Source organism: Stegostoma tigrinum, chromosome 10 (genome assembly GCF_030684315.1).
Source record: "Stegostoma tigrinum isolate sSteTig4 chromosome 10, sSteTig4.hap1, whole genome shotgun sequence".
Lineage (NCBI taxonomy): Eukaryota > Metazoa > Chordata > Chondrichthyes > Orectolobiformes > Stegostomatidae > Stegostoma > Stegostoma tigrinum.
In genome coordinates this window covers 94,129,582-94,201,670 of record NC_081363.1, presented here as the reverse complement: position 1 = coordinate 94,201,670, position 72,089 = coordinate 94,129,582, and the positions used below count along the sequence as shown (strand labels likewise).

The following is a 72,089-nucleotide window of genomic DNA, read 5'->3' as shown; positions in this document are numbered from 1 at the left end:
GCCTCCCTAACCTGTTCTTCCTCTCACCTATCCCCTCCTCCCACCCCAAGCAACACACCCATTTCCTTCTGTCTAACCTCATCCCAACCCCTTGACCTATCCGACCTCCCCAGCCTGACCTATCCCCTCCCTAACTCCCCACCTAAAATCACCTCTACTGGGTCCACTCCTGCCTCGAAACTTGTCTGTCTCCTCTCCACCTATATTCTCCTCTACCCATCTTCGATCCGCCTCCCCCTCTCTCCCCATTTATTTCAGAACCCTCTCCCCCTCCCCCTTTTCTGATGGAGGGTCTAGGCCCGAAACGTCAGCTTTTGTGCTCCAAAGATGCTGCCTGGCCTGCTGTGTTCATCCAGCTCCACACTTTGTTATCTTTGTTTGAAGGTTATGCTTTTCTTCAGTCATGCTTTTTTATACTTGTGTGGGGTAAAGTTCTTAAAACGGCAACTTCATTTAATTGAAACACATTTTGTACAGTTTTCTATTACTTGGAACATGTCTTGGAAATACATTTCCTGTGAATACAGACGATTCATAATTCTGAGAGAACCGGCCAGCTACTCTGGCAAAGTTGAGAGGTTCACATTGGATTTCAAATTTCAAATCAGGCTCCTTCAAGAGTGCTCCAATTCCCTCCTTTGCTGACATGCTCCACCCTGACCCCTGCCCAATCCCAAAGGTATATTCATCTGCTGACATGAAGGAAACTGAATTTGATATCGGGGTGCTTGATGTGATTTGAACTTTGTGAGAGTTCTTAATTTCTTTTGCACACTCCACAGTATCAAGTATGATAACCCTTAGGCAGCACATTGGAAGAGACCTTGCATGGCACGAGTTGTGGAACAAAAAAAAACAGAGGTTTCCTTTTGCTTCAGTTTCTCCCTCCTTCTATTTTCCGCCAAGTCAGCAAACATTTTACACCTCTCTGCTTTCCTTCCAGTTATGTAAGCTTGCTTTCAAGAGTAATTAGATTCCTCAAAACAATATTGTTCAGAAATGTGAAGTCAGTGATATTGTTAGCAGAGAATTCAAACAGGATTGAAGCCAGACTGTCGTGGTTCCTGTTGCTTGCTGTGGCCTCGAGCTGTAGACAGAAGTTGCTGCACATAATTCCACATTTTCTCTGTTGTGGAAACTTTCTGGCCCGTCTGATGACTGGATTAAAGTAGAAATTGAGAAATAGTGGGTAGTCAGCTGAAGGGATTTAATATTAAATGTTTATTTACTTAAAATGATGGTTTAATATTCTTGAGATCGATACAAAATAACTCCAAGGCTCAAATTTCTGTTTTGTATGAATCTAGCTGGCTATGTTTCTGTGATGTTTTGACTTTAACTTTGTGTTTTTTTTAATGGTTCAAGCAATACATGAAGTGACCAGCTGCTTTATCATTGGATTGAACATATTGTATCTCCTCATCAATGGTATTCCCCTCCAACCCTTCAATGCTCATATCTTTGCACTTCTAATTCCGGCCACTTTGATCTTCCCTGCATGCTTGATCTTCTTTATTCTGTCATTGGTGTGTTCAGCTACCCAGTTCTGGGACACTCTTCCAAAACATCTCCTCTTTGTCCTCAAAACCAATCTTTCTGACCAAGCTTTTGGTGACCTGTCCTAGTTTTAGCTTCATGAATCTTGGAGCGATTTTTAAATGATTATGTAAATGTGAAGCATTTTGAAATGTTTCTACCATGTCAGAGATCTATACAAATAAACGTTGTTCCTGCATCATATTTACTTTTTAAATTTGTATTCTCTGTAGGCATCAGGAGATGAGCTTCCATCACATCTCGCTGTCGATACCTTCAACGTTCAAATTCTTAACTCTGAGACCTCAAAAAGACTCGTCGAAAATTTTGTCATCGCTCTCATGAACAAGGAGCGTTTCTACATCCGCACATTCTTTTCGACATACAAAGCATATACCACTGCTGAAAGTGTGTTGTACATCCTCCTGGACAAGTGAGCATAAATCTAATGAGCATCTCCTTTGTTTAATGGTAATGATAGAAAAGTATGTTCTGTCGAGTAATCTTTGTTATTAATCCTTCTGGCAATGAATCGCTGAAACTAGCCATCTGGAAACAACTCTCAGTAAACTGAGAATCTCGACCCAACCCTCAGTAAGGGAGACTATTTTTTGTTCATTGAAGACACGAACTTACCTGCACCCCAATCCCTTGGACGTTAAGCTCTGCAAATTTGGGCTTTAACTTTCATCCAGTTTCATCAGAAAAGTCCACATTTTTGAAAGTATTCTGGAGGATTTTATCCTCCACACAGATGGTTTTATCCTCCACCTTCTGCCTAAAAGGTCCAGATTCAAATTCTATCTCCTATGTCATGTGTCATAATAAGTTTGAATAACTTGATTAAAAGTAATTAGACTTGAAGTCCTCAATAAAGAGAGACTGCAGTGGGAGTGATGAGCTTGTTTGTTTACAACAAGGCAAAGCAGTCGTTCAGCTCTCCTGTTTTGTGCCCCCATCGCCTTCCAATATCCCTGATCCCAAATGGTGGCACAAATCATGTTTAAGCTCCCCGCTAGTGATTTGGGACAGAAGTGAATAAAACAGACTCACAAAACATCATGCTGAGACAGGTGGCAATGTATTTTTGATTATTTTTTTCGCAATAATGAAGCGATTCAAAACCAGTACAATACAACGATTAAAAAGTGTGGTGAATGTATTAGGACAATGTCTAGACCTTGGTATTAAAGATAAACAGTGACGTTGACTTCCTTCAATGCTTTTTATGTAGTTTGGAGCTTCCTACAACTATGTTTGGAACGTTTAAGTTTCTGCATGTAGTGAATGGAAAAATGTTATTTTAATTGAAAGAAACCTATCAATTGTCTGTAGTAACAAAGTGTGGAGCTGGATGAACACAGCAGGCTAAGCAGCATCTTAGGAGCACACACGCTGACGTGTCAGGCCTAGACCCAGCTTTTGTGCTCCGAAGATGCTGCTTGGCCTGCTGTGTTCATCCAGCTCCACACTTTGTTATCTCGGATTCTCCAGCATCTGCAGTTCCCATTATCTCTGATCAATTGTCTGTAAGTGTGTGTTGGGCATAACAATCAAAGTTTGGAAGCTGAGTTCAGGGTGAGGAACCTTCATTGCAAAACTGAAATGTTGGTCAAATGAATGTCTGCTTCCAACTGAAATATGCAGGAATACCACAATTCTGTAATAATGGGTGAAATGTTTTTCAAGTGACATCAGTGATGGTTTCTCTTGTCACCTCAGTTTTTATACATTAGTTTTTTTGCATGTTGCGTGAGCATTGAACAGTTTATGTACTTCACAAATGGTGTTTTGTGGTAACTTATAAAAACTCAGTTCGGGAACAAAGCGATTCTCACCACTGCTGACCTTCAATTGATGTACCTCTGACATTAGAGGGATATCCCTGGGTAGGAAAATTTTCCCAAATGCGCTATGCTTATAAAATTTGAGAAAATCAGCAAATAACCAGAGATGATTAGATTTTTCTTCAAAGCAGTAAGCTAATGAGCTGGCTTTCATGAACCCAGTGGATTGCAGAAATCGATCCAGCTGGGCCTTTCAAAAGTGAATTTGGGTTTCTCTTTTTGCCTGTTGCCAAAATATTCTCTTTCTTTGCCCAAGTAAATAAATGTTCCAGCAGAATAATTCCAGCAATAAGCTTCTGAGTTTTTAAAAAAAAGATGACCCATACTTGCCGTAGAATTTGAAACATCACAGCTCACTCATGTGTCTCATGTTATCTCTAAGAGGTGAGATCGTCGACAACGATTCTTCGCAGGTTATTATTTTCTTATTTGCTTTTGTGTTAGGCCGGTGGTCATCTTAGATGATGGTATTCTTTTAAAGGTAAAGCGAAAATTTCGTAAAACCAAGAATCTCAGCAAACTGTGGTTTGTTGAAATTTGAGGAGTTTGGTTCTCATTCAACTCTAAGGTAGCTGTGGTTAAGACAATCATCTGTTATATTTACTGTCTCCTCCTTTCACAATGTAGCTGTTTATTACTTTGGCTGCTTAGATCTCTAACTTGTCCATTGTCTTTTGGTGAAAGTCTCCATCTGCAGGGAGATTCTTGGAGTTTTTAAAAAGTCAGCAACAAAATGGCTTCCATGCCATTCAAAAGTTCAAACCCATTTTACCAATTGGACAGATTTTGTGTTTAAGATTAGTGTTTGAGCCAACCATTTTAATTCGGCTAAAAGATCATCATAATTCAACGGATGTTTATAGTATCCGTTCACCTTACATGCACCCTACATTTCAAAATTTTCCTTTATCCGTGGTGAAAGGGAGAAACAGTCTGACTCGTTGCTACAGTTATTTTGGTGTTCTGTAATTAGATCCAGGGAATTCATCTCTTTTTACTTGAGTTTTCTCATTTACTGAGGTTTTTATTTGATACTGAGAATTAACTTGAGTTCAAAATGGTTAGGATCGTATAGTATGAGTATAATTTAAAAAATCTGTTCCTGCCCAAGTTTTCCAAGTGTTGACGATCAGTCCATGACTTCTGAAGGAATGAATTTATGACTGACAGATTTGGTGACGTGACAAAGATGCGCTAAAAAATTAACCTTAGAGGACTTCGGAATACTGCAGAGAAATATAGGCTTAGCAAGTAGTCAACGATCTGACAAATAGAGTTGTATATGGGTAAATTTGAAGTCCATTTTGGCAGAAAGAATAGCAGTTTTGTTTTTATTGAAGGAGATTGCATTGCTCTGAGATAGAGTGGAATCTGGGTATCCTCGTGCATGAATCACAAAATGATCGTGTACAGACACATTAAGTAATTTGGAAAGCAATTAAATGTTTTCATTTTATCATGAGGGAATTTAAGCACAAAATTAGGAATCACTGGTGAGCCAATATCTTGAATGATTTTCTTTGTATTAGTCAGTGTATTTCAAGGATGGAAGTAAATATATTAGACGCAGTTCAGAGCAGGTTTACCAGAATAACACCAAGACTAAGTGACTTGTCTTACAAGGAAAATTTGCACAGGCAAGGCTTGCATCAGTAGGTGTTTAGGGAAGGAAGAGGCAACGTGATTGAAACAAAAAAAACTGACGATTTGGACAGGGTAGACATGGAGACAATGTTTCCTCCTGTAGAAGAGACTAGAATGAAGGGGAGTGTCTAAAGGGCAGTGGTTGTCAATTTAAAACAGTGATTTTTTTAATCTCCCACAATGTAGGTATTCTTTGGAGTTTTCTTCCAGAAAAGATGGGAAAAGCAGAGCTCTGGAATATTGTAAATGCAAAGGTAAATAGATTCTTGTTGAGGGAGAGGAGGTGAAAGGTCATTAGGAGAGGCAGGAATGTAGATTTGACGTGACGATCAGATGAGACAGAACCACATTGAATGCTTTACTCTTCCCTGTTTGTATGGGATGAGGCAGGTATGCTGTAAAATGCCAAATTGGAGTTTCAGTGCAAAGTATTAACAAACTCGGTAATCGAGGCTTCAAATGCCAAAATCCTGAACCTTCAGATGTTTTTCAGCGGCTGAATGCAAATTGCAGTTTCAAGCTTGTTTAAAATCACTTAGTTTGTGCTGTATGCCCAATTGCAGATATGGAAGCTTTGACACCTCAGAGGCAGAAGAGATTCCAGTAATCGATTCAGTGAGCACAAAGTAAGCTTTAGTCTAATGTGTGACGTAGTTATTAAGTTTCACCCAAAATACAACAATGTTAAAAAACCTGCTGGCACTTCCTGTATGATCTGTGGAGGGCCTTCCTCCCACAGCAATGCAACAAACACTAGACAGCGCAGTCACATGAACAAAGTTGCTTGATTGTATCAAAAATCTACACAGATTTTGTTTGTTTGAAAAGAAAAGTTGTATCAACAGAAAAGATCCAAAAGTGTTGAGTGAAAAATTGCTTATCCATTCACTATTCAGATCTCCATTTGTCGCCAAACATTTAAATAGCCGAACTCTGAATTAAGGATACAACATGTTGAAGAATTGAGGTTCCTACCTCGTCCCCTCCCCTCAGTCTGCCTGTGGTGTCTTTCAAATCTCCTGTGAAGGTTTTGAAGAAAAACCTACTCCCAGTACCTCTGGAAGGTGATCTATTTTATAAAAACAGTTGACCAAAGAATGAAATAGAGGCAGAGCTACAGTCTTTTCTTTGCTGTCATTAAGGTTGGTATTACTGAGCTTACACAAAAGAGATTTGCAGGCCAATGTCCACTGGGGGAGTTGTGGAACTCTCATATTTGCAAGACAGACAGACACAAGTGGCTTTCAGCTGGTGACTTACTTCAAGCCCAGTGAGTCATTAAACCAGCTACTTTGCCCACCGCTGATAATACAGTATAATGGTACAGAAGAGAGTTCAGCTTTCCTCCTGAACTTGCCTCCACTTTGCCACGAATGTCATGTCTCAGGCCAAAGCCAGTTGACTTGGGAAATGCAGCCCTGTATGTCGAAACACTATCTGAAGTATTTCATCGGAAAGTTGGTTGCCTTTCTATATTTGGGCCTGGAGCTCTTTGTTTGAGATATTATTCGACTTTGCAACAAATATAAAATGATGAAGAAATGGATCTGATACATCCGTCTCTCCCTCTCCTTCTCTCTCTCTCTCTTTCTTTACTTCCACACCCCAGTGTCATGGTCTTATCCTGCAAACTGCAGTTGAGGGCTTTGTGGAGACAAATCACCATATTCTGTAGTTGCGTCTTGACCTGTTGTTACAAAATTAGCTGTCAATTGCTCAAAATACGGACTCAATGTCTTTCAGGTGTATGAAGATAATTTTATTGTGGACGTAGATGTTCGCTTAAATTTACTTGATAGCACTTTTATGACCATTGGCAGAATACCTGACAGTGCAAACAACAAGGTAGATGGGAAACCATGCACTCTAAAATCTATCATGAAAGAATAAATTTGAATACAATAAGCGGTTAAGGTTTTGCTTTATTCAGAGTACAAGAAACACAAAGGAAACTGCCGATGTGTGAACAATTACTGGGTGCAAGTGTTTGTTTAAAATGACATTCTTCACAACTAATTTCAGCAGCGGAAACAATGATAACATTGCGAGCTGTGAGGAGCTTGAAAATCCAGTGCCTCCAGAGACGGTTGCTGAGATCAGAAAGTAAGTATTGATCCAATGTGTGAGGAAATGATGCTTTAATCAGAATACAACTATGTGAAGGGCAATTGCTGGAGGGCCACCATTTTCAGGAACATTCTTTCGAGACTTTTTCCTGAAACTTAGCAGCATCTGTGGAGAGAAAGCAGAGTGGATGCTTTGAGTTAAGGTTCCCCTGTTCAGAACTTTGCATCTCTGAAGAAGTGTCGCTTGGCTCAACTTGAACTCTGTTTTCTGTCTGCAGATGCTGCAAAACCTGTTGAGTTTCTCCAGCAACGTCTGCCTTTCTTTCAGATTGTCTGCGTCCGTAGTTTTTTTTACATTAAAGAAACAGTTGGCTGTTGTTCTAATATTTGCTCTGTTCTCAGTGTTGTAAAAAGAAATTTTAGATGGAAGCTTGTGGTTCATGCTGCAGGCCTTCTGCTGGAACTGCAACCTGGAGGCCTTGGCTGATTCCAGCGGGAACCAATACAGAGATTGCTGCCGGCGTTACTCACCACTTGACGGTTTGGCTCAGTTTTGACAGCTGCTGGTCCAGTGAAGGGGATGGCAGATCAGCATCTTTCTCAGCCCTACTGTTAATGCTGATTGTCACTGAGGTTGTGTATGTGGACACCATCAGGGAAATGAGGGAGGCAGTCCTTAGAAGTCAAGGAGAGTCCAGGTGTCAAAGAGAACTGGCCCATGTCACATAGCTTTGCAATGTGTAGGTGGTAAACTCCCTCCCTGCCAATTTCCTAATCCTCCCGCCTCCCATTTAAATGCCAGTGAATGATTGGGCATGCATTGACACACGATCTTTAATGGAACATTTCTTTTCCAAACATTGGACTGTGCACTGCCGGTAAATATATTGAAAAATTTGACTCTCTAACTCTATTTCCAATGTTATTACATGCCCCACCTCCCCCCATCGCCCCAAAAAAAAGACCGTGGTGTTTTGAAAACATGTGTGAAAGTTGAAATTCCTTCTTCCTTGCAACTTCCCCAGCTTCTCTCCCAGACTCAACTCCTGTCACTTGCAAACCACCTTTTAATGCTTGGAGGTGAAAATTAAATCGCTCTCTGATGAAGGGTCTCGGCCCGAAACGTCAGCTTTTGTGCTCCTGAGATGCTGCTTGGCCTGCTGTGTTCATCCAGCCTCACATTTTATTATCTCGATCTATTGGAGTTACATACATCAGAAATGTTGCCTGTTTAACAAACCCAGTTGATAAGCACTTGAAAACTTGGGAGAGCTTGTCATCTGAAGAGTGGTTGAAGGTTTTGGTTCTGTTCAGGATGGAGTTTAGAAGGATGGGAGGGAATGTCATTGAAACTTTCAGAATACTGAGAGACCTGGAAGGATTGCACATGGAATGGAGAAGATGTTTCCACTCGTAGGAGAGATTAGGACATGCCGGCGCAGTCGCACAGTGAAGAGACCAACCTTTTGAACTAAGGTAAGAAAGAATTTTTTCAGTCAGGGAGTTGCTCATCTGTGGAAAACATTGCAGAAAGCCATCGAGGCCAAGTCATTCGGTCTATTTAAGATAGAGAGAGAGAAGGGTTCTTGATTAATAAGAGGATCAAGGGTACCAGAAGAAGGCTGGCAATTGGGCTTGAGAAACATCACAGTCAGAATTGAATGGCAACGCAGACTCAGCAGGTCGAATGAGCTAATTCTGCCCCTATATCTTATAGTCTTATGGATCCACACTAAATACTTCAATGTTCGTTTTGTGAGTAAGCCATTTCTGGGTGCAAGTGCTTGTTTACAATGTCTTCAATTTTTGCCTTATCTCGTCAGGAATGCAAATGCAATGTTGGCATTTATTTTGAATGTAAAAACAGGGCTGTACCTCTGAGGCTTTGTAAGGCTCTGGTCAGGTCATACTTGGAGTGCTGCGTGCAGATTTGTGTCCTATATCTCAGGAAGGATGTACTGTCCCTGGAATGGGTTCAGAGGAGATTCACGACAGTTGTCCCAGGAATGGAAAGCGAAACATATAGGGAACGTTTGAGGAATCCAGAACTATATTCATTGGAGTTTAGAAGGATGAGGGGTGATCTAATTGAAACTTCCAGAATACTGAATGGCCTGGACAGAGTGGATGTTGGGAAGATGCTTCCATTGATTGGAGAGACGAGGACCCGAGGGCATGGCCTTAGAATAAAGAGGAGACGTTTTCAGTTGGAGATTTGGAGAAACATCTTCAGCCAGAGAGTGGTGAATCTATGAAATTCACTGCCACAGAAGGCTGTGGAGGCCAGGACATTTAAAACTGAGACAGATAGGTTCCTGATTATCAAGGGGATCAAGGGCTATGGGGAGAAAGCAGGAGAATGATGTTGAGGAACTTATCACCCATTGCTGAATGGCATAACAGATTCAATGGGCTGAATGGCCTGATTTCTGCTCCTATGTCTGATGGTCTTATGGTCTTAATGAATTGCAGGTCCAAAACCTTTGATGGCCCAAACTCTGAGAAAGATGAAGAACCAAGTTCACCAAAAGCGACTGCAGAAATCTCAAAGTAAGTTTCATCCTTCTGTGTTTCATTCATAATACATAATATGAAAAGAAATTGCTGTGAATATAATAGCTCCTGAAAGATTATGTCACCATTCGAGATGATAAAAATCACATTAAAGAAACAGCTTTACTCCCTCTGCGGCCATTGCCAGTAATTAAATCAATGACACATTTCAGCCTTTGATCCATAGAAAACACTCAAAAATGTTCAGTGAAAAATTGGTTGGCCCTCAACATCCAGATCTTGGTGGTCTAACTTGCAACAATGCTAAACTGCGAAACCTCCCACCTCCCGTCAAATGCACCAGCCTATGTAACTGGAGTGACCTACATATTTTCTCTGAAAATTTGGAAAGCAAACCATCTCGTGTAGTCATTCGTCTGGACTTTGACCAAATGGGGACTTGAAATACAGAGCATTTTGGGATTCAGTATTTATTTTCAATGTTTATAAGTCAGTTGTAGATGCAGATCCTTTCCTTAATTTGTGCTTCATGAGCACTTGCAGCTGCAGATATTTTGGCCGTATAGATTGTCGGGTGAGTGGGAATCAAAGTTTGCCAGGCATCTGTGTAACCATGAGGAAGCAAGGTTGATCGGAAATAATTTTGATGTGTTTTAATTCTGCTTCATTTGGAATGCAGCAGTGTGAAAAAGGAATGATGGCGAATCATTGATTTCTTCAAAATTTTTAGTGCAATGTGATGAGTGCCACTCCAGACTATAGCAGTCACATTAAAGTGTCTGCTGGGCTGCCTCCCGAGAAAATTCATAACAGAGACAGTTGTCTGAAATGATAGCATCACCGTTGAAGCATCCAAAACACTGAGATGGGAAATTGTTTTCAGATCAATATTTGGGTTATATTTCTGGACAATGTGGCTCTGGTAAAAAATATGAAAGAAATGGGCTCATCTCCTTTACCCCACCTCAGCACTTCTCTTTGTTCCTCTTTCCTGCTTCAGCTGCACCCTCCCTACAAACTTCCTCCAAGTTCATTGAAGTGTCCTCCAAACTTCCGTGACATTTGAATAAATATGTGTACAATTAAGAATGTGACCCGCTCCCCGTGTCCGAGCCTTGGTATTTCTTCCATACAATATTGCTATTGAATAACTTGCGTTTTTAATTATCTAATCTGGCCATCTGCCATGTGTATCCATGGAGTCAGGCACTTTCCCAAGTCAGAGACCTGGAATTAATCCTGAGCTTATTCTGTCCAAATCTTTATCTAAACTCAGAACTATTAAAGGAGCAGGAAAGAAAAATGAATAAAATTAATTTTTCAGCAAAACAGCCAATGGTGACGAATCTGACCTTAAGCTTCAGTGAATTTGAGCATTGACAAATTCCTACATCAGGGCTCCGAATCAAACTTTAAGTTACAAGCTGTGCTTGTGAGGGTTGAATTGTCAATAGTCTGTAAAGAGCTTGAGTTTCTTTGTCAGAGATGAGGAAGTTAAACTTAAATCCTCTCTTTTGGGATGTTTATTGTCTGTCCCAGTGCAAAGGTTCTTTATTTCACATCTTTACACCTCATCTACCCACTGGCTCCCCCTCACAGCCAAAAATCCCAATGTTGATAAGAGTGCCAGAAATTAAAATTGTGATCATATGCACAATTAAAATGATTTATTTGGTGTTTTGTGACCAGTTGCAGCTGTGAAAATGTTGAAACATCACACTGTGTCGTGGGTGGAAACCTAAGTTTGTCAGAAACTGAAGGAGTAATTGACAAGTAAATTTGATGTGACGTCAGATTAAGCCTGTTGTACAGTATTTGGGATCTAATACTGTGAAAGTAAACTGTTGTGATTCGTTGTAAGATTATGTCAGGGTTGCCTCAGGAAGATATCCCAATTGGCAGTGCAGTGAGCACCAATCCAGAAAATAGCAATCACATGAAGCAACTGCTTGACTGCTTCTGCAATGTTTGGCTTATTTTGAGAGGTGAGATAATGTTGAATTAGCATAAGGCTTTCAAAGCTTTTCGATGGTAGATTGAATTTTGCTTGTCTTTCAGTATTTAGTTCTTGCATAGCCCAGAAACAACTTTCAACAAGGGTGAAATACTGAAGAAATGGTTTTCTCTCCTTATTGCCCTGCTCTGTCTCTTCCAACCTCCACCCCAGCACTGCCTCAATATGAAGACCTGTGGGCATCCTGTGGAAGTCAAAACAATCCATCTCTCAAGACTGTGATTTTTTTGTGTTGAATTGGGTTGGATTTAATTCTGGACGAGTTTGCCTGTTCTAAATGACTTAATTTGTCCTCTTTGATCAATTGCAGTTCTGGAAATACTGACAGTGCAAATGGTGAGGAAAATGGAAATTGTGGTTCTTCAGGATCCAGCGAAATAATTGCTAAGTAAGTTTAATTGCATGTATGAAAAAGTGAATCATTATTCAGAATATGACAAAGTGGTAGGAAATAGCTGGGGAGCTAGCAGTTTGTGCAATGTTGTACAGCCATCGGATGGTAATAGCCCAGAGACAATGATTTAATAATGTTTGTACCAGCTCTCAAAGAGGGACTTGCCGATGTTCAGTCCTAAATCCCTTTACTGTGTAACACTGCGAAACGTCTCCTTTCGAAAATTGTAGCTCACTTATGAAGACCTCATTTGAAGCTGCATCCACCACACTATTTGGTCGAGCATTCCAGTTCCTAAATAGGCTATTAAAAAAAAATCCTTGTCACCATTGGTTCTTCTTGCTGATCATCTTAAATCAGTGTCCTTTTCTTCTTAAGCCTTCTGTCACAAGGAACCGATTGTTCTTATCCATTCTAACCAAATCCCTCATGATTTTGAACACTTTTAAAATCACTTCTTAGTCTTCTCCAAGAGCAGCCTGAGCTTCTTCAGCCTCTCCACAGGGCTGTCTAGTTTGTCATCTCTGGTAATATTTTTTGTGAATGTTTTGTGCACCCTCTCAAATCCCTTCCTGAGGTGTGGTTGGTAAATACCAGAGTTGAGGGCAAATCAGGAGTATTTTTAAATAAACATTTGTCAGAACGTATTTGTTTTTCATACAATGCTCCAATTTTTAAAGTTCAGAATCCTGATGATATCTTCAACCTGCACTACCACTTCCATAATTCGAGCGCACACATACACTATATATCGAATATCAGACATGTATCATTTCAGGAAGCACCATGTCATAAGATATTTATTTTGGCTCCAGAAGAGAGGAAGGAACAATCCAGAATAATTTTGATTTGGAGGATGTCCAACTTCAAAAGGAGCAAGAAGGTGTTGGCAGCAAGTAAGTTTGAACACAAGTTCAGGCAAAACTGCAATGAAACAGCAGTCTGTCTTACAGCAGGAGCTTGTTTAGTGACAGTCTCAGAGTGTTCCCACAAGCAGGAGAGAGTAGCAAATGGTACAAGTGATGAGGATTATTGATGACCCCAATGTGTACAGAGTTAGATATAGGTACTTCAGAAGGGAAGTGTAGAAGGAAAGGAGACTGGCAAACATTTTCAGTTGCCTTGCAGCATTCAGTAATCTCTTGCTAAATGTGGATTTGCATGTGTAAGAGATTTAAAGTTTCCACAAAAAATGTGCTATATTAATGCAGTCAGAATGATTTCAGGGGCAATCCACAACTGTTCTAATTTTCAAAATGAAAAGAGTTGTGGAAATCCCAGTGTGTGACGTTCATTCTGCTTCCCCGACATTTACATTAGATTTTATTTTCTCGAAGATGAACTTGTAACTATTTTGAGCCCCCCCATTTCATGCAGGAATCCTTGACAACATCCTGTGATGAACTTGTTTGTTTACGACAAGTCAAAGCAGTCCTTCGGTTCTCCTGTTTTGTGCCCCGATCCCCTTCCAATATCCCTGATCCCAAATGGTGGCACAAATCATGATTAAGCACCCCGCTAGTGGTTTGGGACAGAAGTGAATAAAACATACTCACAAAACATCATGCAGAAACAGGTGGCCACGTATTTCTGATTAATTTTTCGCAATAATGAAGTGATTTTGATCCAGTACAACACAAAGTTTAAAAAATGCGGTGAATGAGTTAGGATGACGACTAGACTTTGGTATTAAAGATAAACAGTGACGTTGACTTCCTTCCATACTTTTTATGTAGTTTGGAGCTTCCTGAAACAATGTTTGGGATGTATAAGTTACTGCATGCAGTGAATGGAAAATTGTTATTGTTATTGTCATTGAAAAAATTCTGTCAATTTCTGTCAGTCTGTGTTGGGCATAACAATCAAAGTTTGGAAGCTGAATACAGTATGAGGAGCCTTTTTGCAAAACTGAAATGTTGGTCAAATGAATGTCTGTTTACCACTGAAATATGCAGGAATACCGCAATTCTGTAATAGTGGGTGAAATGTTTTTCAAATGGCATTAGTGATGTCACCTCTTGTCACCTCAGTTTTTTTTAATACATTATTTTTCTAAATGTTGGTGAGTATTTAACAGTTTATGCAATTCACAAATTTTTTTTGGGGTAACTGATCAAAATTCAGTTCGGGGACAAAGCGATTCTCACCACTGCTGACCTTCTATTGATGTGCCTCTGACATTACAGGGACACTCCAGGGATGAAAAGTTTCACAAATGCGCTATGCTTATAAAATTTGAGAAGATCAGCAAATAACCAGAGGTGATTAGATTTTTCTTCAAAGCAGTAAGCTAATGAGCTGGCTTTCATGAACCCAGTGGATTGCAGAAATCGATCCAGCTGGACCTTTCAAAAGGGAATTTGGGTTTCTCTTTTTGCCTGTGGCCAAAATATTCTCTTTCTTTGCCCAAGTAAATAAATGTTCCAGCAGAATAATTCCACCAATAAGCTTTTGAGTTTTAAAGAAAAAGATGACCCATACTTGCCCTCGAATTTTAAACATGACAGCTCACTCATGTGTCTCACATTATCTCTCAGAGGTTCAATAGTGCATAAAGATTCTTCGCAGGTTATTACTTTCTTATTTGCAATTGTGTTGTGCCTGTAGTCATCTTTGATGATGGTATTCTTTTAAAGGTCAAGCGAAAAATTTGTAAAACCAAGGAATCTCAGCAAAATGTGGTTTGTTGAAATTTGAGGAGGTTGGTTCTCATTAAACTGTGAGATAGCTGTGGTTAAGACAATCATCTGTTATATTTACTATCTCCTCCTTTCACAGTGTAGCTGTTTATTACTTTGGCTGCTTAGATCTCTAACTTGTCCATTTGGTGAAAGTCTCCATCTGCAGGGAGATTCTTGGAGTTTTTAAAAAGTCGAGAACAAAATGGCTTCCATGCCATTCGAAAGTTCAAATCCATTTTACCAATTGGACAGATGTGTTTAAGATTAGTGTTTGAGTCAACCATTTTAGTTCGGCTAAAAGATCATCATAATTCAATGGATGCTAATAGTATCCATTCACCTTACACACATCCTACATTTCAAGATTTTCCTATATCCGGAGTGAAAGGGAGAAACAGGCTGACTCAATGCTACAGTTATTTTGGTTTTCTGTAATTCGATCCAAGGAATTCATCCCTTTTTGCATGAGTATTCTCATTTACTTAGGTGTTTATTTGAGACAGAGAATTAACTGGAGCTCAAAATTGTTTGGATCACATAATTTCAATATAATTTTAATAATCTGTTTCTGCCCAAGTTTTCCAAGTATTGACGAACAGTCGATGACTTATGAAGGAATGAATTTATGACTGACAGATTTGCTGAAGAGACAAAGATGCATTAAAAAATTAACCTCAGAGAACGTTGGAATACTGCAGAGAAAGAGAGGTTGAGCAAGTAGTCAAAGATCTGACAAAAGACAGTAGTACATGGGTAAATTTGAAGTCATTTTGGTCGGAAGAATAGCAGTTTTTATTATTGAAGGAGATTGCATAGCTCTGATTTAGAGTGGATTCTGGGTATCCTCATGCATGAATCACAAATTGCTTATGTACAGATACATTAAGTAATTAGGAAAGCAAATAAATGTTTTCATGTTATCATGAAGGAATTTAAGCACTAATGTAGGGATCACTGGTGAGCCCATATCTTGAATGATATTCTTTGTATTGGTGAGTCTTTTTTAAGGATGGACGTAAATATTTGAGAGGCAGTTCAGAGCAGGTTTAACAGAATAATACCGAGACTAAGTGACTTGCCTCACAAGGAAAATTTGCATAGGCAAGTCTTGCATCAGTCGATGTTTAGGGAGGAAGGTACAATGTGATTGAAAGAAAAAAACCTGAGCATTTGTACAGGGTAGATATGGAGAAGTGTTTCCTTTTACAGAAGAGCCTAGAATGAAGGGTGAGTGTCTAAAATTCAGTGGTTGTCAATTTAAAACAGTTATTTTTTAAAAATCTCAAAATGTGGATATTCTTTTAAGTTTTCTTCCTGTAAAGATGGTAAAAGCAGAGCACTGGAATATTGTAAATGCAAAGATAAACAGATACTTGTTGAGAGAGAAGGGGTGAAAGGTCATTAGGAGAGGCAGGAATGTAGATTTGAAATTACGATCAGATGAGACAAAACCACATTGAATGTTTTACTCTTCTCTGTGGCAGGGGATGAGGCAGGTATGCTGTAAAATGCCAAATTGGAGTTTCAATGCAAAGTTTTAACAAACTCGGTAATCAAGGCTTCAAATGCCGAAACCCTGAACGTTCAGATGTTTTTCAGCGGCTGAATGCAAATTGCAGATTCAAGCTTGTTTAAAATCACTTAGTTTGTGCTGTCTGACCAATTGCAGATATGGAAGCTTTGACACCTCAGAGGCAGAAGAGATTCCAGTAATCGATTCAGTGAGCACAAAGTAAGCTTTAGTCGAATGTGTGACTTAATTAAGTTTCATCCAAAATACAACAATGTTAAAAAACCTGCTGGCACTTCCTGTAAGATCTGTGGAGGGCCTTCCTCCCACAGCAATGCAGCAAACACTAGACAGCAGCAGTCACATGAACAAAGTTGTTTGATTGTATCAAAAATCTACACAGATTTTGTTTGTTTAAAAAGAAAAGTTGTATCAACAGAAAAGATCCAAAAGTGTTGAGTGAAAAATTGCTTATCCATTCACTATTCAGATCTCCATTTGTCGCCAAACATTTAAATAGCTGGACTCTAAATTATGGATACAACATGTCGAAGAATTGAGGTTCCTACCTCCTCCCCTCCCCTCAGTCTGCCTGTGCTGTCTTTCAAATTTCCTGTGAAGGTTTTGAAGAAAAACCGACTGCTGTCCATGAACACACTAAACCTGGAGGGTGATCTTTTTCATAAAAACAGTTGACAAAAGGATGAAATAGAGGCAGAGCTGCAATCTTTTCTTTGCTGTCATTACAGTTGGCATTGCTGAGCTTATACAAAAGAGATTTGCAGGCCAATGTCCACTGCAGGAGTTGAGGAACTCTAATATTAACTAGATAGACAGACAGACACAAGTGGCTGTCAGCTGGTGACGTGATTCATGCCCAGTGAGTCATTAAACCAGCTACTTTGCCCACCGCTGACAATACAGTATAATGGTACAGAAGAGAGTTCAGCTTTCCTCCTGAACTCCCCTCCACTTTGCCAAGAATGTCATGTCTCAGGCCAAGGCCAGTTGACTTGGGATATTCAGCCCTGTATGTAGAGATGCTATCTGAAATTCTTCACTGGAAAGTTGGTTGCCTTTCTATATTTGGGCCTGGAGCTCTTTGTTTGAGATATTTTTAGACTTTGCAACAAATATAAAATGTTGAAGAAATGGATTTGTTGCATCCTTCTCTCTCTCTCTCTTTCCTTCCACACTCCAGTCTCATGGTCTTATCTTGCAAACTTCCGTTGAGGGTTTTGGGAAGACCAAACATCATATTCTGTAGTTGCGTCTTGACCCGTTGTTAGAAAAGTAGCTGTCAATGGCACAAAATGCCGACTCAATGTCTTTCAGGCGTATGAAGATAATTTTCTTGTGGATGTGGATGTTTGCTCAAATTTACTTGATAACACTTTTAGGACCATTTGCAGATCACCTGAAAGTGCAAATTACAAGGTAGATGGGAGACCGTGCACTCTAAAATCTGTCATGAAAGAGTAAATTTGAATACAATAAGTGGTTAAGGTTTTGCTTTATTCAGAGTACAAGGAATACAAAGGAAACTGCCGATGAGCTAAGAATTACTGGGTACAAGTATTTGTTTAAAATGACATTCTTCACAACTAATTTCAGCAGCGGAAACAATGTTAAAATTCCGAGCTGTGAGGAGCTTGAAAATCCAATTCCTTCAGAGACAGTTACAGAGATCAGAAAGTAAGTATTGATCCAATGTGTGAGGAAATGATGCTTTAATCAGAATACAACTATGTGAAGGGCAACTGCTGGAGGTCTGGCATTTTCAGGAGCATTACGTAGAGGCTATCTCCCGAAACTTAGCAGCATCTGTGGAGAGAAAGCAGAGTGGGCGCTTTGAGTCAAGGTTCCCCTGTTCAGAACTTCACATCGCTGAAGAAGTGTCACCTGGCTTCACTTGAACTCTGTTTTCTGTCTGCAGATGCTGCAAAACCTGTAGAGTTTCTCCAGAAACATCTGCTTTTCTTTCAGATTGTCGGCGTTCCGTAGTTTGTTTTTTTTTACATTAAAGAAACAGTTGGCTGTTGTTCTAATATTTGCTCTGTTCTTAGTGTTGTTAAAAGAAATTTTAGATGGAAGCTTGTGGTTCTTGCTGCAGGCCTTCTGCTGGAACTGCAACCTGGAGGCCTTGGCCGATTCCAGCGGTAACCAATACAGAGATTGCTGCCGGCCTTACTCACCAGTTGACGGTTTGGCTCAGTTTTGACAGCTGCTGGTCCAGTGAAGGTGATGGCAGATCAGCATCTTTCTCAGCCCAACTGTTAATGCTGATTCTCACTGAGGTTGTGTATGTGGGCGCCATCAGGGAAATGAGGGAGGCAGTCCTTAGAAGTCAAGGAGAGTCCAGGTGTCAAAGAGAACTGGCCCATGTCAACATAGCTTTGCAATGTGTTGGTGGCAAACTCCCTCCCTGCCATTATCCTAATCCTCTCACCTCCAATTTAATTGCCAGTGAATAATTGGGCATGCATTACCCATGGTCTTTCATGGAATGTTTCTTTTCCAAACATTGGACTATGCAATGCAGGTAAAAGTATTGAAAAACTTGACTCTCTAACTCTCTGCTTTCCAGTGTTATTACATGCCCCACCTCCCCCCGTTGCCCAAAAATAAACAGACCGTGGTGTTCTGAAAACTTGTGTGAAAGGTGAAATTCCTTCTTCCTTGCTGCTTCCCCCAGCTACTCTTCCAGACTCAATCACAATCACTTGTATACCACCAGTTAAAGCTTGGAAGGGAAAAACAAATCTCGATCTATTGTAGTTGTATACATCAGAAATGTTGCCTGTTTAACAAAGCCAGTTGATAAGTACTTGAAAACTTGAGAGGGCTTCTCATTTGAAGAGTGGTTGAGGGTTTTGGTTCTGTACAGGATGGAGTTTAGAAGGATGGGATGGAATTTCATTGAAACTTACAGCATACTGAGAGGCCTGGAAGGATTGCACATGGAACGGAGAAGATGCTTCCACGAGTAGGAGAGATTAGGACATGCGGGCACAGTCGTGGAGTGAAGAGACCAACCATTAGAACTCAGGTCAGAAAGAATTTCTTCACTCAAGCAGTGGCTAATCTGAGGAAAACATTGCAGAAGCCATGGAGGCCAAGTCATTAGGTCTATTTAAGATAGAGAGAGAGACAAGCGTTCTTGATTAAGAAGAGGATCAAGGTTTCGAGAAGAAGGCTGGAAATTGGGCTTGAGAAAGATCTCAGCCAGAATCGAATGGCAAAACAGACTCAGTAGGCTGAATGAGCTATTTCTGCCCCCATATCTTATGGTCTTATGGATTCCACATGAAATTTTTCAATGTTCGTTTTGTAAGGAAGCCATTTCTGGGTGCAAGTGCTTGTTTACAATGTCTTTAATTTTTGCCTTATATAGTCAGGAAGGCAAATGTAATGTTGGCATTTATTTTGAAAGGATTTGAATGGAACAGCAGGGCTGTACCTCTGAGGCTTTATGAGGCTCTGGTCAGGCCATACTTGGAGTACTGCGTACAGACTTGGGCCCCGTATCTCAGGAAGTATGCACTGTCCCTGGAACGGGTTCAGAGGAGGTTCAAGAGAAAGGTCCAGGGAATGGAAAGCTTAAAATATGAGGAACGTTTGAGGACTCTGAGACTACACTCATTGGAGATTAGATGGATGAGGGGTGATCTAATTGAAACTTTCAGAATACTGAATGGCCTGGACAGAGTGGATGTTGGGAAGATGCTTTCATTGGTAGGAGAGACTAGGACCCGAGGGCCCACTTTTAGAATAAAGAGGAGACCTTTTCAATTGGAGATTTGGAGAAACTTCTTCAGCCAGAGAGTGTTGAATCTGTGAAAGTCACTGCCACAGAAGGCTGTGGGGGCCAGGTCATTGAGTATGGTCTTAATGAATTGCAGGTCCCAAACCTTTGACAGCCCAAACTCTGATAAAGTTGAAGAACCAAGTTCACCAAAAGCGACTGCAGAAATTTCAAAGTAAGTTTCATCCTTCTGAGCTTCATTCATAATACATACCATGAAAAGAAATTGCTGTGAATATAGTAGCTCCTGAAAGATTATGTCACCATTCGAGATGATAAAAATCACATTAAAGAAACAGCTTTACTCCCTCTGCGGCCATTGCCAGTAATTAAATCAATGACACATTTCAGCCTTTGATCCATAGAAAACATTCAAAAATGTTCAGTGAAAAATTGGTTGACCCTCAACATCCAGACCTTGGTGGTCTAACTTGCAACTATGCTAAACTGCGAAACCTCCCACCTCCCGTCAAATGCACCAGTCTATGTAACTGGAGTGTCCTGCATATTTTCTCTGAAAATTTGGAAAGCAAACCATCTAGTGTCGTCATTCATCTGGACTTTGACCTAATGTGGACTTGAAATACTGAGCACTTTGGGATTCAATATTTATTTTCAATGTTTATAAGTCAGTTGTAGATGCAAATCCTTTCCTTAATTTGTGCTTCATGAGCACTTGCAGCTGCAGATATTTTGGCCGTCTCGATTTTCGGGTGGGTGGGAATCAAAGTTTGCCAGGCATCTGTGTAACCATGAGGAAGCAAGGTTGATCGGAAATTATTTTGACATGTTTTCATGATGCTGCATTTGGAATGCAGCAGTGTGAAAAGGGAATGATGGAGAACCATTGATTTCTTCAAAATTTTTAGTGCAATGTGATGAGTGCCACTCCAGACTATAGCAGTCACATTAAAGTGTCTGCTGGGCTGCCTCCCTAGAAAATTCATAACAGAGACAGTTGTCTGAAATGATAGCATCACCGTTGAAGCATCCAAAACACTTAGATGGGAAATTGTTTTCAGATCAATATTGAGGTTATATTTCTGGACAATGTGGCTATGGTCAAATTGCTAAAGAAATGAGTTAATTTCCTCTACCCCACCTCAGCACTTCTCTGTGTTCCTCCTTCCTGCTTCAGCTGCACCCTCCCCACAAACGTCCTCCAAGTTTATTGAAGTGTCCTCCAAATGTCCGTGACATTTGAAGAAATATGTCTTCAATTAAGGATGTGACCTGCTCCCCATGTCCGAGCCTTGGTATTTCTCCCATACAATATTGCCATTGAATAATTTGCATTTTTAATTATCTAAGTTGGCCATCTGCCATGTGTATCCATGGAGTCAGGCACTTTCCCAAGTCAGAGACGTGGAATTAATCCTGAGTTTATTCTGTCAAGATCTTTAATGAAACTCAGAACTATTAAAGGAGCAGGAAAGAAAAATGATTTTTTTTTCAGCAAAACAGCCAATGGTGACAAATCTGACCTTAAGCTTCAGTGAATTTGAGCAATGACAAATTCCGACATCAGTGTTCTGAATCAAACTTTGAGTTACAAGCTGTGCTTGTGAGGGTTGAATTGTCAATAGTCTGTAAAGAGCTTGTGTTTCTTTGTCAGAGGTGAGGAAGTTAAACTTAAATCGTCTCTTTTGGGATGTTTATTGTCTGTCCCAGTGCAGAGGTTCTTTATTTCACATCTTTACACCTCATCTACCCACTGGGTCCCCCTCACAGCCAAAAATCCCAATGTTGATAAGAGTGCCAGAAATTAAAAATGTGATCATATGCACAATTAAAATGATTTATTTGGTGTTTTGTGACCAGTTGCAACTGTGAAAATGTTGACATGTCACACTGTGTAGTGGGTGGAAACCTAAGTTTGTCAGAAACTGAAGGAGTAATTGACAATTAAATTTGATGTGAATTCAGATTAAACCTGTTGTACAGTATTTGGGATCTCATAATGTGAAAGGAAACTGTTGGGATTTGCTGTAAGATTATGTCAGGGTTGCCTCAGGAAGATACCCCAATTGGCAGTGCAGTGAGCACCAATCCAGACAATAGCAATCACATGAAGCAACTGCTTGACTGCTTCTGCAATGTTTGGCTTAATTTGAGAGATGAGATAATGTTGAATTAGCATAAAGCTTTCAAAGCTTTTCGATGGTAGACTGAAATTTGCTTGTCTTTCAGTATCAAGTTCTTCCACAGCGCAGGAACGGCTTTCAACAAGGTTGAAATACTGAAGAAATGGTTTTCTCTCCTCATTGCCCTGCTCTGTCTCTTCCAACCCCCACCCCAGCACTGCCTCAATATGAAGACCTGTTGGCATCCTGTGGATGTCAAAACAAACCATCTCTCAAGACTGTGATTTTTTGTTGTTCAATTGGGTTGGATTTAATTCTGGATGAGTTTGCCTGTTCCAAATGACTTAATTTGTCCTCTTTGATCAATTGCAGTTCTGGAAATGTTGACAGTGCAAATGGTGAGGAAAATGGAAGTTGTGGTTCTTCAGGATCCAGCGAAATAATTGCTAAGTAAGTTTAATTGCATGCATGACAAAGTGAATCATTATTCAGAATATGACAAAGTGGTAGGAAATAGCTGGGGAGCTAGCAGTTTGTGCAATGTTGTACAGCCATCGAATGGTAATAGCCCAGAGACAATGATTTAATAATGTTTGTACCAGCTCTCAAAGAGGGACTTGCCTACGTTCACTCCTAAGTCCTTTTTCTGTGTAATACTGCAAAATCTCTCCTTTAGAAAATTGTAGTTCACTTTTGAAGACCTCATTTGAAGCTGCGTCCACCACACTCTTCGGCAGAGCTTTCCAGTTTCTAATGATGCTATTTAAAAAAAAAATTCCTTGTCACCATTGGTTCTTCTTGCTGATCATCTTAAATCAGTGTCCTTTTCTTCTTAAGCCTTCTGTCACAAGGAACCGATTGTTCTTATCCATTCTAACCAAATCCCTCATGATTTTGAACACTTTTAAAATCACTTCTTAGTCTTCTCCAAGAGCAGCCCGAGCTTCTTCAGCCTCTCCACAGGGCTGTCTAGTTTGTCCTCTCTGGCACTATTTTTGTGAATGTTTTGTGCACCCTCTCAAATCCCTTCCTGAAGTGTGGTTGGTAAATACCAGAGTTGAGGGCAAATCAGAAGTTTTTTTCAAATCATGATTTGTCAGAACATATTTGTTTTTCATACAATGTTCCAATTTTTAAAGTTCAGAATCCTGATGGTATCTTCAACCTGCACTACCACTTCCATAATTATTGTGCACACTCATGCACACACACTATCGATCAAATATCAGACATGTATCATTTCAGGAAGCACCATATCATAAGATATCTATTTTGGCGACAGAAAAGAGGAAGGAACAATCCAGAATAATTTTGATTTGGAGGAGGTCCAACTTCAAAAGGAGCAAGAAGGCGTTTGCAGCAAGTAAATTTGAACACAAGTTTAGGCAAACTGCAATGAAACAATAGTCTGTTTTACAGCAGGAGGTTGTTTAGTGACAGTCTCAGAGTGTTCCCACAAGCAGGAAAGAGTGGCAAATGATACAAATGATGAGGATTATTGATGACCCCAGTGTGTACCGAGTTAATTATAAGTAGTTCAGAAGGGAAGTGTTGAACTAAATGATACTGGCAGCTAATGTTAAAAGGGAAACCGAATGTCATCCTCCATTGTGAGCAGTGAAAGGGTCGCAAAAGTGGGGCTGATGATCATAAATCCACTGTTTAATCTTCAGGTAAGGGCCTGGCTGAGATACTATTCAGAAGAAGTTGATGTCCAATTCACGATGAAAAGTAAATAGTTGAGACAAGGATGAGCTGAAGTTAAACAGCATTTTGAAATGTGAAAATAAAACAAGTGCAGATGCTGGAAAACTGAAACGAAAATGGAAATTGCTGGAAAAGCTAAGCAGCAGCATCTGTGGTGAGAAAGCAGAGTTAACGTTTTTGAGTAATTTCAACCACTGAGCTTTTACAGCAATTTCTGCTTTGATGAGAATGGCTGGTTGTCCTTGGTGTTGGTAACTCAGCAGCAAGTGAATTGTAGACAACTGAGGATACTGAGAAAGAAAAAAATAGCTTGAAGCTGCAGTGGCACTTTGCACAACACCCTAATCCTGTTTGAATGCAGGGGTGGTATCAGAGGACTGGAGGATTACAACATGTACTGTGTTTATGTTCAAAAGTGTGTGGATAAATCCAGCAACGAGATTCATCTTATTGGTGGGACAGCATCACAGGAACTGTAATCCCAGTTAATATTTCAGGTCCAGGTGACCCTTCCAGTTCTGAGGGAGGGTCGCTGGACCCAAAATGTTAACTCTGTTTTTGCATTAAAGAAGCTGCTTGCCTTGCATGTCCAATGATTGCATTATTCCTAGAGATTGGCTTGTTAATATTTTTCAGTGTGAATCATCCAAAATTCTTTGTCTTTTGGAATTGTTTGTCCTACATTATCACGCTTTTGGGGTTGTTTATCTCAGGTTGTCATTAGTCTAATTTGTGATAATGATGCATTATTGCAGGAATGGTTTTCCTCTTCACGCCACTTTATTAAAAGTTATCCTGCAAACTTCCTGTGGATAGTTGAAACTGAACGATACCGCTATCTAGAGCAGTCAGATACTTGGCAAGTGGTTTGTTTGTGGTGTCCTGACGTTTTTAGCCCTCCCACTCCGTGCTGCTGTTGTACTTTTTGCACATAATCGATCTTGAATTAATAATTCCTGAATCTGTGAAATCCAAATGATCTTGTGAAATGATTTTTCATGTTTGAAGTTTGTTAACTAAGTGCTTTCAAAGATATTTGACTGTAGAAAGCATTGCACAAATGCATCTCTAGCTGGAATTCTAGTTATTTTTGAGCTATACCAGATTGCTGAGGTTGTTTTACTGCTCTGAGTAAGATTAGATTACCTACAGTGTGTAAACAGGCCCTTCGGCCCAACAAGTCCACACTGTCCCTTGAAGCATCCCATTCAGACCCATTCCCCGAACACGAAGGGCAATTTAGCACACGGCTGATCCACCCAGCCTGCGCATCTTTGGACTGTGGGAAGAAACTTGATCACTTGGAGGAAACTCACTCAGACATGGGGAGAATGTGCAAACTCCTCACAGACAGTCGCCCAAGGCTGGAATCAAACCTGGGACCCTGGAGCTGTGAGGTGGCAGTGCTAACCACTGAGCCACCATGCTGCCCTGCATGACACTTTGGCAGCATGGGATTAAAGATGGGATTATTGTGGTTTGTCTGGCCGTTCGATTAAACTCTGTGCTTTTTGATTAAGACGAAAGAACATTTATCCAATAGATTTGAGTGCTGGACTGGACTTGGGGACTTTAAAGTTTGAGATTCTTACCTTTATATATAGTGATTAATTTTCTTTTGTACTTGGTTTGCCTACTCATTTATTTTGTTTTCTTGTGTTGATATTGTTTGTCATTTTTATAATCAAGAAAACCAATGCCTGAAGGGCCAAGCACAGATAAATTACATGTGAGCAAATACAACGGCAAATTTTTGCAGTATTGCATTGAGAAAAATGGTCAATTTGAGGGAGTGAGGATTTTCAGGGAATATTTTTACTTCAGATGCAATAGCAAGCATTCACAACTGGGCTGCACTGAAATTTGAAAGAAAACTCAAACAATTTATGAAAAATGCAGCAAAGGAAAAATCCCTCTCGTTAATCAAACAAATAGGACACAGTTGGCCAGGCAGCATCAGAGGAGCAGGAAAACTGATGTTTTGGATCTGGGCCCTCTTCCAGAAATTTTCTGAAGAACGGTCCAGACCTGAAATGCCAGCTTTCCTGAGCCTCTAGTCTGCTCGCCTGCTGTGTTCATCAAGCTCCACACCTTGTTATCTCAGACTCCAGCATCAGCAGTACCGACTAACTCAGAACACAGTTGGGATGCCTTGTGCATTGCTATTCATTCTGACCCACCCAGTTGTCTTTTTGGGTAAACGAAACAAAGTTTTAGAAATCTAAGCCACAGGGATTAGTGGTTATCTGGACATTTTTCTCCAACACCTAGCTATTCATGTTTGGATGAACACAGCTAATTGTGGATACTAAATTGGTCCTGAAATAATTTCACAATATTCCTGTACCAATGTCTCAAGAGACATATAGGGATGAAGTGTATAAAGGAATCTAAATTATCCTGATCCCCGATTGAGGACAGTGTAATTCTCATGAAAGTAATGTGCTGGTTTGCTATGTTATTTGGTGTGTTAATCTCCTTTTGAATCCAAGTTTTTTGGGTTGAGTAAAGTAGAAAATTATCATTTGTGTTTTCTACAGAATAGTAGCTTACAACCTGTCAGTTTGACATTGAAGAAAATACAGATATTTTGGGGGTTGAGTATAAGCATGGTCAAAACATGGTTTTAAAGGAACATCTTGAGTGAGGGCAGAAGAGGCAGGAATATATCCAGTGAAGTTGTCATCGATGAAACAATTAATCTCAGATGCGGAAGTGGCCAGAATTGAAAAGAAAGACAAAAGTGCACCTGTACATAATTATTTCAATTCTGGAATACTCTAATACTTTAAGAATACACTTCTCTCCAGTGCCATTGCAATCTAAGTTTATGTTGTGCTCGCTTTCGGAAATGATCCTTTTAGATGGTGGAAGGATGATAATGAGTAATTAAATGAAATGATGTTGTACACTGCAGCTGATTAGAGGTTTCAGATTACTCGGCAGGGATGTAGTAACTTGTTAATGAATCTATTGGAAACAGACACTTTAATTCTAGTGGGACGACAGAAAAGTGTTTTGGGTCAAATTTTGGACTCTGCACAGTACTAATTAAGTTCTACCATATTGTCAGCAGGGTAGAGGCTCTTTAGCTCAGCAACTTATTTCCCAGCCACAAAGGCTTTCAGTAGGATATGGAATTTTTTGGTTTTGTGATCTTTTGAATTGATTTTTCTTTATATATATTTTTGGAGGGTTACTGTTCGAGTGTTTGTAATGTGATCGAAGCATTTCTGAAAGATTCAGGACCAAATGAGCCCAGGCAACTTCCTTAGGTCACATTTCCAGTGTGTTTCAGTTAGTCACTGTTTCCGAGGGGTAACATAACAAATAACATTTCCACAGCCTTGTCCCTCCATCTCTGCAATTTCCTTGTGTCCACTTCAGACGTTTCTCTTTTTTCCTGTCCAGTTTCACTTTTTTGCCTATCCCAGATTATGTTTGTCCTGTTGTTACCCGCCATGGCTTCAGCTGTTTAGACTCTAAAATCTGAAATGAAAAGTATGCATTTCTCCATTTTTTTAAAAAACTGATTGAAAACATCACCTTTTATCAAGCTTTTCATAATTCTTCTGACCTCACTGAAAAACAATCTCTTGACATTTCCAAAAATGAGTCACTTCATTTCATAATTTGCCATGTTCACTAGTTAATATCATTCAGCACCTTAGCAGTGTGGGCCAGCTGTGTTTTTGAATCATTGCAAAAGAGTACGACCTATGCCAACTGACCTGAAAGCAGATGAAGTCAAAATAGTCCCTCCAGTGTAAACTATTTCTAAGTCGTATATCTTTCTCAAACAACAAGAGGCTTTTGCTGCATATGGCACTATGGCTGCCTAGCACTTGCTACACCAACCACTGTTTAACAGGAATGGAGCTGGTAAAGTCTGAGTCAAGCCCCAATGTCTGTGTGTAATGTTTCACATCATATAATTTCTGTGCTGTCATGATCTATTATGAACGGACTCAAATAAGTGATCACCTGTTTCAGTGTAGGGCTGCAGAACAGGAAATTCCAAATTAAAAGCTAGAACAGCACTTTCAGTGTGAAATATTCCCCATAAATTGGGGATGCTAATCAAACAAATGTTTACTTTTTGGAGTCTTTGGAACGTCAAAGGTTTCTTCTGCCTATTGCATCATTGACCATAGCTGCAACTCAGTCCATCTCCCAATTCACAACAAGACTCATCATTCTGATGTTTGCTGGCCCACGTTGTCTCTCGGTTGACCAATGTCTGAACTTTAGATTTTTTTTCAAAAAAAAAATTCAATTCTTGTGTTCACATCCTTTCATGTTCTTAGTTTGCTTTTGTCTGGAATTATTTTAGGTCCCAAACTTTGCCTGGTACATTTTTGTTCTGTCACGTCCAGTGTGCTGTGTACTTCTTATTTTTATCATCAGCCCACCACCGTTAGTGCTACTTCCTGCAGATGTATAGTTTCTTCCTCTAGACATCACCATCTCTCGCCTTTAAGAAACTCATGAAGAGTCACTATGACCAAATGTTTGGACACCTGTTTGAATATCTCCTCCTTTGTCAGTTTTTGTATGGTTAATCTGCTGTGAAGTGCCCTGGGGAGTTTTTCTGTGCAAAGGGTTCGATATCAGTGGTGTGATGACTTCTCTGTGCAGCTGACGTCTTGTTGCAAAAAAGTAACCATTGATTTACCTGTGAAATAATGCTACGTGGCCTCTCAGTATTAGCCAGGCAGTTAAAATAAGTGAATTGAAAGCTGACTATGTTGGAGTATTTCATTATTCATCCTCAGCTGGATCCAATTTACGTGAGCCTTAAGCTTACTTGTGCAATCTACATAGAAGAAAACTTGGAAACATGGCCAACTTGCAGTTTCCGTCCATGGCCAGCGTAATTCGAACTTGGACAGTCATTTCTTCATCATTGGGTCAAAGTGCCACACAGCCCCCCTCTGATGGCACAGCAGGATCACCATTGCCATGTGCACTGCAGCAGGTCAAGATTGCAGCTCATCTCCTGTGCGAGCACAATGACCCCATATTCCAACTTTAATCTATTGCATTTACATTTGTAGAATTAGAAGCTTTTTTCCCACATGTTTTGCTTCCCCGATGAACAGATATAAACTCTGACTTTATTTCCAGTGCTATACCTGAAATTCTCGAAATCTGGCTGGAGGAGTCTACCGAAGACTTTCGTCAAGTTCCAACTTACTCTTGTCTCCGGAAGGTACTTTCCTACTTGAACCAGACAGTGCCGGGGTCAGATGCTGAACATCGGGCCCAGAAACTCCTGAGTCGGTTTTTGGCGGAGGAAACAGCGGAGAAAGAGATGTTCAGTAAGATTTATAATTATGTTGCAAAAATGTGGTTTTAATTCAGGGTGCCTCCCTACAAGTTTGTGTGCGGCTTGGCCTTCTGTCTCAGGATTTAGTTCATTTTGGTTTCCTTTGACAAGCTTCAAAATTACTTCCAAATTTTTGGGTAAACGAAGTTAATTAAAATTATTGCTGAGTGATTACCCCTGTACTACATGATGTACAAAACCAAATTCTGCATAGAATTGATACTCTAATATGGTCTGATAAGACCCAGCAGCATGTCATGCGACTTTCTGGACAATTTCGTTTTGAACTGTTGTCATCAATGACATTTTATTTTGTAATCTGATGTAATAAGTTTGCAAGTTATTGTGAAACAGTAGATTGTGATTCGGAAGATTTCCTAAAGCTAGAAATTGGGATGGGAATCTGTCATTAAATACAATTTCTTTTGCAATTGAGATGCTCCCAACAAGAGGATTTCAGTGCAATATCATATTAATTTCACCAAATCTAGATTTAGAAGTATGAATATTAGATAACTATTGTAAACCAATGCATGACTTCTAGTCACAAGTTGGTGAGATATTTTAGAGCAATGTGAACTTTGGGCACAAAATAAATGTCTATCTTCACTTGCACAGAAGGCTACCGTAGAAGAGTTAGATTCTGTATTGGAGAAGAACATGACCAAACCATTGAACAAGTTGACGAAAAGCTCCTGTCCTACCCATCACGCTTCATTGCAGAGCAGCTGACTTTTATGTATGCTGTGAGTAAACAGGAATCTGGGGCCCAGTCATTCTGAATAAGATATTTCAGTCAGCAGTAGGCATCTGAATCTCTCTGTATTGTTTAATGCTATTACTGCTCCAGCAGTCGTTATAACTGAATTCTCTTCAAAATGCAGTCTTCCAAGATGTTAAAATGTGTTGCTTGACGTGTAACTTCAGTATCTCGCTTGAAATACCTGCCAACTAAAACTTCAGCACTTGTCATTTGTTTTGAATGAACGTCATGTGAAATAAGTGACCTGAGAGAGCACTGAAAATCCTTTGTAACTTAGTGTTGAACCTTTACAAAATGAATAGTATTTCAGGGTAAAAGTTTAATTGTTTCATCATAACCGTCACTGTTTCTTCAAGAGTCCACTGATTTTGTTTGAAGTATCCAGTATGGCAATTTTGTTGTTTTCCCAGAATCTTCTGGAGTGGAAGCAGCCACGGGGTATTCCAGTCTCGTCTGCAAGGTGGCTTGATGTCTACCTCTAAAAAATGAGACTCGTAGTTGCTGAATCAAAATTTGAGTTATGTCAAAGTCTGGTCATAGGCTGAGGCTTGAAGTGGAAGTTCAGTGGTCTGTATGTCAGCATTGGGTGTGACTCTAGAATGTAAGTAGTCCTCTAGGTCTCAAAAATCCCAAGCATATGTTAGTGTTCAGAACAGGGGTGCAGCGATCTCATCTGGAAGTGACCACTTTGTCAAAAGTAGGTTTTGGTTATGGGATAAGAGGTAATGGGAACTGCAGATGCTGAAGAACCCGAGATAACAAAGTGCAGAGCTGGGTGAGCACAGTTGCTCCTAAGATGCTGCTTGGCCTGCTGTGTTCCTCCAACTCCACACTTTGTTATCTCAGTTTGTTAAGGGGCAGCTGCTTTTCTGCACAGAGTTCCAAAGGCAACTGTCTGTTTTCACTGCAGTTTCTGTTGCATATGTGTATGTATATACCGACTGGCACTTAGAGTCTAATCATGTGACATAATGATGACAGCAGCCATTTTTGGTGGGAAGCAACCTCGTTGGGTGTCTGTCGAGGAATGTAGCTGCTTTTCTTTTGTTGAATCATAGAGATCTGCAGTGAGGGCTGTGAGTCTTTTTTCAAATCAGTGGTTTGACCTGATGAATCTCAAAGCGGTTTTTTTGATCCTCATTGCCAGTTCTTTTTTTTTCCTTTACCGCACAGGTCCAGGGGGCTGAAGCATTAAACAGCAGGAGTTTTATTATGTAGTTTACTGTCGAGGCAGCAGGGTTAGCCTAAGCTATTCCTTGCCGGAAATGATCGATGACATCATTGTGACGTGATCAGACTGTTAAAAGTGAGAGCCCACCATGCTTGCATGAACATGCAACAGTTTCCCACTCGATGGTTTCTGAGCATTCCATTCTATTCCAATCTGTCACAGCCAACTCTGGCTTTGAAAGTGACGAGACTGACAAATTTCTCCATTCTGAATGAGTTTACGGGGATCTGAAGGACCTATTTGCCGGTTGTGTTAACTTTCACTGTTGGGGCATAATTGTTGATGAGAGTTGCTCATCTTGAAGAGGGAGACAGAAGGACATTATGCAATCTGAATGGCCAGTTGACAAGCTTGGACGTTTGGCAGTATTCGTGTTCAGCATGAAACCAACAGTGGGGAAGTGTTGACATTGAGATCTGTTGAACCAACAGAGGGCCGGGCTGCCATTGTGTCTGTCAACCTGCCTTGGTGCGAGAAGTAGACATGATGCAGGGCCGCTATACTGATGCCCAGCCTGTCTAGCCTGTGGGCCACCAGGGTTGAGCATCTGTAGCAGTGACTATTGCCAGCAGAGCCATGCATTGATGGTGTGCGTGGAGCCAACAGTCGGAGTTGGGTGGAGATAACCATGATTTTAAATCTAACCTACAAATAGGAAGCAGATGACTGAAAATTCGAGGGTTTTGATCTGTCTGAATAGCCTATGTGCCCTTGTGCATCAATGTGAGTATTATGTAGCCAGTCGTTGACAATATAGCATGCAGTTTTAATGTACAATTGCAAACTAGCAGGACGAATGTACCCATGGACGGACAAATCTTGTTTGTCGTTCATTGCTAAAAACATGGCACGACTGACACCTTTAACCTTTGTTTCCTTTTTATTTTTGATCAGGATCTTTTTCGGAAACTTGTGCCCAGCCAATGTTTAGGGTCCATCTGGTCTCAACGAGGGAAGGAAGAAAAACAGCATCTGGTATCAACCGTCCAGGCCACCATTACACAGTTCAATAATGTTACAAAATGTGTCACCAGCACCATATTAAGACCTCAACAGCTGAAACCACGGCAGAGGGCTAAAATCATAGAGAAATGGATTGATGTTGCCCAGGTACACTATTCTTTATTGGTTTTTAGCCTTTGTGACATGTTAAAGTCCACAGTGCATGAAACAACCATGGTGGAAGAGAGCAAGCCATTAACACTATGTGTTGATATGTCCAAGGTTTGAAAGCATCTTGAATTGGCAAGCAGAATACTTTTCTGAATAAGAGTTGAATGCTTCATGGAAAATCCTAGCATTCATAATTTCTGTAGTGCTGGCTGCTAATAGTTCTTGCCTCAGTTTACAGTTGCATTGAAATATTAATGTATTTTTTTCTAATCAAAAATATTTATGTGGAAAGAAAAGGCAAACTGATTTCAGATTTTTACTGGCCCTTCAAAAATGAAGTTAGTTATTGGGCATTACATAGTGTTATTTGCCTCCCTTCCAAGCTGTAGTCAGTTTACGAAACAGTGCACATTTTATTCCCAATGTTCTGCATTCTGTGTGCCCACATGATGGCCCTCCAGTAACTTGCCTGGTTGTCTGTTTCCTATGTGTTTGCCAAAGGAATTTGTCTCAGCATGTTAGTCAGCAATCGGGAAAAGAGTGAGGAAGGGCTGTCAGATCTGATACCAGGTTTGTACTTGTCGCCAACATGTGGCATTCCCACTTGTACATTTGGAAAGGATCAGGATAGGAACCGAGTAATTAACTAATTAAGTAAAGGAAGTAATTGATTCTTACTGATTTTATAATCCAAAATTGCACTGGATTTTGCAACAAAACTGTACTTTCAATGTATTTTCCCGTATACACGTGACAACAAAATATTCATTCATTAGTAAGGTTTGGAATGAAAGTTCACAATAATTCTGTTGCCAGCTAATTTAGAGAAGTCTGGTTTGGGTCTTGGCAACACTGCCTGCATCAGTTTTGACTCGTTAAGAGTCTTGAGGCACTAATGGGACCTTGATGGGGATTTGAAAGTCTGTCTCCAGTTTTACAATATGGAGCAGTTCAGCCGAATGTAGGCTGACTCCCAGTAGTAGACATGGATGAAAGAGTTGCTGACATATACACTGGTGCTATCAGAGGCTCTTCTGAAGAGGAATCACCACCTTACTTTGATCACTTGGCTGACTTTTCTAGTTCTGATTTTGAGTTTTTACAATAGTTGGCAAGGAGTGGCTTCCATGTTGAAGTGCCCTCCTTTACTTCCATTTTACTGCAGCAGCTTTATTTCCCTGAAGCCGAAAGACTCTGGGCTGGAGAACCTACCTGCTGGCCTTAATCAGATAAGGCACTTATGATTATGCCAATTGACGCACCTCCAAAGAAATCCCAAATGGTGTGATCACCCTGCCCCTCCCTGGCCTTCCTCCCCAAGCAGAAGTGGCTTTGAGACCTGATAACAAACACTCGCAGGTTTCCTCCTCGTCTCCACCACACCCCAAAGTACACATTTGGGAGGTTTGATTTGATCCAGTTTTCTCCCTACCTCCAACAGATTGGGGGGTGGTGGTGGAAACAGATGAAGGACATTCAGCTGCTAATCTAGGTAAGGTTAGTTAACTCAGTATCAATAACGTAGTGATTCATAAAAGTAGACCCAATTTCCTGATTTTTCTGTTTTCCCTCGAATGAGTATCTCACGTGACTGGTCCTGCCCTCCTATTCTGTCAGATAATACAACCTATCATTCATTTATGAGCTAAATGTGATGGATATAACAAAGATGATTACCCCGCCTCCAGCCCCCTACCTTCGCCACTTCTACCACTCAGATGTCCATGTCTCAATCCTACGCATTTTAAGCTCTCCTTTGGTGTCAGTAATCATATCTAATCAGTCACAGGCTGGCAGCAAGTGAACTGAAAAGGTTGTCTCAGAGGGATACAAAACGAATATCAAGGTTTGAGTTGCCAAGAATCATGGAATTCTTTCCCTCAAAAAGTTTGTTTGTTAATGCTGTTATTTTCTCAGCTAACATTTTTCTGATAGAACCTTTTTAAAAAGTCTGAAGTGTTGGGTAATGGGGAGTCACTGCTTTTTCCACAGAACTCACGGCTTTTTTTCTCTGACAGGAATGTAGGATTTTGCAGAATTTCTCGTCAGTGCATGCAATTACCACTGCATTGCAATCGAATAGTGTGTTCAATTTGAAGAAGACTTGGGCAGCCGTGTCAAAGTAAGTCATTGTTCAGAAAGAGCCATGTAATTTTTATTTAATAAATATGAGGTAGGAAATTGCAGGTTTGACCTCCAGGTTTACTTGCACAAGTGATCTTCACACGCTCGGTGCATGAACAGGATTACCAGAGGCACTACAGTGCAATCCTAACAATTGGCCAATTGGTAGAATCTTTCATTCTTTCACGAAGGAGCGAAGAGTTAATTTGTTTAAGTGGAAAAAGAAAACTGTTTGGCAACTTGAAATATTTAACTATCGTGTTCCAAAACTGATCTGCTGTTGGATGTAACATAACACAGTTTCCTGTGGATATGCTGTGATGGGGTGATATAAGCCAGAGGTTTGTGTGGGATACTAAAATACAAAGACAACAATTATTTTAATCTCCCAAGAAAGCACTCTATAACACTTTGAAGTGCACACCTGTAGTTTATGTTCGTGTGCCTCAGACCATTTGATCATGGTTGTTTTTTTTGTAGGCGGCTTGGGAATGAAGTCTCTCTTGCTGCAATGAGATTCACCAAAACTACTGCACTCAAGAGCTTTTGCGGCACAATGGCAGTATCCCCATCCCTGGGTTTCAACAATCAGGGTTCAAGTTCTACCTGCCCCAGAGATTGCCAAAACATTTCTGAACAATTTCGTTGAAATAACTATACTTACTGTAAAAATGCTTCACTGCCATTCACTGTTTGTATTACTTGCTTATTTGTCAGATTCCGTATCAGCTGTTTGTTATCTTGACTCTATTCTGTCAAGAGTAATTTGTCTCATTCTCTTGACTAGGAGCAGTAAGATAACATTTGAAGACCTTTCAAACAATGAAGAAGATAACTTTATAGCAAGTAGAGAGCTGCTAATGGAGGTAAGGTGTTGCACTTGGCCCAGTGTGACTATATGCAGGGCATGATCAATAGTTTCTAGTAAAATATCTGCAATGAACTCAGTTGGTGACTGAATGCATACAGATTCTGTCAATCAATACTGCAACAGGAGTATATGTATTGCAGTCCAGGTGGTCTGGCTTGGCTCAAGTCTTCCAAGATTGTTTTGTCATGATTCTTAAAATTGCTGATGATATTGCAGTTAACATTTTAATCGACATCTAATTTGGTTATACTGCAGTGATGCAGCCTTCATAGATTATCTTTCTCAGTGTTCATTATCTTGGAAATTTGAACTGAAGCAATGTCTATGATGCAGTGATGCAGCCTTCATAGATTATCTTTCTCAGTGTTCATTATCTTGGAAATTTGAACTGAAGCAATGTCTAAAGTGCGATATGTGCCAATTTCTTTTTCTTTTGCTTTGTACACTTCAAGGGCCTTGTAATTAATAAAAGCCAAGGCAAAACATTAAGAGATTTAACTGGTTCCCATAAGTGTTTTTACTCAATTACCATGTCTTCCTTTTATTGTTCTCTGCAGTAAGAACTATTTGCTGCGTAGGAATGGAGAGATATTCATATCTCTTTGTTTGTTCAGTAATTCAGACATCAACTATCTAGTTTCAACTAGCTTGGACGAAAACTGACAAGTTTCCAGCCATTCCTCCTCACTCCTTTTATCATGCTCTTTGTCCACTCATTTTGCTCCTGAATTTGACAAAATAACAAAATAATTGGTCAGATATAAATATTTTGGTGCCACTTTACCAAACTAGTTGTCCAGCTCAGAAAATAGTCAACGTTTTCTTATTCTCTAAATCATTCTTAGATGGAATTGAAACACTTTTAAGCTGGTATTTGAAGGGGGAGAAATGCAGTAATCATGCTAGCATGTTGTCAGTTTGACAGACACTCCATTTTTCAAACTGCTCAATGTTCTAGTTGCAGTGAACTATCTTTTTACATTGCTTTCCAGATGTTTGCCCCAGAATTTCTACTGCCCTGCTGTCACACTTTGTTTATTGTGTGTTGTGATTGGTGCACTGTACAGAATTTCAACATATTTTTCTGATCTAGATTGAATCTAAAAGTAGGTTTGCTTTTATAATCAAAAATGTGTGCTCTGCATGATGAGTGTTTTTGTGGTGCAAAATTCTGTAAGTATACAGGGGAAAATGTGAGTTCATGATTGGACAGTTGTATAACTTCCATAAAGCTTTCTCCCAGATTATGCAGTGAATTACAGTGCATGGTTTGCTAATCTTTCAGCATCTTACACAAATGTGCTTTGGCAGTGGTGCAGGGCACCGCAATAGTTCTTGCTGTGAGTACATTAATGTTCAAGACACAAAAGCTTCAAGTATGAACAGCAGGTTCACAGATGACACAAGAATTGGAGCGGTAGTAAGTAGCAAAATGCCTTAGTTTCGAGGCACACATTGTTCCAGCTGTGGCTCAACTAATGTTATTAACAGTTCCATCATTACCCCTTTGCTGTTATATTCAGGCAAGTATCCAATATTTTACCAACTTATCCACAGGTCCTCCTGCCTTCAAGAATATGTTTATGCACACACCAAGGTCCTTCTGATCCTCTGTCATCCAGACCCAAAACATCAACTTTCCTGCTCCTCTGAAGCTGCCTGGCCTGCTGTGTTCATCCAGCTCCACACCTTATTATCTCATTGAACATATATTCTCCTGACTTATTAGACCCCCAAAATGCTTCACCTCACACTTTTCTGGATTGAATTCTATTTGCCTCTGTTCAGGCCTTCTAACCAGCCCATATGTGTAACCCGAGAGACTAAGGCTTTTTGCTGTTTACAACCGTCCAATTCTTGTGTCATCTGTGAATCGGCTGTTCATACTTGGAGCTTTCATGTCTTCAACATTAATGTACGCACAGTAAGAACTATTACTGTGTCCTGTGGTATGCTGCTGGATGAAAGCATCAAGTTGCCGAAAAGCCCTTCAAAAATCACATTTACTTCCTGCCACAAACCCAATTTTGGCTCCAATTTGCCAATTCGAAGTATCTCCTAGGCACTTAGGTTCTGAACCAACCCACTATCTGAGACCATTAAATTATTTCTTTGGGTAAGAGAGGTGTCCTATGAAAAGACATTGAGAAGAATTATATTCTTGAGTTTAGAAAAAAATGACGTTTAAACTTGTTGAGAAAAAGTTTTGGAGATCTGGTGAGGTAAATTGTTTTTATCTTCAAGCGAAATTGCACATTGCGTAGAAAATTTCCAATCTCCAAATGATGAGGTTACACAAATATTGAGTTTGGTTTCCAGTTCACAGATGATGGATCAAACGTTGAACTTGCCTGGCCTTTATAGATCTAACTTTGCATTCCACTGTATAACTGTCTAAAATTTTGAGTCCTAAATTTTGATTCTAAATAGATTTAGTTGTATGATCAAGGGAATAAATAAGACATGGAGTAGTAATGTTGAGAAATAGGACAATGAGTTCACAATGGATTAAACAAATTCACCTCTCTTTTTCAAGGATATCATTCAGGGAATTGTGCCGTACCTGGGAACTTTCTTAACAGAATTTTCAGCGCTGGATTCGGCTTTCCCGAATTACCATTCAGTAAGTCTCTCTTACAAGATTTGGATTCCTTATTTGCTGATGAGCGCTATTATTATGGTTTCATTGCAAGCTGCTTGTAGATGAGAATCAAAGCAATAAAAAAAATGAATGAGTTTGATTAATAATCCCAATCAGAATAATTTGATGCTTTGTGCTGTGAATCAAACAATTTGTAAACAAAGGAACATGCAAATCACTTTGCAGTTAATTGAATATGGGTTTAGTTTTTCAAAAGGTTGGATAAATTGCACATCATTTTTATTCTGTACAAGTAAATTGGTTACCTGGATGTCACTGCCTGTTGAGCAGTTGAACAGCTGAGAATGTTTTCAGCTTGGTACTGATCTACTTGACTGGAGCAAAGGGCTCTATGTAGTGTCCAAGATATCACCTGGTGGTATGACAGATCATTTGTGATTGGCCTTTGACGATATACTAAAATGGAACCAAGTTTACAGAGCTTGTATTTCACTTCTGATCTTTTAAATTTCATGATCTTGTAGTACTGTTTGACCTTTGTACATTTGAATTAATTTTCTTTGTCCTTGTCTATCTCTTACAGAATGGCTTGATCAACTTTGACATGAGACAAAAAGTTAGTACTGAAAATTGCACTGTACAAAATGTTTGGAATTGTATGAAAGGGGAAAAGCATGCTTTTCAATCTTGTGCTGCTTTGTTTGCTTGAGGGGGGTGTAGGGGGAGTTCCCAACTGCATCCTAAATGTATATGGTCACTAATAAATCCAATAAAGAATTAAGGAGATGCTTTGTTGCTCAGAGCAGCCAGATTGCAGAAGCTGCTGCTACCAGGACTCATTGAGAGGATGAGCACAGATGTATTTGAGAGAAAGTTAGATGTCAGAAAGGACACTACGGCATATTTAGAGTTTGAAACAAGGTGGGAGAGGTGTATAGATCAGCATGGAGCAGTTCAGTCAAATAGCCTGCTTTTGCGCTGCTAATGTGCTGCAGTTTACCTTTGAACAGTCACAGCCATGTACAGGATATGCTAGGCGTTATGTGAATGAAGATGTTGTTCAAAAAATCTCAGTGTCATGGAAGCTATTTCATTATTGAAGACACTGGATAAACAATCTCTCCATATTAGTATTTTCCTTTATATGAAAGGCATCATTTCGTCATGGGATGTCAGAAATTGAGGGAGTGCACCTGTTTGGATTCTCACTGACTGGGCAGTATGTTTTACTCCATATTTCTGAATTTGGTAATACCAAATTCTCAAACATCCCTGTTGTCATGGCTACTGTTGAGGGTATCATCAAATCCCTATAGTGTGGAAACAGGCCATGCAGCCCAACAAGTTCATAGGGCCACTCTGAAGAGGGTCCCACCCAGACCCATTCCCCATGTCTAACTCACTGAAGCTAAATATCCCTGGGCACTACGGGCAATTTAGCATGGGCAATCCACCTAACCTGCACATCTTTGGACCTTGGGAGGAAACCAGAGCACCCAGAGATAACCCACTCAGATTGTATTTTCATCTTGTACTGCAACATTCAGCAGGCAACCTGAGAATATGAATTTGAGAGGAATTTGACCTTATGGCAAACAATGAATTCTTGCTTACAGAGCCGTAACTTGAGGTCCCTATGAATCGAATAGGTTCCGATCAGAAGCAGCTGATGCTGAATTTGCCAAACTGGGCCATGTGATGTAAAATCAGCTGGGTGGCAAAATAGGCATCCAACGCTGTGTGACTCCAATTCACCAGCTCGGAATGTAATCTGTCAAATGGCCCGCCATTTGTCGTGGCTGATGTGGATGTAATGAAGTGTTTCTTTTCACTGACCTGTTGAAAACTGGCTGGCACTTTACAACTTGGCAGTAACATGTTGTCAGAGTTTGACTTAGAAAGGTCTGCCCCTTTTTACATGTCAAATTATGACAAGATTTAACCAAGAAGCCACTGTGGTTGAAAGAAAATAGTCCAGTAACTTCGAGCTGCTCATGGTCCATTCAATTTCATGGTGGTGCAACCTTGAAAAATTAACTCAACATTTTCACCGTCTGTCTTGGTATCAGTTACTATAGATCAGCCACTTATTTTATACTTGGCAGACTTCCTTTTGCTTGGATGAATGATCTTTCATAACATTTCTTGTCTTCACCCTAAATCAGCTTATGGTTCTTAAGTGAATCTTTTTTTAAAATAATCCATCTTTGAAGCACTATTTTGGGAATTAGTGTCCTAAAACCATCCTGGATAATCTGTACAGAAATTTATCCTTGAAAAGTCACATTTGTGTCATTTATTTCCAAAGCAGAAATATTTTTGTGACATGATGTACTGTGCACTTTGAATAAAGTTATTGATGCTGTTCAAAATACCACGGACTCGGATTTAGCAGGAACAATTATAGCAGTTTAAACTTGCTTTAACAGCTCATTATTTATTTGTGTTCTTTCAGGAGTATGAAATAATTTTGGGTATCAAATCCCTGCAGTTTGCTTGCTCATCTTACACCCTTCGTCCAAATGAGAATTTTCTTGACTTGTTCTTTATGCAACAATACTTAAGTGAGGATAGCGAGTGTGTAACTGGTATTGTAGGAGTGTGCAGGTAAAACAGTTAAGGGTTGTGTGTGAAATCTTCTCTCGTTATAATTGCTGTTTAATGCTAGTGAGCTGCCAGATTATTTATTGTCTTTCTTTTCCTTGCTTTCGAAGTTTTAACAATGAATTCTGACCCATGAGGTTAAAGCCAGTTGCTCAATGAATCAATTCTGTTGTGTTGCATCAAAATGTGTTTTATTGGTATATAATAGTGCAGAGTATACTACCACTAAGCCAATGATTGCAGGAAAATGCAAAAAACTTGATGAGTGACCAATTTTCGCAACATGTCCAAGAGCTCCTATTGTGGGTGCATCTACAAATCCAGATGTAAATTGTACCAGTTTTGAGAAATGTTTCATTTCCTTCCAATTTCTTTTCAAATACATAATCCTATTACTAACATAAAATTAACAATAACCCTACACAATTGGTCAGCATTTTAAAGTATCTTTCAATGGTTGCCTAAAAACATCATTCCCTCATCTCGAAATGGCCACAGTATATTTTTAATAATGCAACCAAAAATAATCTCCAACTGAAAAAAAACCACTTTGCCATTGCTGGACCAGAGTTGATGAAGGAACCAGATTATAGATCACTGAAACTAATTTTTTGTTTTGACAGAGTGGGCTTTGTAATAATTACATTGTTTGATAACAGTTTGCTTCTTAATAAATTGGTGGGCAAAAGTAATTATTTAAAATGTACCTGATGTATCAATTTACATTCCTGCTTTGAAAAACAAAGCTCACTATGAAGCCCATCCTCAGGCTACGGATGACCATGTGCAGCAAGCACCTGGCATTATCGTCAATTCAATCAGTGGCACCATCAGTATTGGGCCAACTTCAAACATTGTATTTATTGTAACAGTAATTACAAAATGTTACCGAAATTCACTTTGCATGAATCATAAGTTATATTTAAAGTTCTTTTGGACCTCTGGGATAGTTTGGTTGATTTTCGGACAGATTGTCTGAAAATATCAGCAACAGAAAGTCTGGTCAAGAGATATACTCCTCATTTTACTATCTCCGAGATGTGGCATGTGCTGTTTTAGTCACCTGAAGTGACTGATTCATGACCACCTTTCATTGCTTGACATTGTCTGTACATTCACATGACAGTGTGGATGAGGCCCAGAGAAACTCCTGTATAACTTTACAACCTATTGTATCACCTTCGGCACTGGAAGTTTGATTCTCATGTTTTCCAGTTAACTTTTTTCAAGCCATTTTGATGTTTCAGCCAGACTGAAATCCTTAATGTGAATGCCGTTCCACCAAGCATCTTCATAACTGGCTGCTGCCAGCAATTTTCCATCCCAGGTCCCACTTGCCAAAGTTGGGTCACATGCTTTCAGAACGAAGGCAAGACAGCTGTGCCGCTCCCATCAAAATTCAACCTTTGTGCTGGTTACTGAAGCATTTGATTCCAGAAAAGATATTATTCGTTCACCAAGTGAGAGCTGATTTTTATGGTTTTTTTTTAGTTGTGCTGTTGGCTTTGATTTGCTTAGATATTTTATATGATTTTATACTAATAGCCAAAATATTTCATGTTTAATTATTCACAGCATGTTTAATTTCTACACAGTAAATTTTAGTGCATGGGGTACATCTGTCGCAGCTTGAAGCGCCCAGTCCACAAAAACAGTATTTAGAGTATGTTGGACAGGTCTTGATCCAGCAATTGCAACAAAGTAATGCAAGTCTCTGCATGGAGTCCTCGTGACTGCACGTTTTGTTTTTCATCAATATTTGGGCTTTGAGCTGTTGGTTAGTGCGTTCTCTGCTGAAGACCATTGTATCTTGGGAGATTATCAAAGTTGTGTTATGGTTATTGTTTATAGAATATGTCTAGGACTTGTCCCAGGGATATTTTCATAATGTATTTATCTAAGAATTGGGCTAAGTATTATTAGGTCACATTTGGGTGTTTTGGAGTGGTATTTTTTTGTTTCAAAATACCCTTTTCCTTTTTATGGATTCTCCTGTTTAGTGTTGTGACTTCCTGTCTATTAATCATAAACTGAGAGCTGCAGTGACTTGGATGATTTCACTTCTGGTTTCTTTAGTTCTCTGCTGTATGTGGTTTGCTGTTGCTGTCTGTCTTCCTTTCTGCCAGTGGTGCTGTGCCGCACACATTCTGACCTGCACAATGCACTGGTTGGCTCATTCGCAGTCACCCGCAATTCATAAATGTGTTTTAACTTCAAACAGTGTAGTTGGATTGAAGATTTCTGTGCATAGCAGGGTGAAGTGGGCAAATAAATATTTATGGATAATAAAATGTGAGGCTGGATGAACACAGCAGGCCAAGCAGCATCTCAGGAGCACAAAAGCTGACGTTTCGGGCCTAGACCCTTCATCCTCTCTGATGAAGGGTCTAGGCCCGAAACGTCAGCTTTTGTGCTCCTGAGATGCTGCTTGGCCTGCTGTGTTCATCCAGCCTCACATTTTATTATCTTGGAATTCTCCAACATCTGCAGTTCCCATTATCTCAAATAAATATTTATGTAGGCATGTTCACATACTGAGTGCAAACTGAAACCCCAAAGGGTTTATCTGACAAACCTCGAACTGAAGCACCAGTTTACACGGTCAAGTGAAATGACCACAATGTTATAGTGCTGAAGGAAACTAATTAGTAATTTATGGGCATGCTAAGTACTGAATTGTTGATGTTGACTGAACAGCTAGTTAACACAAACGGGAGTATAATTCCTCAGAAGTGTTCTATAGTGGTAGAGGAAAGAACTGCAAGTAAAATATTTCACAAGACAGCAACGACCCAGAATTCATGTACAACATCATGTTCTTGCAATTAAGCTGTCCTGCGCAGAATGCCTTCACCTTTGTGGGCAGCAGGACAACATATTTTGTGTAATAATAAATATAACTGGAAAGGGGGAAGTTTCTAATATGCAACAATTGACAAACGTCTTCTTAAACAAAATAATTATTCCACAGTCATTAAAATCCGTGGATCCTGCCTCCTCTGGAGGTTTATCCAACAGTGGTGCACCAGCAAAACCAAATTACGACATAGCCAAGTCTCGTAGGCGTGCAGGTTTGGGCATCTGCTGGTGTGCAACACGTCGGAGGGACAACCACCAGAATGAGAAAAGCTGTCTCATCCGAGTCAGATTAGAGCAGGACAGAGCACAAGAATTCAAAATGATTTTGGTAAGTCCCTGGACTGTTTGCTCTTGTCATGCTCAGTCCAAATAATTGCCATTGCTCTCTGCCAGTAACGCAAGAGGAATTTTTATCCCAATTATTTGTTGCCATGCAGTCATATTCATTGTGTATTTTCCACATTGCTGAAGTCTTTTTTGGTCAATAGGAGTGCTTTGACCATCATTTTGATACTGTTTTGTAATGTACTAGCAATGTTTAGGTTTTAGGCCTGAACACATTTTCCTTGCATTTCTCCTTTAAGTGTACATGGCAAGGTGCAGCACTCTGTTGCCCCATTTTGGGGACTGGCTGATAACGATTGAAGAGGAAAAATCACAAATTAATGTGTACCATTAACTGTACAATAAATCAGCAAGGAGGTACCAGATCTTCAGTTAGCTGACCACAGGCACTTTGGTCCATCTGTCAACTAATCGAGTAATATTAGCAGAGCCATTGAATATTTCTTTCCTGACTTTGGCTCATGTGAAATTTAAAAGCCTGGTGCATGGAAGAAAGCACATCAAAAATAGGTTAGAGAAGAGTGCCATCCAAAATAGAATAATTACCTGCTGGCGAGTTCAGGAAAGCCGTAGGAATGTTGGCCAAATTGGAAGGCACATCGATTGTTTTGTTTGATCATTTATTTTCCTTCAAAGGATCAGTCATACTCTTTGACTGTGGCTCCACAGATGTCAGGGTAATGTGTGGGAAATTGCTTCTGGTACTTAAATATTGTTAAACAAACAGTGCCTCTTTACTCTGGTAAAGAGAATATTTGTTAGCTTGTAAGTGAGTTGGAGATGGGGCAGAACTAGCCTAAGATCTGAGGTAGAATTTGGATAAGCAAATGGCAAACAGCCTATTTAAATTGGACATCTATGAAACACAGAAAACTAAATTCTCAACCAAAATGATGAAAATGTCTCCTGATGAAAGTGCAACAAATTTTTGCCAACAAACACAGTCATGAGAGGCCAACTAGAGAATCGTGGAATGTTATTACAAAGCAAAAAAAAACTTTGGCTGATTGTGTCTGTGTTAAATCTCAATAATAAGTAGCTAAATTTGCCACCCACTTCCCCCACCACCACCGCCATTGCCCTTTTTAGCCCTGCCCTGCAAATTTTGCTCCATGTAATTATTCAGTCGTCTTATGAAAGTAATTTAATCTGCTTTAACCACCTATTCGGATATTGTGGTTGGAAAAAGCAGAATTTTTTTTTGCTTTTGCTCCCCACCAATGACCTTAGATTTTGTCCTTGGTACATCGTGTCAGAAGGACAGTTTCCCCCATTTACTTTAGTAGCCTGAGCAAATGACTGTTCTTCATGATTCTGTATTCTCATCCTGACCCAATTTTGTGTCTATACCGCCACTGCCCATTTCATTCCACAGGCTTCCATTTTGCTTGCACACTTGTGTGGCACTTCATCGAACATAGAAAATCCAGTGTATTACCAACTAATCACTAAAATCAGTGATTAATCATTTACAGTGTGAGTGTACTGAGTGGGAAAGGTATTGGTTATTCAAGAAAGATCACTTCAGGGGATGTTAGTTAATGTAAAATAACAAGGTGTAGAGCTGGATGAACACAGCAGGCCAAGCAGCATCAGAGGAGCAGGAAAGCTGATGTTTCGGGCCTAGACCCTTCTTCAGAAAAAGAATGTAGTTAATGTAATCTCTAATTGTGTAATTTTTGACTCGATCACTTACAGAATTGTAGAGATATACGGAACAAAGTATCCCTCCAAACTTTTCCTATTTATGTCCTTATCCAAATGTCTTTTAAACATTGTAATTGTGCCTACATCTGCCATTTCCTCAGGAAGTTAATTCCACAACTTCTGTTATATTTTTCAGATTTGTTGTTCATTAATATATTTATTACGGTCTTTGCTTTTGACTGCGTGGCAAAAGTCTTTTTTTTAGCCATGAACTATAGCGCAATTAAAGTAGAATTAAGTATGAGTCTACTCAACCAGAAAACATTGCAGTTCTCCAGAAGAAACAGCACATTTTCTAGTTTATTTCAATTTCCAGGTCATTGATCAAACTTGAGCTGAGAAAAGTAATCTCCAAATATAACATAGAATTAAACAAAAGCAGACAATTGCCCAAAACTTGGTCTTTTCAATGTCCTGCCTATCAAATATTATTCCTGCACAGTTTACAATTGATTGAATGTTTTTTTTTGCACTGTCTTTGAATCGCAAATTGCTAAATGTCCCAAACTGTGAAAACAATTTTATGAATCATTTTATACGAATAAGCACAGCATTAGGAAACGTCAGACTTCATAAACAACATTGAGCCATTTGCTGTAATGACAATAAATGTTAAAAGCAGGCAAATGGTATGGGGGTTTTGGGTGGGAGGGGTTGGAATTGGCTTATTTAAATTATGAGTTTCGTAACGAGTTACTTGCTTCAAACTGACTGTATGGGTAAACTTGAGCATTGGGCTCTGTTTCCAATCAAATTCCAACCTTTACTGTTCACAGTTTATGCGTTATGGAGCATCGACGGCAGGTTTAACAATAACTGTCCTTTCAGTTATTATTTTATTAATGTACCTTTTACAGATTTCGGTGTAATGTTCCAATTAGTCTTCTGGGTGAAAACAGCTATGTTTATAAGCCCTTTGGAAATTGAGGCTTTACGTATTTCGTGTGTGTGTGTGTGTGTGTGTGTGTGTGTGTGTCTAATGCATTAATGAAAAGTGAATATTGTTTTAATTAGGTGACTAATCAAGATCGGGTTTCCGAAATTTTCAACAAAGCCATGACCGTGCTCAAATTTGAACCCGAGCGTACTCAGGACTTTGATCTCGCACAGATCATTGAATCAAATAAAGGTGAGCAGTGAAAATTGCTTCAATTTAAGTTAGAGATAATGGGAACTGCAGATGCTGGAGAATCCAAGATAATAAAGTGTGGAGCTGGATGAACACAGCAGGCCAAGCAGCATCTCAAGAGCACAAGAGCTGACGTTTTGGGCCTAGACCTTCATAAGAGACGGGGATGGGGTGATGGTTCTGGAATACATAGGGAGAGGGGGGAGGTGGACCGAAGATGGAGAGAAAAGAAGATAGGTGGAGAGGAGAGTATAGGTAGGGAGGTAGGGAGGGGATAGGTCAGTCCAGAGAAGACGGACAGGTCAAGGAGGTGGGATGAGGTTAGTAGGTAGGAAATGGAGGTGTGGCTTGTGGTGGGAGGAAGGGATGGGTGAGAGGAAGAACAGGTTAGGGAGGCAGAGACAGGCTGGGCTGGTTCTGGGATGCAGTGAGGGGAGGGGACGAACTGGGCTGGTTTTGGGATGCGGTGGGGGAAGGGGAGATTTTGAAGCTGGTGAAGTCCACATTGATTCGGGTGGTATACTGTATCCAATGTACCCGATGTGGCTTCCTCTACATTGGGGAAACCAAGCGGAGGCTCGGGGACCGCTTTGCAGAACACCTCCGCTCGGTTCGCAGTAAACAACTGCACCTCTCAGTTGCGAAGCATTTCAACTCCCCCTCCCATTCTTTACATGACATGTCCATCATGGGCCTCCTGCAGTGCCACAATGATGCCACCCGAAGGTTGCAAGAACAGCAACTCATATTCTGAATGGCATAACCACTGCAAGGGAATTGATATTTTCTTCTGATTTCACCAAAAAGCTGAACATATCTAAATTTGTACAATTGAACATATCCAACCCTGTTCAGCAGGATTCAACTCTGAGGAATATAAAGCCAATAAACAACTAATATCTGCACCTAATAAAAACAAATTATTCCATCTGATTCCCCAAAGCCAAAAAAGAACAAAGAACCGCAAATGCTGGAAATCAGAAACTGCTGGAAAAGCACAGCAGGTGTCACAGCACTTGTAGAGAGAAATCAGGGTTAGTGTTTCGAGTCCAGTAGCCCTTTTTCAAAGCTACTCAAATATTGAGTGAAGGATGCACATAGGAGTTGGTTGTGGCATTAAATCCTGAATTACTCACATTGCTTTGTTCATTCTTATTTTAACTGGTTATTCCAAAATAACTATTTTCTGTTGCTGAAATTAATCTGTTCTTCCCCTGTTTTGGCCCGTGGCTGAGAGACCAGAAATATGGGTGGGGTCACTGCTGCCAAGTTGCTAATCTGTATCAACCCTCCCCCCTCCATTTCCTGGTGAAAAGTAGAAACGAGGACTCATGGGTTTAATTCTGCTGTGGTTTGAAACATGCCATCCAGGCTGTGTTAAGCAGAATGCCTTATGAAAATGAAGTGTCCCAATGCCTTTGCAGCATGCTATCCCTGTCAGTTTTCAAAGTAAAGAAAAATCAATCCCCTGGATGCAAGCCTCACTGACAAAGCTGGAATTTATTCTGCGTCCATCATTGCCCTCAGAAAATGGTCATAGGCTGTGTCACTAACTTGTGTTTGATTCAGGTGCCCTCAGTGGTGTTAGTTTCAAGATTCCAATGTAATGCTGAAGGAGAGGATAGCTTTTCTCAGTGTTTTCGCATTGATCACACTGCACCTTTTTGTGTTTGATGCTGGTATCAGCAGAAGTGACCATGTAGCTGCTGGGTCATTCGTGAATCAGTTGGGGTTTTGCATTGTTCTGTAGTAGGGAAAATCTGACATCTTTACCTGGGCTACTGTATGCTGACTCTTCACAGCCTCATATATGGCCTAATAAAACCACTCAATTGTACAAACTGCCATGAAGAAGGCATGTGCCATTGGACAGTGAGGGGTTTGAAATGGATTTTAGTCTTGACCAACAATGCTCATCCTGAGAATGGGTCTCAGATATAATGGTTTTCAGTTATTGAGTTTACCTAAGGATGGTATAACTCTCAAGATTTTCTCTTGTGTTTTGTAATACATTCTGAATCCTTGCAGTACATTCATTCTGTTCCTCCCAGCCATTGATATTTCCGTACCCAGGAAGCAGTTCGACCTGTGCACAATTAATATGATGAAAACACACGTGAATAATAATGTGCTCTCCCTCTGCTTTTTCAGTGCTCATACTTCCGGCCGATGCCATCCTGTATTACGCAATGAACAAGAAAGTGAATCACGACTTCATCCTGAGATTCACGGAAAGAAGATCTTCATGTCTATGCAAGTTTTAGCTGTAAGGAACATAATGTTTCATGGGACTCTGTTGGATCTAAAATCTCTGCTTAGTATCAAAAACCCTGCAATATATGAATAAATTACTTTGGCAGTTTTCTACTTTAAATTATTGGACAATTTGGATAGAGTGTCTTGACTTCAGACAATTGCTTAACATTAAGTTTTGAGTCCAGTGCTTGTTTGTCCTTTTCAAACATCTTGCACATCAGCTATTTTTTCTGGAAGGCTGGAGAATTGAACCCTGCCACCTGTCTTCTATAAACATCACAGTCATGTATCAATTGGTTGGATGAGAAAAATAATCTTTTACGTATCAATCTTGTTCACCAATTGTGATTGAAGTTGCCTGGGTTCCTCAATGGTTGTTTGGTTAAAAAGCAAACCAGCCATTTGTTCAGCCAATGGCAGGATGATGAATACTTCAACTGAAGTGCTTGGTTTAGCCTTTAAACTTTTCAGCACTCCATTCCTGCCTTCAATATTTTTATTTCTCCAGTGGTTTAAACTAATTTGGAGAGAATGCCATTGATATGACTTCAACAAAGGGTAACTACAAGAAATAATAGAGTTGTTTATTACTGCCAGTGATATTGCACTTGTTTGAGACATTAACTGTTTTTAACTTAATGTTCAATTTTACAGAAATTTAATATAAAATTATTATACGGGTTACGTGAGTGAGACCAAGTGTGTGAGAGTGAGATTATGTGAGTGTGATTGTGAGAGTACCAGTCAAACCATGTGTGTGAGTGAGCGCCAAGTCAGTGAGAGTGAGTGAAACTGTGTGTGAGTGAGTGTGTGAGACTGTGGAATGTCAGAGTGAGACGGTATGCATTAGTGAGACCGTGTGAGTGCGAGTCAGAGTGAGCTGATGTGTAAGAGTGAGACTGTGTGAAGTTAGAGCAAGACCGTGTGTGAGTCAGACTGAATGACAGTCAGTATGAGACTGTGCGTGAGTGATACTGAGAGTTTCGTTGTGAGAGAGTGGGACTGTATGAAGTCAGTGAGACTGTGAGTGAAAGCATGTGCGTGAGTGAGACCATATGTGTGAGTGAGACTGTGAGAGAGAGAGTCAGAGTTAGATTGAGAGAGAGAGAGACTAGGGATTTGTATGTGAATGAGACCATGCATTTGTGAGAGTGTGACTAAGAATGTGTGTGTGTGAGGTGAGAGAGTCTGAGTGGGGCTGTGTGTGGGTGGGGCTGTGTGTGGGTGGGACTCTGAATAAGATTGTGTGAGAATGTATGAGTGAGAGAGCATGTGTAATTGAGTGAGTTTGAACAAGACCATGTGTGACTGAGACTGTGAACTCAGTGAGATTGTGTATGAGTGAGACTATGTGAGTGTGAGAGGCAATGTGTGTGAGACTGAAATTGTGGGAAGCCAGGTGATACTGTGTGTGTGAACCTCTGGGTGAGGCTGCGTGCGAGTGAGACTGCGCACTCAAAATGAGACTGACTAAGGTGTCAGAGACAGCCTGTGTGAGTGAGACTGAGTTGGTGAGTGAGAGTCAAGATTGAGCATGTGTGTGATTGAGCCTGAGTTTGTGCGTGTGACACAATGTGAGTGTCTGTGGGGGAGGGAGTCAAAGTACGTGTGTGAGACTGTGTGAAGTGAGAATGAGACTGTGCAAAGTCAGTATGCGACTGTATGTGTGAGACTGAGACCATGTGTGAGTGAAAAAGTCAGAGTGAGGCTGTGTATGAGACTGATGTGTGTGCGTGAGACTGTGAGGTTGTCTGAGTAAAACTGCAAAGTCAGCGTGACACTGTATGAGTGAGAGTGTGTGAAATTGTGCTTGTGATACTGTTTGAGACTGAGTGTGAATGAGACTGTGTGAGAGTGTGTGGGAAGTGAGTCAGTCCATGTGTGTGAATGACTCAATTATTTGTGAGTGAAACTGAGTGTGAGTGAGGCTGTGTGAAGTGTGAGTCAGACTGACTGAGTGTGTGTGAGTGACTATAACAGGCTGAGTGAGAAGTTGTGTGTGTAAGTGTGAGACTGTGAATGAAACTGTCAGAGTGTAAGAGTGAGGGAGTGTGTGTATGAGAGGATATATCTGTAAAGTGCATACCATCTCAGGGAAAAAGAAACTAACAAACTAACCATTTATCCAGACCATTAGGTGGGGTGATGAGTACTTCAGCTGGACTGTTTGGCTCGGCCTTTAAAGTCTCCAGCCAACCTTTTGTTTCCGGTGGTTTTAACTAATTCTGGATTAAAAACCCACTGAAATGTTTTTAACTGACTGCAACTGCAAGAAATAACAGCATTGTTTATTATTGCCAGTGGTATTGCACTTGTTTGAAACTTTAATTAGTGCGCAGCTTTATAATGAATTTATTTTGAATGGTTATATTGTGAGATGTGCGCGTGTGTGTAAGAGAATATATATTTGTAAAGTGCAAACCATTTTGGGGATAAAAGGTATTTAAAAGATGCACAGGGGACCAGATCATCTCAGACATGAACACTGTAAGACACTTGTTGTTCCTAGTTTATCTGCTTATGTTCCATTACTCAGACCTGTCATTGTTTCAAGTGGGTCTTATTGGTTAACAGCCTATTCTGAAACTCATTCATTGACCTTTTCATCTTCATGCAATCACATCTCACGTGCAGGACAGTGTTGATTATGTATATTCACTTTTCAAATGGATCCAAAACAAAAATCCATTCAAAGTAGCAAAATATCAGGATTTTTTAACAATATTTGAGACTCTGTCAGATTCACAGTTGCACTATGTATAAATTAACACCAGGAACAACAAGCACTTTAACATTTCTGGCATTCCTTTCTTCCACAGGCAATGTTCGAGCCTCCTTCCCAATCTCAATCAATGAGCTCTGGTGAGGAAGGGCTTTAGGGAGGTCACCGCCTTGATTTTTGAGAGGTCGTATGTATTTTATTTCCTTCTCCTCCTGTAAATCACTTGGTGCTCGACATAGGATTCACTAATTAGACATTTACACGTAAACACTTTAAAACTAAAATGGTTCAACATCGAGGCTATGCCAACAATACCAGCCACAGATAGAAGAGGAAATCATCTGAGTTCTTTGTCTAAGTTTCGTTTCTAAAAATAGTGTTCAGTAAATGTTTTCGATGTTCTTACATTTGTTTCAAATTAAAAAAAACTTAAATTGCAATCTTTTGTTTCATTCTTTTGAAGTAGAAGACAAATTCTGGGCTGATGGAGTATACTTCATATCTAATTAGTGCTGCTTCACTCAATATAAACTCCTATCAGCAATTTGTGTTGAGAGCTCACCTCCACGAACCATGTATCTGGGGCAATTGACAGCCATAATCCTAGAGAGCAAGGCAGGTACCTTGGCACCACACAGGAAATCTCTATCGGGGGGGCAGCTGATGGAGAAACTGGTTGAACAAATAATGGCTCTGCCAGGATTGGAACAGTTTGTTTGCAATATGTGGGAAAGGTGCCTCCATTAAACATGGCCTCTGACACCCGTCCACTCACTTGCATCACTGACCCCATGCCATTTGCAAAATGCAAGCTTCAGTGCAAAGGCCACATTGGCCTTGATGCACTTTGAAAGAATTTCTGTGCAAGACTGTTGTATAATGGTGTTTGCAGTGACTGTCACATCAGTGCTGTGGGGCAACTCCTGCTGGCACAAGCATTGGTGGGACAGATAAAAGAGATAGCTCCAGGAATAGTGGGTGTACTGTTGTAGTTTTCCTCATCTTTGGATTCTGGGGAAGTATCTAGAAAACTGCCAATGTGACACCCCTATTCAAAAAGAGAGGGAGGCAAAAGGCAGGTAACTTTAGGCCAAACATTTATTGTTGAAAAGGTGTTGGGATCAATCATTAAGAAAATAATAACAGTGCATTTGGAAAGCAATAATCTAATTAAACAGAGTCATCATGACTCCATGAAAGAGAAATCATGTCTGACTATTAGTTTTTTGAAGAATGCTGAACTGAGCAGTTAGGGAGGAACCAGTACGTGTTGTATTTGGACTTCGAGCAGGCATTCAACAAGGTCCCTCACAAAAGGTTAAGCCTTACCATAAAAACCATGGTGTTGGAGGTGATAAGTTGACATGGATGGAGAATTGGCTAACAGCCGGGAAGCAGTGAGCAGGAATTAGAGGTTCTTTTTCAACTTGGTGACCTGTGACCAGTGGAGTTTCACAGGGATCAGTACTGGGGCCGCAACTGTTTACAACAAATATAAATAACTTGGAGCAATGGAGTACTTGGGCCAAATGTGCAGAAAACATAAAAATAAGTAGAAAGGCGGGTTGCGAGACAGATACAAACAGTTCACAATGAAATATTGCTGTTTGAGTAGACGAACAGCAAATGGAGTATAATGTGGGAAAATGCAAATTTAGTATTTTTGGAAAGACGAATAAAGGAGTTGTTTTATTCAAATGAAAAAAAAACAGCAATCTGCAACAAAGGTAATTGAGTTCCTTGTGCACAAAACACAGGAAGCTAGCACACAGATGCAGCAGGTAACATGAAGACTAATCGAATATTGGCCCTTATTTTAAGGGGATGGAATGTAAGATGAGGGAGGTGTGCTGGTGGGACCACATTTGGACGAGGTCAGCAGTTTTTCCTCCCTTATTTAAAAGATATCATTTTACTGGAGGCAGCACAAAGAAGGGTCACTAGATGATCTCCAATGTGTTGGGATGACCTTATGAGCAAAGGCGAAACAGATTGGGACACTACTGTCTGGAATTTTAAAAAAAACGAGGATGTGATTTTGTTGAATTGTACAGGATTCTTAAGAGGCTTGACAGGGTGAATGTTGAAAGGATATTCCCTTCATGGGAGACTATAGGACCAGAGGCCATAGTCCCCAAATATAAGGTGCCATGTTAGAACTGAATCTGAGAAGTAGCTTTATTGTCACAAATACTCAAATGCCACGTACTGGGCCATTTTAGGTCCAGAAGTACCCAGGTTAAGACTCTGAAGTACAAATTCTTGGTCAGGAAGACAATTAGAAAAATAAAGAAAGAAAAGTTCCAGGATTATAGATCAGAGGAATAAGTAAGAACAGTAAATTTTTAAAAATCACCATGATAGATCATAGGAATAAATTTTAAAATATAAATGTAAAGTTCAGAATGTCAGTCGTTTTAACCCAGTTCGCGCTGGCACCAAGCCTCCAGTTTGTGTTTTGACACCTGACCATGCCAGGCTTCACTTTGAGCCTCTCGAGTCCGGGAGACTGCTCTGGAATCACCTCAAGGCCAGAAGTCCATGCTGAGGGCATGTCAGCCGACAGATCCCCTTGCCAGATCCACACTGAGGCCTGACATTCAGGACATTACTGAGAAGAAAGAAGCAAAAAAAGGAGGGAAGAAACAGAAAAGAAATGGACAGAGTGGACAGGTCCTACTCCTCAGCCTAAGACTGTGGTGAGGAGGATTTTGGTCTCTGGTACTCATGCAGTCATTGAGCTGTACAGCACTGAAACAGAGCGTTTTGTCCAATTGTCCATGCCAACCAAATATCCTGAACTGATCCAGTCCGATTTGTCAGCATTTGGCCCATATCCCTCTAAACCTTCCTATTTATATATCCATCCAGATTCCTTTTAACTGTCATTGTACCCACTTCCACCACTTCCTCTGGCAGCTTGTTCGATACATGCAACACCCTCTACGTGAAAATATTATCCCTTAGGTCTTTTTCAAATCTTTCTCCTCTCACCCTAAACCTGTGTGCTGTAGTTTTCAACTGCCCTCCCCTGGGAAAAAGACCTTGGCTATTCACCCTCCCCATGTCTATCATGATGTTTTAAAAAATCTCTCCCCTCAGTCTTTGACATTCCATGGAAAATAGCCCCAGCCCCTCCTGATAGCTCAAACCCTCCAAACCTGGCAATATCCTTGTAATGAATCCTCGTAATGACAGGAATATGAATCGTGTCAAGTTTCACATCTTTCCTATAGCAGAGAGAACAGAATTGGATGCATTATTCCAAAAGTAGGCTAATCAATGTCCTGCATCTGCAACGTGACCTTCTAACTCCTCTGCTCAATGCACTGAGCAATAAAGGCAAGTACACCAAACACCCTCTTCACTATCCTATCTACCTGCGACTGCACTTTCAAAGAACAATGCACCTGCACCCCAATGTCTCTTTGTTCTGCAACACTCCCCAGGATCTTACTGCTAAGTTTATAAGCCCTTTTGTAATTTGACTTTCCAAAATGCAGACCCTCACCTTTATCTAAATTAAACTCCATTTGCCACTCCTTGGCCCACTGGCCTAGCTGATCAATGTCCTGTTGTACTCTCAGGTAACCTTCTTCGCTGTCCACTACACCTCCAATTTCGGTGTCGTCCACATTTCTACTATCCATACTTCCTGTGTTCACATCCAAACCATTTACATAAATGACAGAAAGCAGTGGAGCCAGCATTAATCCTTGTAGCACACCACTGGTCACAGGCCTTCAGTCCGAAAAGGAATCTTCTATCACCCTCTGTCTCCTACTTTTGAGCCAATTTTGTGCCCAACTGGCTAGCTGTCCCCGTTTTCCATGTAATCAAACGTTGCTTAGCAGTCTACCCGTGCAGTACCTTGTTGAATGCCTGACAAGTTCATACAAACAACATCCACTGCTCCACCTTCAACAATCTTCTTCATTACTTCTTTAAAAAAATACTCAAACAAGTTAGTGACAGACAATTCCGCATGCACAAAGCCATGTTCACCATCTGTAGTCAGTGCTTGCCTTTCCAAATACCTGTAAATCCTGTCCCTCAGGATCCCCTCCAACAACTTATCCACCACTGGAGTCAGGCTCACTGGTCTACAGTTCCCTGGCTTTTTCTTACCACTTTTCTGAAGTTATGGCACCGCGTTCGCCAACCCCCAGTCTGCTGGCACCTTGCACATGGTTTTTGATGATACAAATACCTCAGCAAAGGGCCCAGTAATTTACCCGAGCTTCCCACAAAGCTCTGGGTTACACCTGATCAGGTCAGAGGGACTTATGCACCTTTATGCATTTTAAAACCTCCAGCACCTCCTCTGTAATATGGACTGTTTTCAGGGCATCACTGTTTATTTCCCCAGGTTCCCTAGCTCCCATGTCTTTCTCCAGGGGAAGTACTGATGTGAAATATTCATTTAGTGTCTCACCCATCTCCTGCGGTTTCACACACAGACGGCCTTGTTGATCTTTAAAGGGTTCTACCATCTCCCTCATTACTGTTTTGCCCTTATTATTGTTATAGAATCTCTTTGGATGCTCCTTAACTGTACTTGCCAAAGCTATTTCATGTCCCTTTTATGCACTCTTGATTTTGGTTCTAAATATACACTTATTGCCCCTATGCTCGTCCAGGGATTCACTCAATCCCAACGCAACATATGCTTCGTTTTGCTTAACCGGACCCTCACTTTCTCTATTTTCAGCATTCCCGGCACCTACCAGCCCTGCCCTACACATTGCCATGAACAAACTGTCTCTGGACTCTCCTTATCTCTTTTTTAAAGGAGTCCTGATTCCCAATCTTTACCTGCAAATAATCTCTCCCAGTCAAATTTTGAAAGTAAAAACGCGGAAGAAACTGTGGATGCTCTAAATTGGAAACAAAAGCTGAAATTGCTGGAACCGTCTCGGAGAATCTGTGGAGAGAAATCAGTGTTTGCGTTTCGGATCGATTGACACTCCCTCAGAGCTCAGGAAGGCTCAATCAACCTGAAACATAGAACACAGAACATAGAAAAGTACAGCACAGTACAGGCCCTTCGGCCCATGATGTTGTGCTGTGGATTAATCCCAATCCCAAAATAAAATAACCTAACCTACATTCCCCTCAATTCACTGCTGTCCATGTGCATGTCCACCAGTCGCTTAAATGTCACCAATGAGCGTCTGATTTCTCTCAACAGATGCAGCAACACCCGCTGAGCTTTACCAGCAATTTCTGTTTTCGTAACTTTTGAAAGTTCCTGCCTCAAACCATGAAAATTTTTTTTTTCCAATTTAACTTTTTGATCAGTCTGTCCTTTTCTGTAACTATTTTAAAACTGATAGAATTATGATCACTTGCCCCAAAGTACTCCCTTCCTGTCACCTCAATCATTTGCCTGCCTTATTCCCAACTGGTCAAGTTTTGCTCCTTCTCTTGTACGTACATCCACAGACTGAATAAGAAAGTTTTCTTTCACACACTTAACAAATTCCTTCCCATCCCACCTCTTAGCACTGTGCCAGGCCCAGTCTATGTTTGGAAAGTTAAAATCCCCAACCAATAGAACCCTGTTATTCTCACAGATATCTGAGATCTCCTTACATATTTTCATCTCAATTTCCCATTGACTACTGGGTGTAGCTTTTGTACAATCCCAACAAGATGGTCATCCCTTTCTTATTTCATAGTTCAACGCAAATAATTTCCTTGGTCAAACTCCCAGGAATCCTCCCTAAGTACTCGTTAAGTACAGCCATAATGTTATCCCAAACCAAAATCACCACTCCCCCTCCTCTCTTTCCTCCCCTTAAGTCCCTCATATCATCCACAAACAAAACTGTTTAATCCTGGTGTCAAATTTAAGTCCTTTAAGAAATTTCCAATAAGTGTTGATGTTTAACCCCAATCCTGAGCTCTAATTTTGAGTAATAACCTATTTAATTATATTTTTCAAAATCTTACTGATGTTTTCTGAAGGCCCAAACACATTATTTGCATGAGGGAAGCAGCAGGGACCTGTGGGGCAATATTTTCACACAGAGGGTGGATCGCATGTGGAATGAACTGCCAGAGGAAGTGGCACATACATGTACAGCTGAATTCTGCTTATTACAAAGTTTAAAAGACATTTGGACAATTACCCAAAGAGGAAAACTTTACAGGGATATAAAAACAAATGGGATTAGCACAGTTTGGGAAACTTTGTCAGCACGGACAAATTGGACTGAAGGGTCTATTTCTGTGCTGTATGACTCTGAGACTCTAATAAATGCTATAAGTTGAATGTTTCTATTACTCCCCTTCATTATTGGAACTAGTGGATATTCCTGCAATCCTTAAGTGGAAATATGAAATGCAAACTTGCTTTCAGTAATGTATGTTTCCCATGATATAGATGTTTGCAAAAATCTGAGCTCAGACATCCCCACTAAAAGATTTAACTTGGCTGCAGTGGCAAATGTGATGTGTCCTGTTCAACAGGGGAACCAGCTAATTGCTTAAGTTGTGAAGGTGACCCATGGCAGCTGATATGGGGGACTTTATCAATAATTCCAACATGGGTGTATTTGTATAATCTCCGCTGCATCACGTTTGGCAGTCATCAGCACAGTTTCAGAACACAAATGGCAGGTACACAAAGGCAAATTATGGTATTTATCAAATCAGCTGATCACAATACGTTTGATAAAGCTCCCCAACCAGTTCCTGCTCATTACTGAATTCCTCAGCAAGGCTCCCTGTCCATACAACCTTAATATTTTCTGCAAAGTAGAAATTATTCTTCAAGGTTAGCAGTTGAATTGTGCTCTTTATAACTTCTGCACACTGAGCTCTGTTTAGACCATGAGCTACCCCCTGGTGATGAAGCTTTGGTCACATGGTCTTTATCAAAATGATGTTTGATGCTCATTGCTTACATCTTGTTCCCTTTTCTTAAAACAAAAGATGCATGTTCATTTTTGCAGTGACTGAGCTCTGAGGTGGGTCGGCTGTTTTATTGGAAAATGCATATGGGACCAAAGCAGGGTGAAGGATTGCATCCTGAAATGTTAGCTTTGTCTCTTCACAGACGTTGCCTGAGTATTTCCAGCACTTTCTGTTTTCCCGAACTTCCCCACATTCTGATTTCTCGCATCTGTAGTATTTTGGTTAATTACCGTTAGGTTGAGTTGGCCTGTGAAAGGCCTGATTAATTTTTTTTGCATATTACAAAAAAAACTGACCCAGTAATATCAAACGGCTTCGAAAACATTAGTCTTTCAACAGCTGACCCTTAACTATTGAAACAGCCATTCCTCATCCCTGTTAAATTTCTGTTGGAATATGCGATTTGCAGCAAGCAGAATATTCAGTTCTTCACACAGGGTTGGTTTGGCCTCTATAGTGATTAGGTGCAGTGAACGAATGAAGAACTGAAAACTGAAAATAATTTGGAAGAGGATCGCACTGTCGCAGCACGTATTGTCCATTTCTGCAGAGGTAGCTGAAACAGTTGGAACAGCAAACAACATATTTTCTGACAAAAGCTTGAAACATAAGTAAGATTCAATGCAGCTAAGGCAGGTTGCACGTTGTTTGTGTCTGTCCTGTCCACAGTTAGTTGCCATCGAAATACACTGCATGGGAAAAAAAAACTAATAGTCCACTATAATAAAGTGTGAAGCTGGATGAACACAGCAGGCCCAGCAGCATCTCAGGAGCACAAAAGCTGACATTTTGAGCCTTGACCCTTCATCAAATAGCATCTTCATCTCAGATGATGGGTCTAGGCCCGAAACGTCAGCTTTTGTGCTCCTGAGATGCTGCTTGGCCTGCTGGGTCCATCCAGCTCCACACTTTATTATCTTGGATTCTCCAGCATCTGCAGCTCCTACTATCTCTAATAGTCCAGTAGTCTGCAGCATGCTCTAAACAGTTTAGTTTCCTGGATGACCTCCTGACATTTACACCTCCTTGAGATTCCCAAATTGGTCATGTGGGAATTGTGGTAATGTCGGCTAGACTGAGAACTGGAAATACATCTTTTCAGATGTTACCTAGAATGGTGACGAAAAGTCTGAAAACTAACCTCCCAGCTCAGCGAGCAAACTCACATCCAGGACCTCAACCTGAGCTACAAACCTATGGGCATCTATGGGCGCAATTCGCTAAAACTGGCCCGAAGATGGGAAACCAGTGCCATCCGACAGAGTGCCACCCGCGAACAGCTGTACTTGCTGCATGAATGCCGAAGGAAACAGGTACTACCTGAATATCTCAAATACAAACCTCCCCTTAACACCCCGCTAGCCAAAAGAATAGCAGAGCAAAACGGCCGCAGAATGCTTAGAGAAATGATCAATGATGCCCACAACAGACTCCGTACATACAACCGGGAAATTTCGCGCCAAAAAACTTTACTCACTAACGCGACAGACCATGAATGGACAGGCACAGCACAACGAGCCATAGACATCAGGCAGCGGCAAACACAGAGAACGAAAAAACTAGACAAACTCACACAAAATAACAACACAGACAGCACAGAAACATGGATATAAAACTTATCTGACCGACCATTAACAGACACTGAAAAAGCCGTCTCAGTAAGAGGGTTAAATTACAACTTCCGGGATGCGGACAAGAACGATTTCTCAGCAGCGTTAGAAACAACACTGAAAGACAACAAACTCACAGAAGAAATCCAGCAAACCATCAGTCAGACAGTCGCACCAACACTAAGCACGAAAAAGGAAGGACACACACTCAATACACAAGAAAGGAAAGCCCTAAAAGGACTCAAAAAAGATAAAAAGACCTTTATCCTACCTGCAGACAAAGGACGCTTGACAGACATCTTAAACCGAACAGACTACATTGAGAAAGCGAACGCACTGCTTGCAGATACCGACACTTACCAACAGGTGGCGATAGACCCGACTCCACAACTGGAGAACCGAATCACAGCCTTCCTCAAAAAACTTCAAAAATCTGGAGAATTAAACAAGAGAGACTTCCAAAAAATGAAACCAGATGGATCCAACACACCACGCTTCTACGGACTACCAAAAATTCACAAACCAGAAGCCCCCCTCAGGCCCATAGTGTCGCTACCTGGAACACCAACCTACATATCAGCCAAGGAACTACACCAAAGGCTAAAACACCTAGTAGAAGACTCCCACCACTCCATTCACTCCACCCAAGAATTCCTGAACGCCATCAAAGACACCAAGATAGAAGACGAAGAAATAATGGTCTCCTTTGACGTAACAGCCCTGTTCACATCCATCAACATCAACCTGGGCAAAGAAACACTGACTACACTATTAGAAGATCCGAAGACACAGACACCAGACACCACCAACCTCATCAGCAAGGACAACATCAGCAAGCTAGTGGACCTATGCCTCACCCCCCACTTCACTTTCAATAACAAAACCTACAGACAAACCAACGGTACACCCATGGGATCTCCGATATCAGGGTTCTTAGCAGAGGCAGTAATGCAGAGACTCGAACAAACAGCTCTGCCAATCATCCAACCCAAACTTTGGGTCCGCTACGTGGATGACACCTTTGTCATCACTAAACAAAACAAATTCGAGGAAACCTTCAAGAACATCAATAATACCCTTACTGCCATAACATTCACAAAAGAGGAGGAAAACAACAACAAACTGCCATTCCTAGATGTCACAGTAGAGCAAACAGCCAATGGGGGACTTCAAACCAGCATCTACAGGAAAACAACACATACGGACCAAATACTGAACTACAGGAGCAACCATCCCAACACCCACAAACGAAGCTGCATTAGAACATTATTCCAACGAGCCACCACACACTGCAGCACAGAGGAACTGCGCAGAGCAGAGGAAAATCGCCTATACAGCGTATTCAAAAAGAATGGGTACCCTATGAACACAGTCCGCCGATTCCTCAGCAACAAACCCAAACAACCGACAAAACGGGCTCAGAAACCATAACCACTCTCCCCTACATCAAAGACATTTCCGAAATGACTGCCAGACTACTCGGACCTCTTGGCATCAGGGTAGCCCACAAACTCACCAACACACTAAAACAGCAGCTAATGAACTTAAAAAACCCTATACAGACAACAAGCAAAACGAACGTCATCTACAAAATACCTTGAAAGAACTGTGACAAACACTACATTAGACAAACTGGCAGAAAGCGAGCCACCAGGATACATGAACATCAACTAGCCACAAAACGACATGACCCACTATAACTCGTATCCTTACATACAGATGAGGAAGGACAGCACTTTGATTGGGACAACACATCCATCCTAGGACAAGCCAAACAGAGACATGCACAAGAATTCCTAGAAGCATGGCATTCCAACCGGAACTCCATCAACAAACACATTGATTTGGAGCCCATCTACCATCCCCTGAGAAAAAGAACAGGAAATGATGTCACCAACACAGGAAATGACATCACCAACCCAAGGAAACCTAACCAGATAAATAGAAAGCGGGACATAACACCAGCCCTTCATCAGAGGCTCGCTGATGATGTTACCTAGAATGGTGACGAAACTTCTGAAAACTAACCTTCCAGCTCAGCGAGCAAACTCACATTAAGAACCTCAACCTGAGCTACAAATCTTCTCAGAACTCGCTAGCACCTTATCTTTACCATGCATGGACAGCCCGAATACACCTGCATTCTCTCTGCAGATGGCCTAACGAAACTCCAATTCTTCCTGTCCCACAGGCCCGACTCGTCCCTCTCGACTGACACCCTCATCCACTTAGCTGAACTCATCCTCACACTTAACAACTTTGCCTTCAATTCCTCCCACTTCCTACAGACAAACCACGTGGCCATGGGTACCCTCATGGGCCTAAGCTACGCCAGCCTCTTTCTAGCTTACGTGGAACAATTCCTCTTCCAAAGCTCCACTGGCCCTAAACTCCATCTCTTCCCACGTTACATTGATGACTATCAGTGCTGCCTCGTGATCCCACAAGGAACTCAAACAGATAATCCACTTCACCAACAACTTCTACTCCAACCTTAAGTTCACCTGGACATCTCTGATTCCTCTCACTCCTTCCTGGACCTCTCTGTTTCCATCTCTGGCTACCACCTGGAAACTGATACGCATTTCAAGCCGACTGACTCCCACAGCTATACAGCATAAACCTCCTCTCACCCACTGACCTGCAGAAATTCCATCCTCCACTCCCATTTCCTCTGCCTCCGTCACATCTGCTCCTGAAATGAGGCATTCCACTCCCGTACATCCCAGATATCTTCATTTTTTCAAAACCCAGAACTTCCCCTCCACAGTTGTCAAAAACCCCGTCGACTGGATCCCTCATGTTTCCCACAACTCATCCCTCACACCCGCTCCTAACAATAACAACCAAAAGAGAATCCTTCTTCTCCTCATGAACGACTCCACGAACCTCTGGATCCACAGCATCATCCTCCGACACTTCTGCCACCTGCAATCTGACCCCATTTTTCCCTTCCCACCCTGATCTGCCTTCCAGAGCGATCACTCTCTCCGTGACTCCCTTATCCGCTCCACACTCCCCTCCAGCCCAACCACACCCAGCACTATTCCCATCAACCACAGGGAGTGCTAGATCTGCTCCTACACCACCCCGCTCAATCCCATCCCAGGCCCCAAGAAAACATTCCACATCAAACAGAAGTTCACCTGCACATCTATTAATGTTGTATATAGTGTCCACTGTTACTGATGTAGCCTCCTGTACATCAGGGAAACGGTCTTGGATACCGCTTTGTGGAACATGTACGCTCGGTTCATGACAAATGACTACACCGTCCAGTCGCAAACCACTTCAACTCCACCTCCCACTCCTTGGATGATATGTCCGCCCTGGGCCTCCTCCAGTGCCACAACGATGCCACCCAAAGGCTGCAGAACTCACATTTCGCTTGGGAACCCTACAGCCCAGTGGTATGAATGTGGATTTCAAAAGCTTCAAAATCTCCCCGCGCCCAACTACATCCCAAAACCAGCCCAGCTCCCCTGACTCCTTAAACTGACCATCCTTTCTCCCACCTATCCACTCCTAACACATCAACTCCCACCTCCACCTCCTACCTACATGCCTCACCTGTCTCCTTGACCTGTCCACCTTCCCTTGACTGAACAACCTCTACCCTAACTCCTCACCTACACTGCGCTTTTCTGGCTCTATAACCGCCTCCTTGACCTGTTTGTCTCCTCTCCACCTATCTGCTCATTTATCCATCTTCCATCCACCTCGCCCTCCCTTTCTTTGTCTATTTATTTCAGAATCCCCTTCCCTTCCCCATTTCTGAAGAAGAGTCCAGGCCTGAAATGTCAGCTTTCCTGCTCCCCTGATCCTGCTTGGCCTGCTGTGTTCATCCAGCTCTATACCTTGTTATCTCAGATTCCACAGCATTGGCAGTTCCTACAATGTCTGTAGACTGCAATGTTCGGGGCATAAATTCTGCAGAAATATTCTGCTCGATGAAAAACCTCGATTAGACATTACTGAACATCAGAGATGACAAAAGAGCATGTTTCCAACCCCAAAAGATCATATTGCAGATCACTATTTCCCACCTCTAACGTGCGACAGCCTCCTCCTAAAACCATTAAATGTTACAAGGCCACAAATTATATTCTCGGAGCAAAAGCAAAATTTCTGGGAAAGCTCAGCAGGTCTGGCAGCATCTGTGAAGGGAAAAAAAACAGAGTTAATGTTTGGGGTCCAGTGACGCTTCCTCAGAAGTGAACGCAGCTGGGAAAATGTCAGTGTAGATGCCAAAAATAGAGAGAGGCTCGGGTAGAGAGTAAATGATGCAATAGGGCCGAAAGAGAGAGAGAGGAGTTGGACAGACAAAGGAGTTGCTAACAATCAGGCTGGGAGAGTGAGTAGTTGTTAATGGGGACAGTTAGTGACTCACACCAGGGAGTGTGTAATGGCAGGGTATGTGGTATCAAGGCCGGGTGTGTGCAGTGGGGTGTGGGACATGGGAGAGTTTAGGCCCTAAAATTATTGAACTCAATATTGAGAATAGAGGGCTGTAGGGTCCCCAAGTGGAAAATGAGGTGTTGTTCCTCCAACTTGCGTTGTGTTTCGCTGGAACAGTGCTGCAGGCCAGAGATAGATGTTGGCCAGGGAGCAGGGTGGTGCGTTGAAGTGGCAGTCAACAGGCAGTTCAGGATTTTTTTTTTGCGAGCAGAACATGGATATTCTCCAAAGCGGTCGCCAACTCTACACTTCGTTTCCCCAATGTAGAGGAAACCACATTGTGAGCAGTGCATGCAGTAGCCTAGATTCTGGGAAGTGCGGGTGAAGTGTTGCTTCACCTGGAAGGTATGTTTGGTGATACTGGGGGTAAATGGGCAGGTGGTGCACTTTCGCCAGTTACAGGGGAAGGTGACGTCGGGCTATGGGGAGGTGTTGGGGGTGAAGGAAGTGGGGACCAGGGTGTTCCAGAGGGAATGGTCCCTGCAGAAGGCAGATATGGGAGGGGAGGGGAATATGTATCTGCTGGTGGCATCTCATTGAAAGTGGTGGAAATGGCGTCTGATGATCTTCTGGATGTGGATGCCAGTGGGATGGTAGGTAAGGATAAGAGGAACCTTATCCCGTTGCGGTAGGGAAGAAAAGGAGTGAGGGCAGAAGTGCAGGAGATGTGACGGACCTAGTTGAGGGCCCTGCTGACAACGGAGCTGGGGAATCCTCGGTTGAGGAAGAAGGTGGACATGTCAGAGGTTCCCTTGTCGAAGTAGGCTTCCACTGAACATATTTGACTGAGACAGAGGAAATGAGAGAATGGGATGGAGTCTTTGCAGGAAGTGGGTTGTGAGGATTTATAGTCCAGGCAGCTGTGGGAGTCTGTGGGTTTGTAATGGATATTTAGTGGCCAGTCTATCCCCAGAAATGGAAACGGAAATGTTGAAGAAGGGAAGGGAAGGTTCAGAGGTAAACCAGTTGAAAGTGAGGGCAGGGTGGAATGTGAAAGCAACATATTTGAAGTTTTCCAACTCCAGATGAGAGAGAGAAGCAGTACCGATGATATCAATGATGCATTGGAGAAAGAGTTATGGGTCGGGGGTGGGGGGGGGGGCTAAAATGGGACTGGAAAAAAGAATGTTCCACGTACCCCATGAAGAAACAGGCATAACTAGGGCCCATACACGTCTCCATGGCAACCACTCTTTTCTGAAGACATTGAGTCTCCTCACCATCGGCTGATCTGCAATCCACCCCCAACCCCCTCCTACATCCCTCACAAGGTAAACCAAGCTCAGGATCTTTGAGAAAATAAAGGCCAGAGTTTGTAGGCCTCCTGGAGATGGGAGGGTCTTTCGCTGTTTTTGTAAGGTGTGTTCAGGAGGGTTTCCTAACGCAGTACGTTGACAGGCCGACGAGGGGAGAGGCCATTCTAGACTTGGTGCTCGGAAACGAGCCGGGGCAGGTATCAGATCTTGTGGTGGGAGAGCATTTTGGTGATAGTGACCATAACTGCCTCACATTCTACATAGCTATGGAGAAGGAGAGGATTAGGCAGAATGGGAGGATATTTAATTGGGGAAGAGGAAACTATGATGCGATTAGACATGAGTTAGGAAGCATGGACTGGGAGCAGTTGTTCCATGGTAAGGGAACTATAGACATGTGGAGACGGTTTAAGGAACAGTTGTTGGGATTGATGAGTAAATATGTCCCTCTGAGACAGGCAAGAAGGGGTAAGATAAAGGAACCTTGGATGACGAGAGCGGTGGAGCTTCTAGTGAAAAGGAAGAAGGTAGCTTACATAAGGTGGAGGAAGCTAGGGTCAAGTTCAGCTAGAGAGGATTACATGCAGGCAAGGAAGGAGCTCAAAAATGGTCTGAGGAGAGCCAGGAGGGGGCATGAGAAAGGCTTGGCAGAAGGAATCCGGGAAAACACAAAGGCATTTTACACTTAGGTGAGGAATAAGAGAATGGTCAAAGAAAGAGTAGGGCCGATCAGGGATAGCATAGGGAACTTGTGTGTGGAGCCTGAGGAGGTAGGGGAAGCCCAAAATGAGTTTTTTGCTTCTGTCTTTACGAAAGAAACCAACTTTGTAGTGAATGAAACCTTTGAAGAGCAGGTGTGCATGCTGGAATGGATAGAGATAGACGAAGCGTACATGTATATGGTCACAGAAATTTGTGGGTGCATACATGAGGATCAATGGCCGGCACAACATTGTGGGCTGAAGGGCCTGTTCTGTGCTGTCCTGTTCTATGTTCTATGTTCTATGTTCTAAAACATGTCAGGTTTGTGTGGAGGTGGGAATATCACTCACTGGGCTGTGGTGTGGCAGATTGTGTTTAATTTGCAGAAATTCGAGACATTGTTTTTGGTAAAACAAACAAGGGCAGGATTTATACAATTTAAATTAGGACCTTTGGTAGTGTTGCAGAACAGAGACTCGGCCTTCAGGTATAATTCTTTGAAGATTGTGTCACAGAAAGACAGGGTGGTTGGGAAGGCATTTAGTTCATTACCTTCTTTGCTCAGACCTTTGAGTTTAGGAGTTGGGACGTCATTTTCACGTTGTACAGGATGTTGGGGAGGCATCTTCCGAAGTACTGTATCCAGTTCTGGTCGCACTGTTCTAGGAAGGATAATATTAATCTGGAGAGGGAACAGCAGAGATTTACCGGGATGTCACTGGGAATGGATGGTTTGAGATACAAGGAGTGGCTGGATAAACTGGGACTTTTGTCACTTGTGCATAGGAGGTTGAGGGGTGACCTGATTGAGGCTTGTACATCATGATGGGCACAGATCAGTTGAAGGTTACGACCATTTTCCGAGGGTGGAAGATTTCAAGATAATGGGGATCTTTCAAATTTTGAGGAACAACATTTTTTTTTTAAAAAAAGACATGACAGGCAATTATTTTACAGAGTGTTGTTTGCGTACGGAATAAACTTACAGACAAAATGGTGGCAGTGGGTACAGCTACAACGTTTAAAAGACATTTAGATAAGTATATGAAGTAGAAATCAGTTTGGATGGTCTTGTGAGCTGCTGCCGTCCCAGGGCCGATCTGAGTAAATCTCTGATGGTTCCCATTCACTGCTGCTGCCTGTGCAATGGCGTGTGGAGACCAGCAGAGGATGGCTTTGCATCACATCAAACAGCACAGAGACTGTCAGACCTGCCCCACACAGAGACACACAGATACATGCACAAATACACCGAAACTTACACAAACAAGGGGAGCCTGTCAGAATTTCTCTGCCTCTGTATTTTCTCAATATTTCATTCATTCCATCTGGTGCACGTCAGGATTTCTGTTATTCCGTTCATTATTTGAGTCACTCTATGAGAGTACATCAGTATTTGCTCACTCCAGTGAATGTGACAGTATTTCAGTTGTTCCATGGGGACTGTGAGTCTGTGAGATTTTCAATGCTTGATTATTGAAGATGTAGGGACAAGTTGGGAGACCAGTAAATATTACAGGTTAGTTTCAGTATCTGAGCTGTCTGAAGGAGGAGGTGCAGGAGGGAGACTCCGTGCTCCCTTCCTGGGAGCTGGTGGAGACGATGTGTTGTGAGCCCACCCTCCTACCCACCGAGACCGTGGGGATTCCATTTGTACTGGCTCGATACAAAAGGGAGATGGCATCAGGGGCACGGTTTCTAAGCTGTGCCAGGTGGGAATGGAACTGGCAGTGGGGTTAAAGTGAGAATTACCCTTCACTGAACGTTGCTCCTTACTCGGTCGGTGGGACGTGTATATTTTGAAATCTCCACACGGATCGTCCTGGTTCTCTCCGGCTCATTCTAGGGCCCTCCCCATGCGGCGGGGCAAGGTGGGTGAGGGAACTGATGTGGGGAACACCCCCGCCCTGCTTGGCCTTTTCTGTCCTATTCCAGGATGTTTCTCCTGGAATGAGGGAAAGGGAGGGAGGGAATGAAGGTGAATGTGTGAGGCCCTGCTGTTAGTGATGGTGTAGGTGAGGGGGAAGTGGTGAGGTGTCCAGATTAAAGCAGTCAACAGTGATGGATCCATGCATTGTTTTCAGTGTCGGGGAATAGCAGAGGTGAGAGAGAGAGAGAGTGAGAGAGAGTGAGAGTGAAGGGGCAGTGAGAATACAGTGATACTTATTCTGACAGAGCATGGAAGGGTATTGTTAATTAGCTGAAGACTGTGCTGACCACAGTCTCAACCACAAATGCCGAACAAATGCTCAGTCAAAACTCTCCATCATCTGAACTCACAGCAATATCTATTCACGCATCATTCCTGAAAAACTGACCCATGTTGCAATATCCTGTCAAAATGTCTACGTCAGCATTCTAAAACTTGTGAACACATTCTTCCATGACACTGTCTCTCAAACTCCCCATCTCTGTGTACATATGCAACCTATCCCATTTGTTCGTATTTAAACTGAATACCCACCATCTTTCTCTGGCAGTGATTTTCACACCCATGGCACCCCTTGTCATGGCACATTGGAGATATGGAGCTGTAAATGGATGGGAGCCGCACATCCTGTCACTTCCAGCATGGGCTGCAAGTTTCCCCAGGCTGGGCAGCGATTTAACACAGCGTTACCGAACACTGCCCTGGGGTGGTCTGTACAGATCTACACGATGGGAGGGTAACTGCTCCGGGTTGACAGATCAGTTCAGTGGTGTTCACTTCACATGCCCCCGCACTGGAGAGATACCTGGTTCCGGGTTTATAGATCAATGCACTGGTGTGGTCTGCACAGTTACCCGTGCTGGACTGATATCTGTTTGACTGGTGAGGCCTGCACAGTGTCTCACTCTGGACAGATTGCCGGATTGTATTGAGCAGGACACTAGCCTGGTCTGCACAGTGCTCCATGCTGAACAGATATTCCATCTGGGTTTGTGGTGTCTGGGCTGGTTCTGTGAGGTGGATTGAGAATGTGAGATAACTGACCACTTCAGCTGATCTGGCAATGCCTTTAATTTGTGTTTGCCAGTTGTGTTGAGTTTGGGGAGAGATTTCCACCGCGAGACTGAGTGGGTCTCAACAAAACTGATGGACAGAAGGGCCTTTGTGATGTGGATCTTTATGACTCCATCACATTTTGTAACCGACATTCCCCAGAACATTCTGTAAACGACATTATTTGCGAACAGTTGGACGTCAGTTAAATGAACAAAAGATAAGATCCCGGAGGGAAAAGATCCCGTTCCAGGGAGAAGGAGACACTGTTTCAAAGCGCCGCCGCCCCCCCCCCCCCCCCCCCCGCCGCCGCCCAGACAGTTAAAGGGGTGAGTACATCTTCCCTGTGTTCATGTTTCTTCAGAACCGAAAGTTGACAAAAATTTAGACTGACAAAACAGCAATGTCCAATCTCTGTTTGACTTCAAGAAACTGGGAGAGAATCCTTCAGGATGGCAACATCTTCACCCTCCATATTAGGAACTGTAAAGAAGTGACCGCGTCTCCCACATGTTCCCCAAGACATCCCTCACACCCCGCCCCCGCCACAACCGCCCCAAGAGGATCCCCCTCGTTCTCACATAATACCCCACCAACCTCCGGATACAACGCATCATCCTCCGACACGTCTGCCATCTACAATCCGACTCCACCACCCAAGCCATTTTTCCATCCCCACCCTTGTCTGACTTCTGGAGAGACCACACTCTCCGTGACTCCCCTGTTTGCGCCACACTGCCCTCAAACCCCACCACACCCGGCACGTTCACCTGCAACTGCAGGAAATGCTACACTTGCCCCCACACCTCCTCCCTCACCCATATCCCAGGCCCCAAGATGACTTTCCATCTCAAGCAGATGTTAACCTGCACATCTGCCAATGTGGTATATTGTATCCATTGTACCCGTTGTGGCTTCCTCTACATTGGGGAAACCAAGCGGAGGCGCGGGGCCTGCTTTGCAGAACACCCCCACTCGGTTTGCAATAAACAACTGCACGTCCCAGTCACGACATATTTTGACTCCCCCTCCCATTCCTCAGACGACGTGTCCATCATGGGCCTCCTGCAGTGTCACAATGATGCCACCCGAAGGTTGCAAGAACAGCAACTCATATTCCGCATGGGAGCCCTGCAGCCCAATGGTATCAATGTGTACTTCACCAGCTTCAAAATCTCCCCTTCCCCCACCGCTTCCCAAAACCAGTCCAGTTCGTCTCCTTCCCCCACTGCATCCCAAAACCAGCCCAGCTCGACCCCTCCCCCAACTGCATCCCTCAAACAGCGCAGCCTGTCTCCACGTCCCAAACCTGTTCTTTCTCTCACCCATCCCTTCCTCCCACCTCAAGCCGCACCTCCATTTCCTAACGACCACCTCATCCCGCCTCCTTGAACTGTCCATCTTCCCTGGACTGACCTATTCCCTCCCTACCTCCCCACCTATACTCTCCTCTCCACCTATCTTCTTTTCTCTCCATCTTCGGTCCGCCTCCCCCTCTGTCCCAATTTATTCCGGTTCCCTCTCCCCATCCCCCTCTCTGATGAAGGGTCAAGTCCCGAAACGTCAGCTTTTGTGCTCCTGAGATTCTGCTTGGCCTGCTGTGTTCATCCAGCTGCACACTTTGCTATCTTGGATTCTCCAGCATCTGCAGTTCCCATTATCACAAGAAGTGACCTGTGCCTGCTCTTGAGTGAGAATATTCTAGAAGCCATCTGTTCTTATGAATGTGCATTTGTGTCTTTCGGAAGGGAGAGTTTCTTGTATTTGATGTGACGTTTTTTGTTCAAAGATGATTCATTACTTTTTTTTAAATTTCAGCTTCTTTTTTTCCAATAAATCAGTGATACATTTGAAAATGTCACTGGGTCCTCAATCAAACTGGTAACTTTGCCTCCAGGCTGATGTATAATTTGTTTGTTTTCTTTCCTCACAGTTAATGTAGTGACGATCTACGTCCTGCTTTATAAAGATTGTGGATTGTCTCCATGTGTCAGATGTTCCCTGGAGGCCATGGCAGTGGCGGATCTACTGGTCATTATCCTCAACCTGATATTGAGACACATTCCCATTGTTTATCGGGAACAGTTCTATTTCCTGTTGTCCATCCCCGTGTGTAATATCCACGCCGTCCTGCTTTATGCAGCCACTGACTGTTCTGTCTGGTTCACCGTCACTTTCACCTTTGATCGATTTGTGGCCATTTGTTGCCAGAAGCTGAAAAGTAAATATTGCAGTGAGAAAACGGCGGCTGTGGTTCTGGGAACAGTGACTGTGCTGAGCTGTTTGAAGAACATTGTCTGGTATTTTATGCTCACAGCTCGCTATTGGCTGAAGAACCTCCCCTGGTTTTGTGAGGTAACAATCGATGTTCAATACTCTCGTGTCTGGGTCACAATCGAGTTCCTCCACCACATTCTAACCCCGACTCTCCCATTTCTCCTGATTCTGCTGCTCAATGTTTTCACCGTCAGACACATTTTAGTGACCAGCAGAGCCCGCAGGAGACTCCGGGCTCACACCAATGGGGACGGTCAGTGTGACACAGAAATGCAAAATTGAAAAAAACCCATCATTTTACTGTTTATGATCTCGGCCAATTTCATCCTGTTATGGTCAACGTTAATGGTGTATTCTATGTGGGGCCGGATGTATAATTTGGGGTATTACTCTGTGTATCTACATCCCTTTGTGCGGGAACTGGG

General features: G+C 41.6%; 1 protein-coding gene across 1 annotated transcript; it reads left to right on the top strand.

Moving 5' to 3' along the window:
* The first annotated feature begins 28,993 nt into the window (after positions 1 to 28,993).
* LOC132210098 (ral guanine nucleotide dissociation stimulator-like 1) lies at positions 28,994 to 51,835 on the top strand. Its single transcript, XM_059649452.1, has 11 exons — positions 28,994 to 29,123; positions 29,750 to 29,877; positions 32,020 to 32,235; positions 34,257 to 34,360; positions 35,150 to 35,228; positions 37,770 to 37,856; positions 38,419 to 38,451; positions 43,411 to 43,626; positions 46,365 to 46,479; positions 48,631 to 48,745; positions 51,555 to 51,835. The coding sequence occupies exons 1-10, from the start codon at positions 29,117 to 29,119 to the stop codon at positions 48,741 to 48,743; spliced, it is 1,098 nt and encodes a 365-aa protein (XP_059505435.1). The 5' UTR covers positions 28,994 to 29,116; the 3' UTR covers positions 48,744 to 48,745; positions 51,555 to 51,835.
* Positions 51,836 to 72,089: the final 20,254 nt, after the last annotated feature.

Excerpts from the sequence above, each read along its gene's own strand:
- LOC132210098 (XM_059649452.1), top strand. Across the intron at positions 38,452-43,410 it reads ACTTTGACATGAGACAAAAA|TCATTAAAATCCGTGGATCC; the intron begins GTTAGTACTGAA and ends ATTATTCCACAG. Across the intron at positions 46,480-48,630 it reads GATCATTGAATCAAATAAAG|TGCTCATACTTCCGGCCGAT; the intron begins GTGAGCAGTGAA and ends CTGCTTTTTCAG.